The following is a 65,131-nucleotide window of genomic DNA, read 5'->3' on the forward strand; positions in this document are numbered from 1 at the left end:
AATAATAATAATTTTAAACATTAAAATTCAGGCCAGGTACGGTGGCTCACACCTGTAATGCCAGCACTTCGGGAGGTCGAATTGGGCAGATTGCCTGAGCTCAGGAGTTTGAGACCATCCTGGGCAACATGGAGAAACCTTGTCTCTATAATAAATACAAAAGAAAAAATTAGCTGGGTATGGTGGCACGTGCCCGTGGTCCCAGCTACCTGGGAGGCTGAGGTGGGAAAGTAGCTTGATCCCAGGAGGTAGAGACTGCAGTGAGCTGAGATCGCACCACTGCACTTCACCCTAGGTGACAAAGTGAGACCCTGTCTCAAAAAAAAAAAAAAAAGCCAGTGTTGCTTAACTACAGTCATACAAACTAAGCTGCTACTATAAAATCATGTTTTTCTGCTTTGAAACTATGAACATACACTGCCCCACCTAGACTGTTTGCATATTAAAGTTTTACCATTTCATAGATTATTTTTAATTGCTTCAACTCATTACTCTTTGCACAAACCTTTAGAATCAGAATTTATTCACATTTTCTACAACTACTTTTTACATTTCTTATTTCCCAATGGTCTTCATTTGTGCTATATTTGAAATGAAAGGATGAACAATTTACTTTTAGTTTGTGAAGAGAGGAAACCCACATTTCCTAACTAGTGTCCAATTTATTTATTTATATAGTTGATTCTACATGTAAAATATTAGGAACACATTAAAGCAAAGTTTAGCATTAAATATGTATCTATAAATACTTTCTTATGTCACATTTTAATTATATAATTATATTACTTAAGTAGTAAACATTTGTAAGTTGATTTAAATAAAAATATGTTACCTAATATATTAGCCAAAAGTGCTAGTAGTTCTGTTATGAACTATATTAGCTAAAAATGCACCTGCTACTACATTACAGACTATGGGACTACCAAACATCAGAAGAGAACTTTGGCTGTGCAATTCTGGAAATAACAGAATTAGCTTAGCGCACCCTCCTGTTTTAAAAGACAGTGAAAGACTTAAAGCCCGTGAATTGAGTTGGAAGAAAGGAATGAAGTGAGCCACACATCTTTATTCATTTTCCCCATGAAGTCAAAGCAGAAATAAAAACAAAGCTGAAATCATTTTTTCTTTACGCTGGTATTGGCCATTTAATTTTTGGTTACAAGGTTTCTAATTAGCTTTTTTTTTTTTTTTTTTTTTTTGACAGAGTCTTGCTCTGTCACCAGGCTGGAGTGCAGTGGTGCTATCTCAGCTCACTGCAATCTCCACCTCTCGAATTCAAGTGATTCCCCTGCCTCAGCCTCCCAAGTAGCTGGGACTATAGGCATGTGCCACCACGCCCAGCTAATTTTTTGTATTTTTAGTAGAGACAGCGTTTCACCATGTTGGCCAGGATGGTCTCAATCTCTTGACCTCGTGATCCACCTGCCTCGGCCTCCCAAAGGGCCGGGATCACAGGCGTGAGCCACTGCACCCGGCCTCTAATTAGCTTTGAGTAATGGATCCCCCTGTATAAATCCACTGAAGCTGTGCATCCTATCCGTGAAATATATACAAATATTTTAGTAAAATTTTAAACAGTTGATAGTTTAATTAAGACTATATAAAGCTCCAGAGACCCTAGATTTGAAAACACTCTGCATTGTAATGGGTCTACCAAAAATGGCATAATAGGAGCAATTGTATACCCTGGTAATCATGTGCTAAGCATCCAGGTTTAACCTGACATAAATGTTAAAAAGAAAACTTTTTATACTGGGGGTTGTGGCTCATGCCTGTAATCCCAGCACTTTGGGACGCTGAGGCGGGTGGATCACCTGAGGTCAGGATTTTGAGACCAGCCTGGCCAACATGGTGAAACCCTGTCTTTACTAAAAATAAAAATAAAAAAAACTTTTTAAAGGCAAAAAACTTCTTAGAATGTCATCTGGATCTGTAAAAGGGCCTCTTTCCTGATGAGTTCAACGCATTACCCTATGGCAATCCTTCCCTGACAGTAATAAGGTAGCCTCCGTTATCAACATTTTATCAGAACTAAATATCCCACTGTAGATCAATTACTCAAGTTCTCTCTTTATCTGCCTCCCTCTGGCTGCCAAGCCCTTTGGCACCTCCAACAGAAAGTGGGAAGGAGAACTGAAAACATGAGGCTCAAATTGTTTTGTTTTGCTTTCATTTGAACACCTTGACTAAACAGTTTCATGTAAAAGAAGACATGGAAACTGCTGATTAGAAAAAGTCTTTTAATGGTCTGCAAGTTATCATTTGTCTACGTGTCCCTTTTTCTTATTGTTGTAAGTAATAAAGGGTTGGATGTTTCTTAATGAAATGTACAGTGTTTTAAAGAAATCCTGTGGCTTCTGCACATTACATAAGCCATAGTTAGTCTGCCTCAGAATGATTGCAGAAATACTGTAAATTTAGTCTCAGAAACTGGCTGCTAATGTAGGCCCAGCCAGCTTTTCAGCTTTCAACACTGCTCTGTGTAAAATAGCACATTTGGAAATCTGTTGCTGGTACACCCTTTTCATACCATACCCTGTTCCTAAGAAGTAAAGCTTAACATAAAGAAGAAGCATAAGATATGTGAAAGGGTCACAAAAACGGAAGAAGCAGCAACAGGTTCTAAAAATATTTGGTATTGGTTCAGCGTTCAAATACCTAGGCATTCATGTCTTTGAGTGTTGACAATATTCTCTCGTTAGCATAATACCTCTTCTCTTGATTTCAGTGCTAGCTGGCAAACTCCCATTCCACAGATGTACAACTGGCGTCTATTTCATCCTGCTTTTGTTTTTGTGAGGAAAAAGTTAATGTAAGGTAAATATCACCACCACCACCACCACCGTCATTATTTAATGTTAAATATCAGTTTGACACAAAGCAATGGACTTGACTACAATTATCAGAGTTAGTCAAGCTGCCTCAGATTTTTTGTGGAATGAGGTCATGTGAAAATATAATCAAACACTGTACTAGAAATAAGGAATTTTTTTCCTTCTCTCCCTGGGAGACAGATTAGCTTAATTCATGTGAAATTGTTTCTTTTTCTCTTATGTCCTTTTCATTTCAAGAAGTATTCCTACCTTTAGTGTGAAGGGTTTATTTATTTATTTATTTTTATTATTTTTTCTTTTTTGGAGACTGAGTCTCGCTCTGTCGCCCAGGCTGGAGTGCAGTGGCGCGATTTCGGCTCACTGCAAGCTCCGCCTCTTGGGTTCACGTCATTCTGCTGCCTCAGCCTCCCGAGTAGCTGGGACTACCGGCGCCCGCCACCTCGCCAGGCTTTTTTTTTTTTTTTTTAGTAGAGACGGGGTTTCACCGTGTTAGCCAGGATGGTCTCGATCTCCTGACATCGTGATCCACCCACCTCGGCCTCCCAAAGTGCTGGGATTACAGGCTTGAGCCACCGCGCCGGCCTTGTTTTGTTTTGAGACGGAGTCTCCCTCTGTCTCCCGGGCTGGAGTGCGCAGTGGCGCAATCTCCGCTCACTGCAACCTCCACCTCCTGGGTTCAAACAATTCTCCTGGCACAGCTTCCCAGGTAGCTGAGACTACCGGCACCTGCACCACCCCGTCTGGCTAATTTTTGTATTTTTAGTAGGGGCGGGTTTGAGACGCGGAAGCTAGTCTCAAACTCCCAACCTCAGATGATCCGCCCGCCTTGGCCTCCCAAAGTGCTGGGATTACAGACATGAGCCACTGCCTTTTAAAAACTTTTAAAAAACTTTTTATGTGAAACCCCGTCTCTACTAAAAATACAAAAAATTAGCCGGGCGTGGTGGCTGGCGCCTGTAGTCCCAGCTATCGGGAGGCTTAGGCAGGAGAATGGTGTGAACCCGAGAGGCGGAGCTTGCAGTGAGCTGAGATCGTGCCACAGCACTCTAGCCTGGGAGACAGAGCGAGACTCCATCTCAAAAAACAAAACAAAAAAACTTTTTATTACTGAGAATTTCAAACACGAAAAGAGTAAATAGAAGAGTATATTAACTTCCCATGTAATGATCACCCAGCTTTGACACTTAATGACATTTTTCCAAACCGGAATGTGAAAGGTTTGTCCACAATCTAAACGGGAACTCTTATTTATGCTAAAATAATACATTAGAATAAAAACTAATATGAGTAATAGAAACTTTTTGTTTTCGTTTTTCTTTCTTTTTTTTGAGACAGAATCTCGCTCTGTCCCCCAAATTGGAGTGCAGTGGTGTGATCTCAGCTCACTGCAACCTCCACCCGCCAGGTTCAAGAGATTCTGGTGCCTCCGCTTCCCGAGTAGCTGGGACTACAAATGCACACCACCACTCCTGGCGCAATAGTTTTTGTTTGTTTGTTTGCTTGCTTGCTTGTTTGTTTGTTTTTGAGACGAAGTCTTGCTCTGTCGCCCTGGCTGGGGTGCAGTGGCTGGAGTGCAGTGGTGTGATCTTGGCTCACTGCAACCTCTGCCTCCTGGTTAAAGTGATTCCCCTGCCTCAGCCTCCTGAGCAGCTGGATTACTGGTGCACACCACCATGCCCAGCTAATTTTTGTGTTTTTAGTAGAGACAGGTTTCCCCACCCATGTTATCAATATGCTGGTCTCGAACTCTGACCCAGGATCTGCCCACCTCGGAAACCTCCCAAAGTGCTGGGATTACAGGTGTGAGCCAATCGCGCTCCAGCCATTTTTTTTTTTTAGGACAAGGCCTTGCCATGTTGCCCAGTCTGGAAAACACTGGCTATTCACAGGCTCACTGCAGCCTCAAATTCCTAGCCACAAGCAGTCCTCCCTCCTCAGCCTCCCAAATAGTTGGGACTACAGATGTGGCAAGCTAGACATTTTCACATTTCTTAATGGTAATTTTAATCAACATTTTAAAAAGAGGAGATGGTAAGAATAAATATCAAAGTGACACTCTTGGCAATAGCCAAACCAAGGAGTAAAACATGTCTATCAAACTGAACCTAAGCTAACAGCATGTGATACCATAATTATATGAGGAGTGCTTCCTAAATCCTGGTTTCTTAGAGAAGTAAGTGAAGAACGTACCCAGTGCTTTCATTTTGCTGAGTCACCATGTTGAAAGAGAGAACCATCAACTACTTACTGAATGAATCACTTTTATTTTTCTTCCAAGTAATTCACTCTTCTTTAAGAACTGGCAGGCATGAAGCTACCAGGACTTGTGCTATCTGTCTTGTCAACAGTAATACTCACCCAGGGATTACAGAAATGCTCTGAATAATAACATAGATTAGACACAATCTAAATTCTCATAGTAGGAAAGAGTTACAGGAGTTACAGTACATCTACACCAAGAAATTTCAAAAGAATTGTATGCCCATGAAAGAAAATGTAGATAGGCAGGTCTTAGTAAAAGTAATGTACACCTACCTCTTTAAAGTGTTCTAGGATCATAACCAAAAAGATTATGTAATTCAGACAAATGGGCCTTCTGAGAGGTATATCCATTCTTGGTCTGACAAGGGATCAGGACAAGACAGGCATAGTGATCTCAAGTTCCACTTGGCCTGTGGACAATGACTGATTGAGTTGGACTTTTGAGGTACAAAATCCAGACTAATTTATGGGAACCAAAATGAAGTTGCACTTGAACTGTTTTATATCTTCTGTGGCACTTTAATGAAAACCATGCACTGAAGAGCCCATTGCCTAAACCATCCCGTTCACAGGCATTCTATGGTGCTGCTCTACTCCTTTGAAATCCCCAACATTCTTTGCTTCAGCCAAAAAATGTAGTGGCACTGACTGCAGAGGGCAGCATTTTAAATGTACTTATGTCCAAAAGGTAGATGCAAATGCTCCAAACCCCCCTTTCCCTTTGTTAGCATGGATTAGGTCAGTAGGCAGCCTTGTATTGAGGAGGAAGGTATAAGAGGAGTTAGTCTGTTTGGGGGTGGGTCTGGTGGGTCTGGAGTTGGGAAAAGAATAACAGTGGTAGTCTTGGTCTGGCCAGAATGTGCTGTAAAAAGTTCTCTATGCCCTGATAAGAGAAGGAGGAAGTTCTCTGTAAGGTCCTCTGAGCTGGCCACACCATGGCCAAGCCATCGTGACATTCCCCTGGCCTTGTGATAATGTACTTTGTGATATTCCCCATCCTTGTGAATGTACTTTGTAACATTCCTCCCCGCCCTTGTGACAATACACCCTCCCTGCCCTTGAGAATGTACTTTGTAACATCCATCCCCTGCCCTCAAATAATTGCTCCTGACTCCACCGCCTATCCCAAACCTATAAGAACCAGTGATAATCCCACCACCCTTCGCTGACTCCTTTCTCAGACTCAGCCCCCCGGCACCCAAGTTAATAAACAGCCCTGTTGCTCACACTAAGCCTGCTCAGGTGGTCTCTTATACGGACGCTAGTAACATTCTCCTTCCCTGAAGAGCAGAAGGAGAGAACTTATCAGCATTCAGGAATGCTATGAGAGAAGATGTGGCACTCCAAAGGCAGGAAACCATTTCAAAGAAATGTACTCAGAGTTGGGCGGTCAATAAGGATTGCTCTCAAAGGAAAAAGATGGTGTCACAATTCTGCCAAAGGCTGCTCCGAAAAAATCGTTTACCCTTATAAAAATAAAGCGGCCAGGTGTGGTGGCTCACGCGTGTAATCGCAGCACTTTGGTGGGCGGATCACGAGGTTAGGAGATCAAGACCATCCTGGCCAACATGGTGAAACCCTGTCTTTACTAAAAATACAAGAAATTAGCCGGGTGTGGTGGTGCACGCCTGTAGTCCCAGATACTCAGGAAGCTGAGGCAGGGGAATTGCTTGAATCCAGGAGGCGGAGATTGCAGTGAGCCGAGATCGCACCACTGCACTCCAGCCTGGAGACAGAGCAGGACTCTGTCTCAAAATAATAATAATAATAACAATAATAATAATAATGGCTTATGTTCTCCCTATCCCTCTAAATCTTGGAACATAGATAATTTAATGGCACTGGGAGTTGCAGTGTTAGGGGGAGTGATAGAGCTATCAAACCCAAGGAGTTAGCTTTCCATTTCCCAGGAGCTGAAGAGGGCTGGGTAGAATCAGCCCTGCTTTTTACCATTCTCTTCATTGACATCTATTCTGCCCCTGTTCACTTCAGGATCACAAAGGCTTTCCTGCTCTCTTAGAGTCTGACATCGAAACCCCAGCAGAGGCAATGTGGAGGGGTATGTGATGGGTGAGCATCTTTAAAATTACAGAAAGGGGTTCCCCCATCTTGAGAACACTTTTCAATCTATCCTCCTTTGGGAAAATTAAGATATTCTAAACTTTAAGAAAATGCTGCCAACTTTAATAGGAAAAAAAGACTAAATTATTTGGAATTTATGGGAATGCAATCCAGTTATGATGGTAAATAGCTTTTTTTTTTTTTTTTTTGAGATGAAGTCCCACTCTTTTCGCCCAGGCTGGAGTGCAATGGAGCGCTATTGGCTCACTGCAACATCCACCTCCCGGGTTCAAGCGATTCCACTGCCTCAGCCTCCTGAGTAGCTGGGATTACAGGCATGTGCCACCATGCCCAGCTAATTTTGTATTTTTAGTAGAGACGTGGGGGAGGGGTTTCACCATGTTGGCCAGGCTGGTCTCAAACTCCTGGCCTCAGGCGATCCATCCACCTCGGCCTCTCAAAGTGCTGGGATTACTATTTACCCGGCCCAGTAAATAGTTTTAAAAGTCTCTTTTATTTAACCTAACAAGGGGCTAAGATTGCCTAACTTAAGTTTCAGTTGTTTTTATTTCCCCTGCTTACCTTCTCATAATAGTTCGAGTGGAGAAATCATAAAATCATAAGTTTAGACCTAAAAAAGGCCTCAGAGATAATTTCTTCCCCTTCATTTTATAGATAAGAAATCTCAGACCTGACATGGTAGCTCACACCTATAATCTCAATGCTTTGGGAGGCCAAGATAAAAGAATCATTTAAGCCCAGGAGTTGGAGACCAGACTGGGCAACACAGTAAGATGCCCCATCTCTAAAAATTAAAAAAAAAAAAAAGAAAGAAATTTGCCAGGCACAGTCGTGTGCACCTATAGTCCCAGTTAACTTAGGAGGCTGAGTCAGGAGAATCCCTTGAGCCTGGGAGTTCAAGGTTGCAATAACCTATGATCTTGCCACTGCACTGCAGCCTAGGTGACAGTGAGACCCTGTCTCAGAAAAAAAGAAAAGAAATCTCAGAAAGGATAAATAGCTACATGTAGGAAGTCAAAAAGTTGCAGGAGAAACATTAAGTATAGATAATTCATAAAATAAAAATCAGATCCATGAAATCCTGAGTTTGTTGTAGAAAATGTCATTACACTTAACCGTATTTTCTCTGCAGATCTGAATATGTGTTTGTTGTCTCTATTTTTGTTGGTTAAAGAATGGATCAAGGTTTTCCAAAATTGTTTTTTGTTGCCACAGTGGAAATCTACAAAAATGGGTAATAGGCTATTTTGGGACCATTGTTCAGAAGTGCATTTATCTTAGAAATGGTTACCATGGAGATGAGCACACGTTGTATGACTCTACAGCTTGCAAGTTAGAGTCATCTATGCTACTAAGACATAAATAGCTATATACACACACAGATGCACAAGAGCTCATGCACACATGCACAATAAAGTTATGTTGTTCCTCTTTTTGTAAAATAATAATAAAATTCCATGTAGTGCTGACCTTTGGTGGTGGAAGGGTCTGCAAATTGTAGACATTTTAAAATGTAATATTGTATGATGATATAAAAACCACTTTTTAAAAACATCATAAAGTAGTCTGAATCAAGTTTAAAGAGTAACAACATACTTAACAAGTAAAATAAATAATGAGAACATGTTTCTTAGACATCACTGCTTCTTAAAGTAGAAATATAAAAATCAAAAGGTAAAAAACAAACTCAGAATATATTACAAGAAGTTCTTGAGTTATTTTTCCCAAAGCACTCAATTGGGCATAGGTATTTACCTAATTTCTCTCTCCCTCTCTAGCTAGTTAGGTACCCTTCCTTCCTTCCTTCCTTCCTTCCTTCCTTCCTTCCTTCCTTCCTTCCTTCCTTCCTTCCTTCCTTTCTTTCTCTTTCTTCCTTCCTTCTTTCTTTCTCTTTCTTCCTTCCTTCTTTCTTTCTCTTTCTTCTTTCCTTTTTCCTTCTCTTTCATTTGTTCATTTGTTCCCCTTTTTTGTTTTTTTATTGAAACGGGGTCTCACTCTGTCGCCCAGGCTGGAGTGCAGTGGTGCGATCTCCGCTCACTGCAACCTCTCTGCCTCCCGGGTTCAAGCAATTCTTCTGCCTCAGCCTCCCAAGTAGCTGGGACTATAGGCGCCCGCCACCACGCCCGATTGTTTTTGTATTTTTAGTAGAGACAGGGTTTCACTGTGTTAGCCAGGATAGTCTCGATCTCCTGACCTCGTGATCCACCCACCTTGGCCTCCCAAAGCGCTGGGATTACAGGCGTGAGCCACCGCGCCTGGCCTTGTTTCCCTTTTTTGCTTGGATTTTTCTTTTTCTTCAGGAATGTTTTCCCCTCTGTGTCCCCAGGCAGCTACATCACCCTAGAGAGGCCAAAATGGTCACAGCACCCTGGAATGCTCACTGGCAGACAGAAAAAGCACCCGCTGGATGCTGAGTGAGTCTGCAAAAAAATAAATGTTTTCACATGTGTAAATTCCCAAGAGACTAGCTACTTTCAGTGATAACTTGCAGAGATCACAAAGGCATATATTCTGATAAAGTTAATTTGCTTTAATATTTTTACCTTTTTCTTTACATTTTATGATGGATGTTTTCAAATTTTCAAACGAAAAATGAAAGGATAGTAAAATTAAGCCCCTTCCCATGTACCCATCACCCAGCTTCAATACTTATCAACATATGGCTAATTCTGTCTGGTTTACAACCCTCCTTCCCCCATCGTTTTAAATCAAATGCAAAACATTGTAATAACAACTCTTTTGAATAACTGAACTCGTCAATAAGAAACCTTTTTTCCTCCACAATTTGGAGTTTTTTTCTATTTTCCCTGGAAACTTCAAAGGCTTCATTGTGTATAGGGTGCAATGCGGGGTACTAAATTCAGTAGTGTAAGTAATAATAACTAGAATAATAATAATAACAATAACGCTTTCTCCATCATGCAAGTGATTAAATACACCAATGATTTAGCCACATTTAGCTTTGAAGCTACATGCCGTCATTCATCTATTTCTTGTGTGAAAAGCAATCTTTTCTCATGCACCAGAGTTAATTTTTTCAAGACTAATTACTGCAAATGTATTTAAGCATATCTTTAAAGTAAGCCATGTACTTTGACTTGTTTTATAGAATCACAAGAATAAACAAAATAAATAAAATAAATAAAATAAATGTTTTCTGCTTTTTTTAAGACAGCGATTTTAATACATCTGATTAGTAAACAAACACCTTATAATAGCTAAAGAGTACACAAAAAGTACAACTATAAAACAACTAGTCATTTTTTACGATCTTTTCATTAAAAATAGCCATGTATGGGCTGGGTGTGTTGGCTCACACCTGTAATCCCAGAGCTTTGGGAGGCTGAGGTGGGCAGATCACTTGAGGCCAGGAGTTCGAGACCATCCTGGCCAACATGATGAAACCCTGCCCTGTCAGTAATAAAAATACAAAAATTAGCCACGTGTGGTGGCACACGCCTGTAATCCCAGCTACTCAGGAGCTCAGGAAGCTGAGACGGGAGAATTGCTTGAACCTGGGAGGCAGAAGTTTCAGTGAGCCAAGACTGCACCTCTGCACTCCAGCCTGGGTGACAGAGTGAGACTCTGCCTCAAAAAAAAAAAAAAAAGTCATGTATGATTTCTCAGTATATGCTGCCATTTTCAAACTTAAGCATCATTAGTTTTAGAGAGAAAATCACAAAATACAAAACCTAGGTCAGCAAAAAAGCTGATTATATAACCTTTATTTGTTTTCATTTTAGTACTCTTATCACACTGCCTTCTAGAATTTCAGTACTGAATAACTTGTGAAATTTTTCCCCTAAATTTGTCCATCTAATATGGCTTATTTTCAAATGAAATATTATTTATCAATGTATTAATAAGTAGATCCAAGCCTTTAAAAATAAATATAAAGTTTTAAAATCTTAATCTTTTAAATCTGTCTTGGGAAGTAAAAGATTTTTAATGTAGAATGAGAGACCCCTCAGAAATCAGAAAAAATATCTTTTCACTCTACGTAGCCTCATCTAGATTAATTAATATGTCTTTAAATAACCATTGTTTGAAAAGAGCTGGCGTTTCACCTTTATGTATAGCTCTAGTGCTTCTAGCATTTAACTATTCATCATTATGAAATATCTACATAAATACTTTCAGGAAAATATACAGTTTTTTAGGAATATTTCCAGTAAAAAAGTTACAGGGGACTCCTGACTCAATTGAAAAAGAAAGGATTGAAGATTAAAATAGACATGTCATATTGCATTGGACCAGTTGATTTTCCTAAAGAATACTGACACCACAATAAATTTTGAGGGAAAGTGCTATAGCTTTCTAATTCATCAATTAAAAATCCAGAAATAGGGATGCTTTCCTTAATCAACTGGATCAGTTGATGTTTAATCCAAACATTTTCTCAGCTTCTTGGATATTATTCTGTTGTTGTCTCTACCAGTACATAAGACAGTGCATTCAATAACTTTATTACACACCATATCCTTTTAGTCGACATAAAAGTACTTCTTTTAAACTTCAAGATACATTCCCTATTATTTTGAATATCCTAGGATTTTATTAATTTAGTTCACGTTATCCATATTATTCTTGATTCTTTAAAACAATTTGATCATATTTCTTCCCAGCTTTTTATTATTTTAAATTAAGTCATATATGTTTTATATAAATAAGTATTATTAATAATTAATAGCATTTTAAAGGAGGAGGATAGATTCCTAGAAGAAGGTAGGGAGGTCAACATTATCTGAAAATGACACTCTGGAAGTGAATTTTCCGTCATGGACAGTCTAGTACTTTCCGGACACAACCTCCAGCTGCCTCTAGTTATACGCCATCATATCTTTTCAAGCTCTTTAATTTGGCAGCTCTTCTACCACCCTATTTAAGTCGTTCTATGAAAAATCATCAGCTGATCTCATTGTATCATGTCAATTTAACTTGTCTTCATTCTCTGTATTCTGACTTCTCTGTAACTTTTTACACCACTGAACAACTTTTCTTTTTCTTTCTTTCTTTTTTTTTTTGAAATTCTGTTTACTTTTGAATACATGGTTCAGGCTTTCACTGGTTTCTATAACTTCTCTTTATTTATTTATTTATTTCATGTTTCATTTCTTTTCAAAACTCCAAATTTTGTTCCCTAAACTATCGTCCCTTCCTGGGCTTTCTGTAAACTGGCTCCTTTGAGAAGTTCATATCTTCTCATTCAGCCATCACCTTTATGTGAATGACCTCAACTCAACTCAGATATCCTGGCTTCATCACTCATTCATCCATCCATGAAATATTTATTGAATGCTTACAATGTGGCAAGCACTAAATAGATAAGTTGGGCTCCTCAGCACCCTGGAAAAACACAGCTCATAGTCCTTTTAACACTAGTGTCCAAATTTCCCTAGCTAGAAATTGTCAAGTCATTTTTGATGACCCTCTTTCTTTAATCCCTAAATAAATTTTTAAAAATAAGTTCTCATTTATTTTATTAAAAATTGGCTTTTGGTTGGACATGGTGACTGATGCCTGTAATCCCAGCATTTTGGAAGCCTGAGGCAGGAGGATCACTTGAGGCTAGGAGTTAGAGATTAGCAAGGGGAAACACTGTGAGACTTTGTCTGTGAAAAAATTTTAAAAATTGTATTATTTAAAAGTACTTTATAGGTCATCATTCTTATGGGCTTCAACATGATTCAAGTTGTCAAATCCCTTGTACCTTCATTACTATCTTAGTTTCCTGATTGGTCCTCTGACTTATTTTCTTCAGCTAGTATAATGTTTTTTATCATGTTATTCTTAATGCTTATAAAACACTAAAAGCCCAAAAATCTCCACCTGGTTTTTGAAGCTTACATAATCTAGATCCACCATGCTGCGTAAATTTTATTCCCAACATACACCCTTCTTAAAGCTCAGATGTTTCCCCACAAACACGTATTACTTTTAACTTCTATTATTTGCTAATACCTGTGACTCTTTTTTTCTGGGTTGATTTTTTTCCTCTTCCAAATGGAATTGTAAACATCTGAATGCCAAAATCTAGTTTTAATTGTTGAATTGTATCAATTCTAAAATGCACATTTCTTGCATTATTAACTTCCTGAAAATGAGGGTGTATCTTTTAATCAATGTCTTAAACATTTTAATACAGTTCAATTGGTAATATTTATTTATTTATGTTTTTCGTGGTACATAAAATAATAGTGTCCATAATCAATGGCATTTTAAATTCAATGAAATGCCTTTTTTTTTTTTTTGCACCTTGATAGTCTTTAATGGAGTATTTAGCTCTTTGCAGACACTCCAAAAAAGTTTGTTGGTTGATTGTATGGTTTTGAAGCATAAGTGGCTGCCATAAAGATAACCTGCATGTCTAGCATATACCTAATTTCAAAATTAAATTTTAAAATGGTTTGTTTTCTGAAGTGAAGTAGAAAAATAATTAGATAATTATTGATGGCAGCAGTGGCCCATCTGGAGCAACAGCTGTGAAGATGCTGGCTGCAGGAGGGATAGGGGGTGGTGGCTGGTGTTGTGTGTTCTGCGGAGCAGCATAAGCCAGGAACAGGTATGAGACCTGCCCTCTATTGAGTTGGCAGGGCAGGAGCCCTGCACTCCCAGGCACAGTTGCAGCTGCACAGCTGTGGCTCTGAACCCAGAAAGGGTTCTTACAACCTCAGAAGTGCCTGCTGTCTGGCCTCCCACTGTCTGGCCTCTGCCTGCTCCTGGTGCCCACTCTAGTGCAAGCCTGGGTGCTGTCACAACCCAGCCAGGTGTGCACGTGTTCAGGTCAGTGCTGACATGCCGGCTCCCTACCACCTCAGCTCTCTTGGGACTTTGGGCACTGACAATAATGGGAGGGCGGTCGGGGGTGCTGAGGGAAGCTTGGCGTGGGCCTGCAGGCACCATTGGGCAATAACAGCCTGGGCACTGTGGATAGCATGTTGATGGCGGGAGACAGACAGGTTCCTGTGTGGAAAAGGGCAGGTTCCTGGTGAAACTCCACCTTCAAGCCAGGGACCCCTTGAAGCATGAGGGCTGGGCTGTCAGTTTCAGGTAGAGTCTGCACCCTGGAGCGACAACTTATGATGCCGTTTCTGGTCCCACCCATGGCTGCCCATGGACCAATCAGCATGCACTTCCTCCCTTCTGAAGTTCATAAAAACCCCAGGACTCAGCCAGACTCTCAGAGACAGGATGACCTGTCTGCGCAAAGGAGCTACCCACTCTGGGTCTCATCTCTGCAGAGGGCTGCAGATTCAATGGGACAACCTGGCTGCAGAAAGGAGTTACCCACTTCAGGTGTCCTGAGAGCTTAATGTTGCTCAATAAAGCACCTCTTCGCCTTGCTCACTCTTCAATTGTCCATGTACCTCATTCTTCCTGGACGCAGGACAAGAACTCAGGACCTACCAAATGGTGGGACTGAAAGAGCTGTAACACAAACAGGGAAGAAACACTACACGCCCCTGCCACTGCCTGCTCGCCAAGTTGTGGGTGACAAGAAGGCGAGAAGATTTGCCACCATTTGGGGTGTTCAGACCTAGGGGCTCCCCAAACCAGGGCTGTGACACCCTCTTTGGGGCTCTGCAGTTTTTGGCATCTTCAAGCTTCTGGGCACCACTGCATTCCCTTCATACTAAGGTGCCCACAGTGAGAACTGCTTGTGATGCATCTGATCCAGCCGCAGGCTTGCATGAAGCCAGAATCTGTGCTGGCATCTGGAGCTGACTACCCTGCTGCAGCAACCGATGTGCCTGACTGTGCACAGTGGCCCAACCCCCTGCTTGCTCATGGACGCATGCCTCACTGCTGTGTGCCTGGCTCCAGTCTCTTCCGAGGCATGGGATCCAGTCTGGTAGTGCAAGCTGAGCGCAGTCTGCCAGGTCAAGTGGGCAGAATGAGTCCAGCAGGCCAGAGAAAAACTTGGGCAAAGGCATCACCAGCCACAGAGGTTTACAGCTGGAAGAGCGACACCCTAAGGATCCTGTGACAGTATGTGGAGACTGCTTTTTAAAAATACCATATATCACAATGAATAGAATTCTAAATTTCTTAGAAATTTAGAATTCTATTCATTGTGATATATGGAATTTTTAAAAAGTAGAAATAGAGAGCATCCCATGCTCTATTTCACTGAGCTTGAAAAATATCTCACTGGTTTTGGGAAATGTGAGATTCTTAAATATTAGCACAAACATACAAGGAATTGATATTTGAAAGGAAATGCAGAAAGTCTCTATATCTCAACTGGACATGGTGGCTCATGCCTGTAATCCCACCACTTTGGGAGGCTGAGGCAGGTGGATCACAAGGTCAGGAGTTCAAGACCAGCCTGGTCAGCATGGTGAAACCCCGTCTCTACTAAAACTACAAAAAATTAGCCAGGCGTGGTGGTGCGTGCCTGTAGTCCCAGCTACTCAGGAGGCTGAGGCAGGAGAATCTCTTGAACCCAGGAGGCAGAGGCTGCAGTGAGCCGAGATCACACCATTGCACTCCAGCCTGAGCAACAGAGCGAGACTCCATCTCAAAAAAAAAAAAAAAAAAAGGAAGTTTTTATATCTCTGTTTGTATTACTATATATATTTCGCAGAGCTAGCTGAGGTTTTATTTTGGAAAAAAAAAAAAGCTATTGAATTGTAGCTGGAGGCACGGGCTAGGGGAGTCCTCAGGTAGTAAACTCCCCCCTCGGCGGATGGGCTGAGGGCTAAGACTGAGGCTCAGGTGGGTCTCCCATTCCCTGTGCTGCCCTTCACAGCAGGCTCCCTCACGGGCTCTGGTGCAGCCACAGGAGGGGCAGGCTGGGAGGGGCTGCCCTGGCTATTCACTTGGATAGGACCTCAGAGGACTTGGACACCAGCTTCCCATCACAGGTCTCGATCTTCTTCACAACCACGGCCCTAGTGTAGCTGGTGCAGCTGAAGGAGCTGGAGCCTGTGCCAGAGCCAAAGCTGGAGCCTAGGTCATAGCTAAGGCCGGGACTTGTGAGACCCCCATAGGCCGAGCTCAGACCACCTGCATAGCTGCTGGTGGTCTCTGTATGGATGCTCATGTTCCGCATCCCAGACTCCAGCCGGCTCTCCTCGCCCTCCAGCAGCTTCCTGTAGGTGGCGATCTCCATGTCCAGGGCCAGCTTGGCATTCATCAGCTCCTGGTACTCACGCAGCTGCCGCACCATGTCTTGCTTGGCCCGCTGCAGTGCGGCCTACAGCTGGGACAGCTTGGCGTTGGCATCCTTAATGGCCAACTCCCCGCGCTGCTCGGCATCTGCAATGGCGGCCTCCAGGGAAGCCCTCTGGCCTTTGAGACTCTCAATCTCAGCCTGGAGCTGGCTGATGTTCCGGTTCATCTCGGAGATCTCAGCCTTTGTACGCCTCAGGTCATCCAGTGTCTGCAGCTCCTCATACTCGATCTGGTACCGGCTGCGGTTGGTTATCTGGTACTGTGCCTTGACCTCAGCGATGATGCTGTCCATGTCCAGGGAGCTGCTGTTGTCCATGGACAGCACCACAGACGTGTCTGAGATCTGGGACTGCAGCTCTGGGATCTCCTCTTCATACAGCTGCCTGAGGAAGTTGATTTCTTCAGTCAGCCCTTCCAGGCGAGACTCCAGCTCTACCTTGTTTATGTAAGCTTCATCCACATCCTTCTTGATGAGGACAAATTCATTCTCCATCTCTCTACACTTATTGGTCTCATCCTCATACTTGTTCTTGAAGTCCTCCACCAGCCCCTGAATGTTGCCAAGTTCTGCCTCCAGCTTCAGCTTCTCCTGGTCCACAGTCTCCAGCTGCCGCCTAAGGTTGTTGATGTAGCTCTGGAACATGTTGTCCATGTTGCTCTGAGCTGTCTTCTGCTGCTGCAGGAGGCTCCACTTGGTCTCCAGCATCTTGTTCTGCTACTCCAGGAACCATACCTTATCTATGAAGGAGGCAAACTTGTTGTTGAGGGTCTTGATCTGTTCCTTCTTCTGGGTGTGCACTGCCTGGATGCTGGGGTCCACCTCCAGGTTAAGGGGGCTCAGCAGGCTCTGGTTGACAGTGACAGTGGTGATGCCTCCCATGCCACTGGCCCCACCATAGCCTCTGCCCAGGCCACCCCTGAAGCTGCTGCTGCCCACTCGGGAGCTCAAGGAGCTGATGCAGGCACCAGGCCCACTCGTGTAGGAATGGCTGCTGAAGGCCAGGGGACCAGAGGTGGACACCTTGTAGGACTTCTGGGTCACCCTGATGGACATGGTGGAGGCAGGAGTGGAGGCAGGCAGGCAGGCTGAACCAGGCGAAGTTCCCAGAAGGAGTGGAGAAGCTGCTTCTTGATTGACTTCTTATATTATCAATATAATATAAATAACTAAGGCTGCACTTGGTGGCTCACGCCTATAATCCCAGCACTTTGGGAGGCTGAGGCGGGTGGATCACCTGAGGCCAGGAGTTGGAGACCAGCCTGACCAACATGGTGAAACCCTATCTCTACTAAAAATACAAAAAATTAGCCGGGCATGGTGGTGCTTGCCTGTAGTCCCAGCTACTTGGGAGGCTGAGGTGGGAGAATCACTTGAACCTGGGAGGTGGAGGTTGCAGTGGGCCAAGATTGTGCCGCTACACTCCAGTCTGTGCGCCAGAGCAAGACTCCATCTCTCTCTCTCTCTCTCTCTCTCTCTCTCTCCACACACACACACACACGCACACACATATATACAAAATCACACATATATAACCAAAAAATGTTGTGTAATCAAAATACTCTAATAACAAATTTATACATAAGGAATTACATTCATGAAGAAAGTTTACATTCAAACTTGTTTTAATTGAAATTTTTAAAAAGTCTTCTAAAGGATCACACAGGAAGCAGGTGCCATAATCATGAGAGGAATTTTGTGGGTTTTGTTTTGTTTTGTTTTGAGACAGGGTCTCTCTCTCTTTGTCACCCAGGCTGTAGTACGGTGGTATGATTTTGGCTCGCTACAGTCTCGACCTACTGGGCTCCAGCAATCCTCCTACCTTAGCCCCCTAAATAGCTAGTACTATAGGTGCGTGCCATCATGCCCAACTACTTCTTTTATATTTTTTGTAGAGACTGGGTTTCACCATGTTGTCCAGGCTGGTCTGCAACTCCTGAGCTCAAGTGATCTGCCCGACTCGGCCTCCCAAAGTGCTGGGATTACAGGGGTGAGCCAACGTGCTTGGCTGAATTTTGTTTTTCTCTATATTCATTTCAGGCTGTGTCTGCATGTTCTTAGTGAAGTGCAGAATTGAGATTACTAACTCAGGCTAGAAATTGTAATGCAAAGGGGAGGATTTTTGATTATTTATAAATGATTTTTACCCATATAAGTCACATCCGAATTAATGAGGATTACATATTCCCATGGCAGATTTTATTACGTAACATGTCAGAGCATGTAATGTAGTGGGATAAAAGTGGATCTTAGAATTCAACAGACCAGTGGCCGGGTGCGGTGTCTCACGCCTGTAATCCCAGCACTTTGGGAGGCCAAGGTGGGTGGATCACCTGAGGTCAGGAGTTCCAGACCAGCCTGGCCAACATGGAGAAACTCTGTCTCTACTAAAAAAAAAAAAAAATACAAAAATTAGCCAGGTATGGTGTCACTTGCCTGTAATTCCAGCTACTCAGGAGATGGAGGCAGGAGAATCGCTTGAAGTCAAGAGGTGGAGGTTGCAGTGAGCTGAGATCAAGCCACTGTACTACAGTCTGGGCGACAGAGCAAGACTCAGTCTCAAAAAAATTTTAAAAATTAAAGAATTCAACAGACCTGAGACTAAGTATACAAGATCCACTGCTTAATACTTCATTGCAATTTAGCCACTTTATCTAAAAGTGGGATTTTGTGAGGATTAGAGGTAATGCTCAGAAAATGTCTAGCATAGCACTTCACATAGACACTCTAAATCTGTTAGGAGAGAAGAATTATACGGAGAACACAGGAACATATTCTGGGATGTATTCACTTCACACTTTTCCCTTTTCCTCAGATCCAAGGCCCTTTAGCCCTTGTAAGGATGTGCCCTTTCTTGCAGGACAATCTCTTACCATTCACGTGTCAGCATAGGCAATGCCTTCTCCAGGGGTGGAATGCTGCCCTCTCCCTCTGGCCTGGGTCTAATAACATTTTGCCTCTTATTTCTCTCCTGCCAGCACTCTAAGCTAGCTTTGTGTAAAGGATTTTTGCCGTTAAGGGACTTTTTGGAAAGCCATACAGTGCAGTGGAACAAGCATTGTATATTGAGTCAAGGGACCTGGGATTATAAGGGATGTGAACTTGGGCAAATCAGTTTACTTTTCTGCACCTTGGTTCTTCTGCAAAATGTTGATATGAGTTGGATAGCGTCTAGGTGTCAGGATATTAACAACCAATGTTACTGCAGACATTAATATTCTAGTATTACCAGCAGGGACTGCAGCTATCAGTATATAACCAACAACTCTACCCATCCTCTACAGAATGATGTGGTGTATAGAATATGGGCTCATGAGTAAGACAGAACTGTGTTCAACCTTGTTACTCAGATCTGTTACCTAACAGATCTGAACTGTGTGACCAAAGGCTGTGTCCTTAGGTTCCAAGTTAAATATCCTTCTTTATAAAAAGAGAATGGATACCTATTTTATTAGGTTATCATAGGGATTGAATCAGATACTGTTTTTATATTCCTGGGACATAGATCTGTTCTTGTTGAAGGCGTCTTTAAATCCATTATAGTGCACAGTCTTCATCTTACCCAACACTATCAACAGCATATGAAACAGCTGATCACACTCTGCACTTTAATACATTTTCTTTACTTGTACTCTCAGAACTCTCTCTCTCTCATTCATTTTCATTCAACTCCCTAACCTCTCCTTGTTAGTCACTTTGGTATAGATGAGGCTTCTCTATCAACCCTCACTACCAGGCCATCTCATTCAGCTCCATGGCTTTATATAGCATCTTTAAGCTGATTACTCCAGAAGTTGCATTTCCAGCAGATACCTCTCTTATGAAGTCCAGATTCATATGTATAGCTGCCCACTTGATGTCTCCATTTGGCTGACTAATTGACATCTCCATTTGGCTGACTAATAGGAGTATTAAACTTAACAAGTCACAAACTTCTCATATTCACATCACCTCTTTCTTGGTAACTGGCAAATCTATTCTTCAGTTGCTTAGGCTAAGAACTTTGGAATTATCCAAATCACTCCACATCAATCTACTAACAGATTCTCTTGGCATGATTCTCATGTGTCCCTAGAATCTGACTACTTCTTACCTTCCTTCTGTTGCCATTTTAGCCCAAGCAACTGTCATCTTCCATCTGGACCTCTGTAGTAGTCTCCTAACAACAAGCAGGAAAGGGAGCTCCCTTTCCTTATAGTAGCCAGGAAGACCCTCCTACGGCATAAGCAATGTCATGTCACTTGTCATAGGTTAAGTTTCCTGGAAGCTGACTGAGGTAGAGTTTAGCATGTAAGACTTTTCAAAGAGTGCCCTTGGGATCAACACTTGTGGAAGGGAAGAAGAAAGCAGAATTGGGTAGACACAGAAGTTAAGTGGCTATACAGATCCAATGGACAGGCTTAGCCAACCACATGTTAGCTTTTCAGAGCTAGAATGGCTCCTCAGAATTGTTCCAAATTGGGCTAACACACAGATCTTTATGCTCCCTCATCAGTCAGCCATGGATGTGGTCTATTCCATAAGGGACACAACCTCAGCAAAGCAGCCCTCTGCAGCTGCAGCAGTCCCTGAAGGGATTGTTACCTACCAGTCAGCCAACAGTACACCCGGTAGTGGAGACAATAGGTATTCATTGAAGAAGGATCTGGGTAGCACAACACAGGATCCATCATATGCCTACTTTCCCTATTTCCTTCCTGTGGCTTCCCATCACTCAGAATACAAGCCAAAGTTCTTATCCTTTCTCTCTGTCCACATCTCCTCCAACTCTTTCCCTTAATTCACTCCCTTAAAGCCAAGTTAGCTACCCAGGTGTTTCTTGAACCTCTCCATCTCCAACTAGTGCACTCCTGTTTCAGCACTTAGCATAGACATTCCAAATCTGTCAGAAGATTTAGACACTTGGCTATGAAGCTATTCCCCCATATATCTACAGGGCTGGCTTCTGCACTTTATTCAAGTCTCTGCTCAATTTTCACTGAATCAGAGGTGCTTTCTCTTACCACCCTAAAGCAAATAACACACTGCCCTCTCACTCCGTTCCCTTATTTTGCTGGATGTTTTTTTTTAGCATTTAAATTGTGACCCAACATCGGTATATGTACATTTGTTTCTTGCTCCCTCCACTTGGATGTAAGATCCATGAAATAAGGGACTTTGTTTTTATTCATTGCTATATTTCCAATGACTGTCACAGTGCCAGGCACATAGTTGAATCTCAATAAATATTCATTAACTGTAATTATTTTGGAAGCAGGGCGGTATTCTACAGTAACTAAGAATTAAGGCACTGGACGGAAACAAACATAGATTTTGTTTGTGATTCTAAACTTATGAGCTGTGAAATGTAGACTATGTGATATGCTTTCTCTGTACCTGAGTTTTTCCCAGTTGTAAAATGAAGATGATTATAATAGTATGTACATAATAGGTTGGGGTGAGGTCAAATAGGATAATGCATGTATAGCATTGTTAAACAGCTAAGTGATAATACTAAGAATCTAAAATTGTTTATAAGCAGAGTGCCTACCATGCAGTAAATGCTTAATAGTACTTATTTTTTGATCATTATTATGATAAATATATGGATTGATTTATGGTTAGAGTTGTTTTTTGATGAGCCTGTGATTGTTGTTTTAAAAATGCAAATAGTTTCTTCAGTTTTTCATTTTAGGATGTCCTGCAGATAGCCTGAGCTTATATATATTTTTTTCTTTTTCTTTTTTTTTTTTTTTTGAGACAGGGTCTTACTCTGTTGCCCAGGCCAGAGTACAGTGGCATAATCATGGCTCACTGCAGCCTCAAACTCCTTAGCTCAGGTGTTCCTCCCACCTCAGCCTCCCAGGTAGCTGGGACTACAGGCACGTGCCACCAAACATGGCTAATTTTTTTGTATTTTTTTAGTGGAGTTGAGGTTGCATCATGTTGCCCAGGCTGGTCTCGAACTCCTGGGCTCAAGCAATCCACCCATTTTGGCCTCCCAAAGTGCTGGGATTACAGACATGAGCCACTGTACCAGGCCTGTTCTCTTTCCAAGAGGGAGAAATTTGGTTTATATCTCGGTCTGCTGAGGCTGCTCTAACAAAATGCCATAAACTATGTTGCTTAAACAACCAAAATAAATTTTCTTACAGTTCTGGAGGCTGAGAAGTCCAAGATCAAGGTGCTGGCTTATTCAGTTCCCGGTGAGAGCTCTCTTCTTGGCTTGCAGACAGCCAGCTTCTTCTTATGTCCTCATACTGTCTTTCCTTGGTCCATACAGGGGAGCTGGAACATCTCTTTCAGTTCTCCTGAAGCCACTAAACCCATCATGAGGACTCTACCCTAGGGTGTTAGTCTTAATTCTAAATTACATCCTAAAAGTCCAATTTAAATACCATCACCTTGAGGTTTAAATCTTTAACATATGCATTTCGAAGGGACAGAAATAGTCAATCCATAACAGTTGAATTTTATGTCAGAAAGTTTCAACAACAACACAAATTTTAATATGTGGTATTGGAAGAAAAGTTTTCATAAGTGCAACTTCTTCATTTTATATATGTGTTTATACATTGTGTTGAAATTCATTTAAAATTACATTTACTTTAATAGGGGTTTGAAAAATTTCTCTTTAAAGGAATCTTGTGATTTCTTTTGCAAAACGTTTTTTGGTAATCAGAATCATCGTTCTATAATTTATTTATCTGTTTTATAAATTTGGATGCTGACACAATTGATTTTCTCAATTCTTCATATGGAGGGACTTGCTGTAATTCTTCTTTAAGATGTATATTTACTGTATGAAACGAAAACGTAGGCTGAAAGTCAAAAAATACATAAATTTTAAGCTCTTGTCTATCTACATATATGAGCATGAATTTTAAAAAGATATCTTTTTTCCCAGTTTATTTAAATTGTTGCCTCACAAATATGCAAAACAACTTTATCTAGTAAACGTTCCTCTTGCATTAACAGCAAAAGGAGAATGTATGAAGGATACAGGAAGCGAGAAACAAAGTCCGCTCTAGCCCTCCTGGACTAGCCTGAAAGCAGACGGGCAGGAAAGGCTTTGAGACATAGGGTGATTTGCAAGGTGACTCCGCCGGTCTCATTCAAGCGGTAGCGATAGACAGGTCACCCCGGATCGTCTATGGTCGCTGCCGTAAGTGACACCAACAGAATATATCAGAAAATCACTGCCTTTAAAGAACGAGGACATGTCATCCCTTTCTCCAACGAAGTCTTATATTTTACCATTCTGCGTGTATTATAAAGCTAAATTTAAATAGCAACAATAAGAAGTCTCCCCCAGTGGATCCCTTGAGCTTTTCGGGAAAATGCAGATTTCTAGCTGACAGGAAGAAGAAACAGCATCCAATCGGCACTTGTGTCTCAATGACCAATCAAATTTCGCCTTACATTGCATCGCTGGGAGAAACGGAGCTGGACGACTAAGTCTCTCGGCTTGTGGCTGCTGCTGTTACGTGGATGGGCGAGCACCTCTGAGGCTGTCTTTGTTACCTGGGCAATAAGGGACTAGCAGTTCAGCCCTTCTCTCTGCCTGCTGAATTTGTTTGTATTTGTTCCCAGCCTCTGCTCATGTAATGCACTCCCTTAACCAGGAAATTAAAGCATTCTCCCGGAATAATCTCAGGAAGCAATGCACCAGGGTGACAACGCTAACTGGAAAGAAAATTATAGAAACATGGAAAGATGCCAGAATTCATGTTGTGGAAGAAGTAGAGCCGAGCAGTGGGGGTGGTTGTGGTTATGTGCAGGACCTTAGCTCGGACCTGCAGGTTGGCGTTATTAAGCCATGGTTGCTCCTAGGTGAGTATATCGACTTGCCACTGAATCATTGAGTCCTTTTAGCCAGATTACGTTCTCATTTTCCCCCTTTATGCGTAATGTCTGTATTATCAGCTATCCTGCCGAAAAGCTGAACTGTTTCCTTTTTTGGATACGGAACTTCCATTAGCCAGCTACAGCCGTTTCTGCCTCACAGTGTACCCATAAGAAGCATAGATGCTATTCTAGTAGCACTTGGCACCGCATATTTGAATTTTAGCAAAGCTTTCTTCCCGTTTCTCTAACTTCTCTGGGGAATAACACATTGATGTTGTGTTTTCTCGGATTATAAAAGATACAGCTTAAAAAAAAAAAAAAAAGAATGTATCAGGCAGAACTACAGGTGACAATGGTTAAAGTTATAGAAAAGTTAATACTTGAAATAGTCCTGTGCTTGCTGGCCTGCGCAGCTCTTATAAACCGTGCGGAATACATGCCTCCTGTGGCCACGTCTGTTCATGGTGTCTGTTTTTGGAGTGTTTAAGAGAAGGAGATCTTTTATTTTATAGCTATGAGTCTGAAGATTTTATGATTTATTTCGCATTATGGATACTGAGTCCCTATACAAGCATAGTTCACAAATAGCAAACGAAGCAAGGTCATAAAAGTACAAACTTGTTAATTTGGCAAGAATATGGTATGGTGTTCTTAAAAAAATAGTCAAGAATGTTTTCAAGTACGTCTGAATTATTTCTGTTTATGAGTAGAGAAATTAAGACTTGGGAAGACTAAATGACGTGTCACTATGCTGCGAAGGCATTCTTGAATAGAGAGAAGACTGACAAATAGCCCAGGTATTGTTCACCTAGTGTCTCATTCCTTTGCAGAATCCTGTGAAGTAGGGATTATCAGCTTTGTTTTACAAATAGAAACCAGGATTTAAAGTTGGTGAAATAATTTACACAAGGTAACACACCTAGTAAGTAACAGAGCTAGGCATCAAGCCCAAGTCTGATGGACTCCTGCTGTCCATTGTTATACGAGGCTGCCTCACATAGACCAAGTTTTCAGTCCTGCTCTGCCTCTAATTTACTAGATTAGCTGGTGCAAGCCATTTATCCTTTCTGGTCCTCCAAAAAGCCATCTGTAAAGATGAAGTAACAGTATCTGCTTATGTCATAGGATCCTCCTGAGGTGGTTGTTGTTGTAAAAGGTTTTTGATGTAAATCAATTGCAGTATACATATGTTATTAAATATTATATGAATTGTTACATAGGCTATCTTTAAATTCACCAAATAAATGTCTCTAACTAGTTTCTGCAGCCCCGTGAAAAATTATACCATATTCTTGTGACATTTACAGTGAAAAATTGAGTTATTTAGGTAATCTGAAAAGTTCACCTAGGCCTTGCTCACCATATCTAGGAAAGAAAATATGCCGCAGCATATTTTTCATTTATTTTGGCTTCCACTGTAGTAATCATGGCTTGGAATAATTATGGTAGAATTTTCATATATCATTCACCAATTTAGGGTCTTCATGAACTTTGCTTATTACTATTATTATTATTTGTGGACTTATCCAAAGTGAACTGATCAAGGTAGTGTTCTGAGATTGGGGTTGGGAACCTCCCCAGGATAGTGGGAGAGTCCTGGGAGGAACTTCTGAAACTAGCCCTAATAATAGACCAGGAAATGGAATACTTTCATCAGGAACAACCTCCCCTCTTCTGAAAGCGCACCTTTTTCTGCCTAATTACAAGTGCCTCATTCCTGAAGGACCCGTGGGTGGTTCCACCTACAGTTCTTCTACATGAATGTTGGAAGAGTTGTTTCTGACCAGACTTAGTTTATGTCTGGGAGACTGGGGTTGTTTGCAGGTTGGTTCTAAGAGCTTCCTTCACCTCCTCGAAGCGACACAGCTTCTTCCCAGCATCGCATGCCAAACAACTTTTGGTTTTGGTAGTGAATAAAGAAAACAAAGAGTTGTAAATATGTAATCTTTTTTAGTTTATAAACTCTAAAAAATGATTGCATTTAAAAAATATTACATAGGTCCTTGAACCATTTAAAGAATGGATGAAAGATTTTAGATAGCATTTTTGTCCTAGGCTTTGAAAATTATATATTATAGACAGATAGATATTTATTATTTATTTATTTATTTTGAGATAGGGTCTCAAAATAAATCCAGAGTGGAGTGCAGTGGCATAATCTTGGCTCACTGCAACCTCCACCTTCCAGGCTCCAGCGATCCTCCCACCTCAGCCTCTGAATAGCTGGGACTACAGGTGCACACCACCATGCCTGGCTAATTTTTTTGTACTTTTTGTAGAGATGTGATTTTACCATGTTGCCCAAGCTAGTCTTGAACTCCTGGGCTTGAGCAATCTGCCTGCATTGGCCTCCCAGAGTTCTGGGATTATAGGCATGAGCCACCGCGCCTGACTAAACCACCAAGTTTCAATTATTTGAACCTATTTTTTCCCCTGGAGTTGGTTAGGGCTTTCTACATTAGAAAACAGAATTTTTTAAAGAAATGAAGTATTTCAAATTTGTAGAAAATTACAGAAACTAATAGACCATTATGTATACACCATTCAGCTTTAACAAATGTTAATATTTTGATAGGCTAACTTTTAAGTAGAATAAAGCTGAATGTGAGTTCAGTAAGGAACCTGTAAGCTTGGTATTATCAAGAGGATATTGGCCAAACAGCATACTTGCTGGCCTTTCTGCTACCTAAAATCACATTTACAAAGTTGACTGAATTCCCAGATACGTAGCTTAAAAAAAAAGTTTATGAAATAGAACCTAATTCAGGAAAGTAAAATGCTTGAAATCTTTAAACTGTGAAACTCACTTTATTTGAACTAGTTATTCTCCATATGAACTTGCTTATTAACTAGAGCCAGTTTCCAAGTGTGGGAGATCTGGGAAGCCGGCTGTGACAGAAAGATTGTAGAAGGGCACAGCCCTAGTGGTACATGGAGTGTGGGTGGGATCCTGCAGGCCAACAGCATTTGCTCTAAGCTACTGGGTGTTCCCAAACCGACTGGCACGAAGTCGTCTTGTGGGTGTATGGTTTTTGTAATATCCTTTTTTAAGTTACAAAATAAAGAGATGTTTATTGTAAAAAGTCAGAGTGAGCATAAAGAAGAAAAAAAATCACCTGCAACCCCACTATTAACGTTTTGTTCTATATATACTTCCTGTCCATTTTTTAAGCACATACATATTTTTTGTTACAAAAATGGATGATAGTATTTTGTAACCTGCTTTTATCACCAGATACATTGATAACATTTTTCTTTCTTTCTTTCTTTCTTTTTTTTTTCTGAGATGGAGTCTTGCTCTGTCATCCAGGCTGGAATGCAATGGCACGATCTTTGCTCACTGCAACTTCCACCTCCCAGGTTCAAGCAATTCTCATGCCTCAGCCTCCTGAATAGCTGGGATTACAGGTGTGCACCACCACACCCAGCTAATTTTTGTATTTTTAGTAGATATGGGGTTTTGTCATGTTGGCCAGGCTGGTTTTGAATTCCTAACCTCAAGTGATCTATCTGTCCGAGCCTCCCAAAGTGCTGGGATTATAGGCAGGAGCCATCACTCCTGGCCAAGAACATGTTTACATGCTATAAATATTTGACCACATTTCTTCTTTCTCTCTCTCCCTCTCTTTCTTTGCTTTCCTTCCCTTCCTTTTCTTCCTTCCTTCCTCCTTCCCTCCGTTCCTCCCTCTCTCCCTTTCTCCTTCTTCTCTTTTCCTTTTCCTTTTCTTTCTTCTTCTTGCTGTGTCACCCAGGCTGGAATGCAGTGGCATAACCATAGCTTACTGTAACCCCAAATTCCTAGGTTCAAGGGATCCTCCTGCCTTAGCCTTCTGAATATCTGGGAATACAGGCACACACTACCATGCCTGGCTAATTAAAAAAAAAATTTTTTTTCTATAGAGAGAGTCTCACAATGTTGTTCAGGCTTACGTTTCTTATTTCTAATGGTGGTAATGGCTGTATGTGTTTCACTACGCAATTGTACCATTTTTTATTTAATGCAACAGCTATTGGGCTTTTGCTGTTCTTTTGTTTTTGTTTTGTTTATATTACAAACAATACTATGGTGAACATTCTTACAGCTAATCTTTGCAACATCTGTAACTTTTAGGACAAATTTTTAGAAGTAGGATTTCAGAGTCCAAGAGTTTATGTAGGATGACTCTCATCAAATTGGCCTTCAGAAAGTTGGACTAAGGTCCTTCCAAGTTGTTCGTCTTTTTTTTTTTTTTAATAACAGAATGGCTGTACAAATTTATATAAAAGGTCAAGATGATTATATTTATGTTCAAGGTGGTATCATTTATTTTTTCTAGGGTCACAAGACGCTGCTCATGATTTGGATACACTGAAAAAGAACAAGGTAAAAATATGCTTTAAGTTTGGCACCATATACACAGAATATTTTAGTTGTTTTATTTAGGAAAAACTGTATTGGTGCATCTTTGGTACATTATGGAGTTTACTTGGTAACATTTTGGCTATCATTTTAATAGAGTTGAAAAATAATTGGCACATAATTCAAATATGTGGATCTGTAATCTATCTTTCCAGTTTTACATTCTTCTTGATCTCCTTCATGTACCCTCATGAGCCTGACCTTGGAGGCATGTCTTTCTTGCCTGTGTTTATGGAGTTCCTCTCTGTGTGGGACAGGCTTTCCCTCATCTCTATTTGTCCAAGACTGCCCAGGCCTTAAGTCCCAACTCACATACCACGTCTTCTGTAATGCCATTTCCAGCCACTCTACTCCATACAACTGATGTGATTTATTACATATTTACTCAAAAGAATTTTTAGCCCTCTACCATTTTGTTGAGCACTGTTTCAGGTCATAGAATTGCTGTAGTTGAAGGAGTGCAAGAGATTCTTGTTCACTTGAAGTCTATGACGTAAGGGGCAGACAGGGAAGACAGACAAGCAGCTACAGAACAGCATTTGTGTGCTTTGATGGGGAAGTGCAGGGTGCTATAGAAGTGCAGAGGAGATGATGCTCTTAACCCATGTTTGGTTTGGTTTGTTTTTTGGGGGATAGGTGAGTCAGGGGAGACTTCCTGGAGGAAGTGATATTGAAGTATTTCTCTGAAGAGGCTGGGAAAGGAGTAGACAGCCTGTAATCCCAGTGCTTTTGGAGACCAAGGCAGGAGGATTGGTTGACCCCAGGAGTTCAAGATTACAGTGTGCTATGATTTTGCTACTGTACTCCAGACTGGGTGACAAAGCAAGACTCTATCTCAAAAAAAAAAAAAAAAGAGAAGAAAAGTGTTCACACAGAATAAAAGATATGTGTGAAGGCCAAGAAGCAAGAGAAAGGCTGATGCTTTTAGGGACAGAAAAGTTCAGTGGCCCTGGAATAGAGAGTGTGAGAAAGAAGGGCACTAAGCGACAAGACCAGAGAGAGAGGTAAGCATGAGCCAGATCCCAAAAGGCCATGTAAGCCAGAGTTAGTTGTTTGGACTTGATCCAAAAGACTGTGGAAAGCCACTGAGAAGTTACCCAGAGATGTAACAGGATCAAATTTGCAATTTAGAAAGATTTCTCATTAGAAGCAGTGTGGAAAATCCATTGGAGGGTTGCTCAAGTTAGAGATAGGGAAACTGGTTATAAAGCTATTGCAGTAATCTAAGGAAAAGATGACAATGGCTGAGATTAAGATGTAGTGGAGATAGAATTACATAGCTGTGAGGGGTGTTTTAGGGGGTAGAATTCTTACAATTTGATTACTTACGAGGCAGGATAGGGAGTGGGGCTAAGGGAGAAGGAGGAGTCAAGGCTGATGTCTCACTTTCTTTGGTAACTAAGTAAGGTTATTGTTCCATGAGATTGAAAACAGCGTAGAAGGAACAGGCTTTGAAGGAAAAACTGTATGCTCAGTTTTGAACATGTTAGATTTTGGGTGATGTGGATCATCTAGGTGGGTGGATATGTAGGGTCTGAAGTTCAGAATAGAGGTGAATATACAGATTTAGGAATCTTCAGCTTTTAAATAGTTACTGAAATCATTAGAATAGATGAAGCTGCCTGGGGAAAAGTATAAAGTAAGAGAGAAGAGGGCCTATAACAGAATCTTATCATAGAACTGATAAATTGAGGAATATCACCCTATATGGAATGATCAAAGGAAGAAGAGTCTGCAGTGGGAAAGGAGGATCCAAAAGAGGCCAAAAGAAGGTAAAACAAAAAGGTGGTGTCGTGGAAGCCAAAGAGAATAGTGTTTTAAGGAGGAGAGAGTCAGCAATGTCAGATGCTGCAGAAGTTTAAGTATGATTAGGCCTAAATTATGTTCATGGGACTTGGTGACAGAGAGGTTGTTAGTGCATTTGGTGGAAACAGTTTCATTTGAATTGGAGGCCAAAGCTGTATTGCAAAAGATTGAGAAGTGAGGAAGTGATGGCAAGGGGAAAAAAAAGAGAGAGAGGAGCTATAGGTGAGGAGGGGGATGGGAGAGCTTTCAGCGTATTTTAAGGCTGATGGTAGAAGAAGAAATTGAAGATACAGAAAAGCAAGAATTATGACTATAGGGAGATGCCAAGAAAGTAGGAAGCACTGTGACTCCAAGCACAGATTCTGGAATGAGCCTTATTGAAGATGCATGAGCACGTCCTTCATTGTAATCAGAAGGCAGAGGGGAAGTACAGATGTGACAAAGTTGTTAGTTTTTTTTTTCTTTTTCTTTTTTTTTTTTTTTTTGAGATGGAGTCTCGCTCTGTTGCTCAGGCTGGAGCACAGTTGCATAACCGTGGCTCACTGCAACCTTCACCTCCTGGGTTCAAGTGATTCTCAGCCTCTGGATTATCTTAATGGACTTTCTACATGGCTTTCTTCCACATGTTTGGTGGACTCTAGGAAAAGGGGCTCAAATACATAGATGGAAGAGGAGGAGGTTGCTCAAATGTACCACCTGAAAGAAAATTTTTTACAACCACCCCTCCCCTTACTTTTCAGCCAGATTAGTTCATCAGAATCTCTGGGTATGAGACCCTGTGGTATTGATAGTTTTTAAGAGTTCATCAGGTGACTCTAATGTGCAGTCATCCTGGAGAACCATTTCATTAAGTAAAGAATATGAAGGAAAATAGGGAAATAATTCTTGAAAGGGAAGTTGTGTACTACTGATATACTTCTCCTATTTAAGTTTTTTATATGGATATTCACAGATTAATTCAACAAAGATTTTAAGCATTTTCTGCTAAACTCACTGCTCATTCGCTTATAACACTAAGTTAAACATGGTCCCTACCCTCATGTAGTTTCTAGTGCAATGAAGGAGACAAATAATCTCTAAGTGGTATGAGCTGTAATAGGGCAAGTCCAGGGCTATGAGAATATATAGTCCAGGTGTGGTGGCTCACGCCTGTAATCCCAGCACTGTGGGAGGCGGAAGTGGGAACGTCACTTGAGGCCAGGAGTTCAAGACCAGCCTGGGCAAAAAAAGCGAGACCCCTCTCTGAAAAAAAAAAAAAAAAATTAGCTGAGTGTGGTGGTATACTCCTGTAGTCCCAGCTACTTGGGCGGCTGAGGCGGGAGGATCACCTGAGCCCAGGAGTTCAAGATTGCAGTGACCTATGATTGCATCATTGCACTCCAGCCTGGGTGACAGAAAGAGACCCTGTCTCTACATGATGATAATAATAAGTTAAAAAAAAAGGGTGCGGGGGAGAGAGAGAGAGAACATATAGTAGAAGGAGCACTTCTGGTGTGGGTTGAAGAAGTATTATCAATCAAGTGAGTCGCATTTAAATTTTTTACCTTTCTTGTTATAGATGTCAACACAACACCCCAGTCTCTTTTTAGATAACCTAATTCATGGGATTTTAAAAAATCATCTTTTTTCTTTCTCTTTAAGGTGACTCATATTCTTAATGTTGCATATGGAGTTGAAAATGCTTTCCTCAGTGACTTTACATATAAGAGCATTTCTATATTGGATCTGCCTGAAACCAACATCCTGTCTTATTTTCCAGAATGTTTTGAATTTATTGAAGAAGCAAAAAGAAAGGTGAGTTTTGTTTTGATCCATAGTTCTTCAGAAGCAGAAATTTGAAAGTATGGATCCATTACCCAATCTTTATTGTTTTTATAATGAATCTCTAAAAAACCATTATGAAATTTCCCTTCTAACAATGTTTCATTATTTCCTACAATTATTTGGTTAATTGCTCTTTTTTCAATAAGATACTTAGTTTTAACATTAATTCAGTTTCTCATTTTCCTATGCCTTACTGAGAAATGTTCAGAGATAAAAATCCTCTACTTACTGAGTTTTCGTCTGTAAACATGTAGTTAGATTTCCTTTGAGGGTTTATAGCCACCTGACCTCTGACCAGTCTGCAAGATATTCAGGGGGACTATAAAACAGAGACTGCTCTAGACTTGTTAGTGTATTTATGATGATTAACATGCATTTCATTTTAATGAATGAGATAGTTATTGTGAAACTGCATTTTTAGCAGTAAAATTTTAAGGCACTCTAAGGACTAAATGTGTATTGCTTTACTTAGATTGTATGAAAATGCTGATCAGAAGCTGTCTGTTGGTTTTCTGAAGTTAGAAGACCAATGGCCAATGCCATATAGTACTTCAATCTTGTTATTGGATTCAAGTCAACATTCTGACAGGCAAAGTTTCTAGGTTGGCTGTTATCAATAATTATTCCTTGAAATAGCGTCATTTTTAGTCAGCAAATAATTCTCACAGATTTTACGTAAGATACGTAGGTGGGAAAGTAGAAGCATTTACAGAGAGAAATAACTCTTCTGGAACACCTAACAATGACAAGATTACAATCAGGTTTAATCGAACTCTGGCCTACCTTCTCTCCCTTCTACCTTCTCTCCTTCCCATTTTCTCTCCCTGTCTCCCTTCTTTCCTTTCATTTGGTAATATTTATTGAATGCCTTAGGTGCCTAGCACTGTTCTACTTACCTTTCCACTAGACTACCTGGAAAATATAAAACTATTCCATTCTACTGTTCATCAACTTTAATAGCAGATACAGTCATGCGCTGCATAATGATGTTTGGACTGCATATATGATGGTGGTTCCATAAGATTATAATAATATATTTTTACCATACCTTTTCTATGTTTAGGTATGTTTAGATACACAAATACATACCATTGTGTTACAGTTGCCTACAAGTTAGTACAGTAACATGCTGAACAGATCTGTAGCCTTGGAGCAATAGGCCATACCATTCTAGTTTGTGTGAGTCCACTCTGTGATGTTTACAGCACAAAGAAACTGCCTAACAACACATTTCTCAGAATGCATCACCACTGTTAAATGATGCATGACTGTATTTGAATGGAAGCAAAGGAAGAGGGTTTTTGTTTGTTTGTTTTTTGTGGTTTTTTTTTTTTTGAGACGGAGTCTTGCTCTGTTGTGAGACTGGAGTACAGTGGCATGATCTCGGCACACTGCAAACTCCGGCTCACTGCAACCTCCACCTCCCGGGTTCAAGTGATTCTCCTGCCTCAGCCTGCCAAGTAGCTGGGACTACAGGTGCACACCACCACACCTGGCTAATTTTCTGTATTTTAGTAGAGATAGGGTTTCACTGTATTGCCCAGACTGGTCTCAAACTCCTGAGCTCAGGCAGACTGCCCGCCGGGGCCTCCCAAAGTGCTAGGATTACAGGTGTGAGCCACTGCACGTGGCCAAGGAAGAGGTCTTCTAATTCAAAGCCTAATATTGGCCATTCTGTTTTCTTGTGAAAAAATTTACAGGCTCTGGATTGTAACATTCCAGTGTGTGAGTTAATAGTTTTAAAAATAAAAATGATATTTCTGTATTAGCTCCTTCTTTAAGGAGATGTAGAATATGCCAGAGATGGGAAAGTGTAGATATCATCCATATTCATATTAACATTAGAAGAGATGTAAATATTGCAAGTAAAAATTAGACAGGGTAATACTATCTAGAAAGAAAAGCAAGAGATTGAATATTCTAATAAGCGTGGAATTTTAAATAAATTTAAAAATAAAGTTTGCCTTAATTTGGGCCAGTAAATTAGAGTGGATTTTAGCTTGGGTTTCCTAAAAACAAAGCTTGAGATGAGGATTTAGAGCTGATGCTTAATTTGAGAGGTACAATCTGTAGGCAGTGAGAGTGGCAAGAAAGGAAAGTGATTCAAGGTGGGACGAGAAGGAATACAAAGTGATGCATTTATCCTGCTGGGCTCATTGCACAGTGAGCTGACTGTTGGCTATTCAGCAGGTATAGCTACCCTACCACCCAAAATATCTCTGGACAGGCAGTACCAAGAAACTGTACCTCAACCCAGCCTGGGAGGGAGGAAGGAGAGAGAATTTATCTGCCTGGCTTCCTGTCAGCTTCTGTTTCCCATTGGTCAAAGTTTGCCAGTGGGGATATAACCAACCCCACAATTCTGGGTTATAACATTCCACTCCTTCAGCGGCCATCTCAAAGCCAAATCTAACACCCTGTAATACAACTTTTCAACCAAGTTGAAAAATAGAAAATCGAGGACTCAGAGTACGCCTGTCTATGCTGTGGACACCATTGAAGAAGAGCTCCTTCTTTGACAGGCAAAAGTGAATGGACCTAAGGGGAGAGCAGTCAGCCATGGAGTTGGTACCTGAGGTGGAGTGTGCTGAGAGGGTCTGTGAGATGGCGGCACCACAAGAATCTGAGGAGTTGCAGAAAATGTTTCTGATAAGATGAATTAGATTTCAGCAATATGTTCTACCCTCTCAAGCCTTATGTTTTATACTGGGATCCTAACGTCAGCCAGTATTTGCCTGCCCTGAAAACTCAGTGCATTGACACAATCTCAGCTTGCTGCAACTCCGCCTCCTGGGCTCAAGTGATTCTCCTGCCTCAGCCTCCGTAGTAGCTGGGATTACAGGTGTGTGCCACCACGCCTGGTTAATTTTTGTATTTTTAGTAGAGACGGGGTTTTGCCATGTTGGCCAGGATAGTCTCAAGTGCCTGATGTTAATTGATCCACCTGCCTCAGCCTCCCAAAGTGCTGGGATTATAGGCATGAGCCATCATGCCTGGAAGGCTAATATATATTTAGTTTTAGCAATAGAATTCTTGAATTTTTTTCATTTGTTTTAGAAAAGATCTCTTCATGCCTTTGTCTATTTTATATTCAAATATTGTTAAATTTAATTACTCAGTGAATTACATGTTTCAAAACTACCTTTCTAGGCCTAGTTTGTTGTTTTTATCTTTTTACATACCATTGCCAAGTGGAATGGTTTCCATTTCCCAAGTCTTTCCTCATTTCCCTCTATACTTGCAAAACTCTGTTTGGTTTCTCTGTCCTTCCTTTATGCCTAAAGGGACAGAAATACACCTGAGAGGAACAGTAATGGTAACTTTTATAGCCCAGAGTCCTTTTAGAAACTAAATTTATTTGTCCCCTCTTTTTACGTGCAAAAGGTACAAAGTATGACAATGTATATTTCATATTTTATGTTTGTTATTTATAAGATACGATTTTAAAAACATGATGTAAGTAGTCCATGTTCTTTGTAGAAAAAAATGGAAAAAATTAAGATACTTCCACACTTAGATATAACCATTGTTAGCATTTTGATATATTTTTCTAGACCTGTATATATATTTTTATAAAAATAGTATCATACAGTTTATATTCTTTTATAGCCTGCCTTTTTTTTTATAGCCTGCCTTTTTTTTTTTATAGCCTGCCTTTTTTTTTTTTTTTGCAACTTCATGACTTTTATTTGTGGTACCTGTGCTTCATCTTGAAAATACCTTCTCCCCCTGCCCCAGACAGTGGGCTGGGAGGGGGCAGCAAAAAATAGAAGATGTCCCTCCCTATTGCACATGGACCCTATGTACAGGCCCACCTGGCTGAGGCCAGCAGGACTCTTGGCACATTCTTAGATCCCTGCTCAGGAGGGGAGGACTGACAGGGTGACATCACACGTGAGATCCGGACCTTCGGGCAGCCACTCTGGTCCTGGATGCTGATATTTGCGCTTCTTGGTCCTCAGTTCCTTCCTGGTCCCATCTCCGGCCCTGGTCCCCTCTGTATAGCCTGCTTTTTATACTTAATGATTCAAATCATTTAAAATTTTTGCACAGTATTATGGTAGTTGGTGATTCTATAATTTATCTTATTTCCTACTGTGAGACATGTAAGCTGTTTGTAGTTTTTTGTTCAATATAAGTAAAAGTTCGTTAGAGAAACATTATGGGTCTAAATAAGTACCTAAATTCACTGAGTTTTTAGATGCTTCTGTTACCAATAGAGGGTCATGACTGCAAGTTGTCCAGGTTCTTGGCATTTTGAACAAAGAATTGGACAGAACGCCCATCGAAGCAAAGAAAGAATGGAGCGAAAGAGTGAAAGCAGGGATTTATTGAAAGCGAAAGCACACTCCACAGTTTGGGAGCAGGCCCAAGCAGCGGCCCAAGGGACAGGATACAGAAACTTCTTGAGTCCAAATATCTGCTAGAAGTTTCCCAATGGCCACTTCATGCTCACCTCATGTAAAGGAAGTGGTATCCTGCAATCAGTCTGATTGGTTAGAGAAAGCAGCCAACCAGAGGCTGAAGTGAAGTTACAAAGGTCAGGCTCCTGTGCAAACATCTGATTGCTTGCAAAAAGCAACCAATGAGAGGCTAGGGTGAAGTTACAAAGTTACACTTCTATGCAAACGAAGACTTGGCCTGCAATCAGTATGATTGGTTGTGGACAGCAAATTTCCCATCTGCATGCAGAAAAAGTGGGGGGTTTGCAAAGGCAGTAGCCCTCTGGTCCTTTTGTTACTTAGGTGTGGAAAGTTAGGGTTTTCCTTTGAATTTAATTCTAGGAAGTCTGCGTGAAACAGCCTTAGGTTCCCTGCTGCCAGACCCTAATTCTCTTGCCTTACTTCTTCCAGTTTGTTTCAAAGCAGCCTACCCATCACTTTTTTTGTGTTTGTCATATTTACATTCACCTCTACTACTGTGGATAGTCATGAGTGGACTGTTGTGACCTGTGCTCCTCATAGTGTTGTCCGGTTTGCTACCACATCTCTGCAGGATAAGAAGGTTGTGCCTGAATATAAACCAAGACATTGCTTAGTTCTTTGAGAGATTTTGGCTACTCCCCCACCCCACCCAAACACTGAACTAAGGAGTATATTTTTAGTGACAGTTGATTTTCATTCCACTGCAGAATTCTTATTTCATCATAGGTGGCTGTCAGGCACTTGCAGACTATCACATTATACCCAAGGTTTTTTTAAGTTCTGGGGCACATGTACAGGATGTGCAGGTTTGTTACATTGGTAAATGTGTGCCATGGGGATTTGCTGCACCTACCAACCCATCACCTAGGTATTAAGCCCAGCATGCATTAGTTATTTTTCCTGATGCTCTCCCTCCTCCTACCCCACCCCACCCTGACAGGCCCCCAGTTTGTGTTGTTCCCTTCCATGTGTCTATGTGTTCACATTGTTCAGCTTCCATCTATAAGTGAGATATGCAGTCTTTGGTTTTCTGTTCCTGTGTTAGTTTGCTAAGGATAATGGCTCCAACTCCATCTATGTCCCTTCATTCCTTTTATGGCTGTATAGTATTCCATGGGGTATATGTACCACATTTTCATTATACAGACTATCATTGATCGGCATTGAGTTGATTCCATGTCTTTGCTATTATGAGTAGTGCTTATGCCCAAGTTTTTGTTTTTGGTTTGTTTGTTTGTTTGTTTGTTTTGAGACAGAGTCTCACTCATCAACCAGGCTGGAGTGCAGTGGCACGATCTCAGCTCACTGCAACCTCTGCCTCCTGAGTTCAAGCGATTCTCCTGCATCAGCCTCCCAAATAGCTGGGATTACAGGCACCCACCACCATGCCCAGCTAATTTTTGTATTTTTAGTAAAGATGGGGTTTCACCATGTTGGCCAGGCTGGTCTCAAACTCCTGACCTGTGATCCACCTGCCTCAGCTTCCCAAAATGCTGGGATTACAGGTGTGAGCCACTGTGCCTGGAGATGCTAAAGTTTTAATGGAAGTTAAATGTAAGGAAAAACACCTGGGCTTGGCTCAGTTACCGTTAAGGAATATTAATTACTTATTCTGAGAAGATGTGAGGGATACACATTGCTGCCCTCCAGGAGCTTGCGATCTAGTTGAAAACTATAACGGCACAAGAACAAAGACAACTCTGTGAAATGGAAATAACATAGCATAATTACTATCTGCCTATAAGTTACTACTTGCCCATAGCAAAATGGTGATTTTGAATTTTTGAAAGAACACTTTCCTTTCAGAAATGCAGAACAAATTTATTCACTTAGCAAACAGTTACGGAATACCTACTGTATGCCAAGAATTGCACTAACTACTAGGCATACAAAGATGGCCAAGACATTCCTCCTGCCTTCATTTCACTTGGAAAGAGGCAGTCTTAGAACAGAAGTCAGAATTAGCTGTACCAAGAAGAGCAAAGGTCTTCTAGGCATAGGACAACAGCAAATGCAAAGAAAAAAAAAATGCTTTATAAATTGTTTGTTACTGTTTTGAGCCCTGAAAAAGGGATACAAAGCCAATAATTTCTCTGGAAATACTTTCAAGGACAATATGATATCTAACGAATAATCAAAAGGTAGAAAGTAGGTAAATTGAAAAGCTGTAGAAAAACAGCTATTATATAAAGTAGAAAGAAGAAGAAAATAATATCATTTTAAAACATTAGCTAAAATTGGATGCACATTGTGTAAGACTGAAAATAAAACTAGTTTCATGTTCAAAAGCCTATGTATGGATCATAAAGTAAAGCCGACTAGTATATAAGCAGGAAATATTAAAAGTGACATTGAAGGGTATCTCTTGCTTATTAAACTTATGATTGCAAGTTTCTTTGGAGTATCTAATTAATTTGTTTTATGCTAAATGAAGTTCATTAATAATTTTCATCAGTTACCTTAATATAATTTTTAAACATCTTAAGTTTTGTAAAAATGGGCTATTGCTACAAAATGAGAAAAGTTTCCAAGGTGTATAGTGAATATTTGTGTTTTGCTTTTCTTATATAGAAACTGTCAAAGTTTGAAAAGGAGTCATAAATATCTATAGAAAACAGTATATCCCATAGTAATGTAAGATGTGAAAAAAGAAAGCAATTGATATTGTCCTTTTTTATATGAGGATTTTCAAAATGTTAACTAATTTTGTTATTAAAAATTTGGCTTTCTTGAAAAGAGATGCACTTGCAAGTTTGTTACAGCAGATCAAGGAAAGGAGTTTTGCAACAGATGTATGAATCAGAAAACTGCCTTGCAGAAGTAAAATAATCTGATGAGTCATAACAGTAGTATTGTTAATATGTGCTCTGGGTAGAGGGTTTTTGGTAGCATATTTTTTTCCTCCTGCTCTCATCGTTTTTTGTGTTGTACCAAATAAAGAATCAGGAAATGAAGTAACTAAAATGTCTAATTCTGGAGGGTATGCTCACGGTTCACCATGTTTCAATTTAGATCATTAACTTTTTAAAGGCTTCAGATGGACCAAGCTGTATCAATGCTGTCCCATCAGATCTATCACATTCATTATTAATACAATATTGCCCCCATCAGCACTGGTCTTGCGCTGTGTCTGTTTTCACTTGGAAAGTATCATTTGCAAGTTACCTGAAACGTTTTTTCATTTATTGACCTCATGCTGGTGTCTGATTACCTTTTCCACTTCACATTGTTATGAACTATTTGTGTCACATTTTACTACCTCATAAGTGTAAATATTTTTAAGTAACTTCCTCCCAGAATAAAATATGTCCAAGGGTGGAACATTTTTTCCTTGCTGATTATTTAAACAGATTTGCAAGCCACTGACACTAGCTTATTTATGAGAACACTAAGTATACTCTGGAGTATTTCTGGCTTTCTGTTTAGTTTATAGTTATGATTTTATGTTTTCACATATATTTCCTGTGGTTTTTTTCTTATTTGTATACACTTGTCTACCAAGTTGTTAGGTTTTATGTGTACTTTACCGAAACATTTGGCTACTAAGTTGTTAGGTTTTAATGTGTTCTTTACTGGATTACTTTAGTTTAATGAAAGATACTGTTTCAGAATTCCAAACATCATTAAAGCATTTCAATCATGGGTTAGTAGGTAAGGGAGGTATAGGTTAATTGATTGATTGACTGAGTTTCCATTTGTTGCGGGTAATGAATTTTATTTCAGTAATCAAATAAGTTGAATCAAATAAATTGATAAAATTGAATATTTACTTTATAATTTCGAGTAGTATAAGAATGTGCAATTGATTTAATAATCTTTCTCAAATAAATAATGAAGATTTTTTTTTTTTTTTTTTTTTTTTTTTTTTAGGATGGAGTTGTTCTTGTTCATTGTAATGCAGGAGTTTCCAGGGCTGCTGCAATTGTAATAGGCTTCCTGATGAATTCTGAACAAACCTCATTTACCAGTGCTTTTTCTTTGGTGAAAAATGCAAGACCTTCCATATGTCCAAATTCTGGCTTCATGGAGCAGCTTCGTATATATCAAGAGGGCAAAGAAAGCAATAAGTGTGACAGAATACAGGAGAACAGTTCTTGAGTTGCCTTATAGCAGACAATGGACAACTGTAGTTTCTGAACTGGCTTCTATAGCCATCTTTTCCCTTCTTTGGAGAGTAGCAAAACTCCCTTTTTTCTCTTGCCTTTTTTATGCATAAATGGAGGTCAATTTGAATGTCCTGACCTACTGTATAAGTAAATTTCAAATGTCATTACTTTCTCTTTGTTATTATAATGTGTGGTTAAATGCTTTTTTAAATTGCTAAGGGAAAACAACAAATTATTAGTAATCATTGTTTTCTCTAGAAGAAAAAGGTGTACATTTAAAATGTGTATTTAGAGCATGGAGAGAATCATTTAATTAATAAGCCTATTTTTCTGTTCCAGCAATGGTTTTTATTAAGGAAAAGCTTGAAGTGCTACTTAACTTACTATTTCAGAGGGAAGTAAATTTCTTTTTAAAGAATCTTTTTAAGATTAAAAATGAATACCTTAAATCTCCCAAAAGAGATAACCAGTATCTGAAGGTTTATACAATATTTATATAGTGGCTACACTATTCACAAAATTCCTGTGTTCTCTTATGAAAAATATACACTTTTCATTTTGTTTTCTTCCTCTTCTTTCTTCTTCTTCTTCTTTTTTTTTTTTTTTTATTTGAGATATAATTTGGCTGTTGTCACCCAGGCTGGAGTGCAGTGGCACAATCTCGGCTCACTGCAACCTCTGCCTCCTGGGTTCAAGCGATTCTCCTGCCTCAGTCTCCCAAGTAGCTGGGATTATAGGTGCCTGCCACCATGCCTGGCTAATTTTTGTAGTTTTAATAGAAACGGAGTTTCACCATGTAGGCCAGGCTGGTCTTGAACTCCTGACCTCAGGTGACCCACCCACCTTGGCCTTCCTAAATGCTGGGATTACAGGCGTGAGTCACTGCGTCCGGCCTCATTTTGTTTTTTTCAATTCTATTATCTGCATTTCTTTCTCTCTCTTTCTTTCTTTCTTTCTTTCTTTCTTTCTTTCTTTCTTTCTTTCTTTCTTTCTTTCTTTCTTTCTTTCTTTCTTTCTTTCTTTCTTTCATGTATAGATGTTCTCTCATACATTCTTGTGAGCTTTGGTTCTTTGAATAGGTGAGCTATTCTCTTACATTTTGTGCTTTTTGTCCTGGGTGCCTAGCATTCTGTTTTTTGATCCTGTGTCATAATTGTTTGAGAAAATGTTTGATACTGCGAGATCATTGTTCAGTGGTCTGTTTTCTACTTCAGTATTCTACCAGAGAACATATTTTTTAGGGGAGAAGGGTTATGGTTTTGTAAGAAACTTTAAATATACTTTTAGGAAACGCACAGTCATTTACAGTTTTATCTTTGGCCTTTGAATAGGTTCTTTTTTCTTTAATGTCTCCATATTTGTAGGACTGAGCTCTGTACATTGTAAATTTGCTTAAAGATTTTGATTTTTTCTTCAGAATAAGGTATACTTAATTAATTAGCACAGTTTCGTTTCTTTTCTTTTTTTTTTCGAGACAGGGTCTTGCTCTGTCACCCAGGCCAGAGTGGAGTGGCATGAACACAATGCACTGCAGCCTCTACCTCCTGGGCTCAAGCAATCCTCCCACCTCAGTCTCCTGAGTGACTGAGACTACAGCTGTGCGCCACCACCTCTGGCTAATTTTTTTTTTTTTTTTGTAGAGACAGGAGTCTTGCCATGTTGCCCAGGCTGATCTCAAACTCCCGCCTCAGCCTCCCAAGTGCTAGGATTACAGGCGTCAACCACCGTGCCTGGCCTGATAGTTTCCAAATAGTTTTTCATGACTTAGAAGATACCATTGCCATGTAGATTTTATTTTTAAAAGTCTTGAGCTCTTCTTAAATACACATTATAGAGAGCAAGCATAGATGGAAAGTGCATATTGAGCACATCTGTGCATTTGAGAAGGCAGGCTTTCATGTGCTGTCATGAGCAAAAAGTAGAAGTGATAAATGCAAGTTATGTTTTGAGATTGCTTACACCCTGACAAGATGCCATCACTTGTGATGTTATGAACTCTTTGCTTCTGCTGAGAACCAGTCTAAATATAATTAACTTACAGTGAGCTCTTTGAAGCCAACCAAGGCAGGCAGAACCCTCTTAAATATGAGAGTGATGTATAGTTTCTCTCTATGGTCAGTATCACTGGATGAGCCTTCTTTCACAAAAAAGCATGTATTTAAATACATTTTATTTTGCTGAGTCCTGTTTAGTTTTCAGCCATTAAATGTCACATGAAGCCTTGATAGAATTTGTTAATAATGGATCGTGTATTATTATTATTATTTGAGGTGAAGTTTTGCTCTTAATGATATTATTATTATTTGAGACAGAGTTTTGCTCTTACTGCCCAGGCTGGAGTGCAGTGGCGTGATCTTGGCTCACTGCAACCTCTGCCTCCCAGCTTCAAGTGATTCTCCTGCATCAGCCTCCCAAGTAGCCGGGATTACAGGCATGTGCCACCATGCCCAGCTAAGTTTGTATTTTTTTGGTAGAGACGGGGTTTAACCACGCTGGTCAGGCTGGTCTCGAGCTCCTGACGCAAGTGATCCACCCACTTTGGTCTCCCAAAGTGCTGGGATTACGGTTTGAGCCACTGTACCTGGCCTGGATTGTGTATTATTTATGTTTGTGGTTTATATACTTAGTAGTTGCTTGTAGTGACCTGGGTAAGATTCAAACATTTGTCTTTTGTATCTTCTACAGAAGTGCTTTGAGCCTCAAGTTTGTTTTAATCTTAAATTGTAGTTCACTGTATTAAAATAGATCAACGAATATAATTCAGTCTTTTAGGGGCACCAAGTAAAACATAAGGTCGTATATACTATACAATATGTTTATTGCACTTCCCATGGAGATAAATCGCTCTGTCATTCCTGGTTATTTTTAAAAAGGATCTTTATCATTACGATCCTCTTTCTCACATATTGTAAACTTAAAAGATAGGTACACCAAATATAGGTCCGTTTTAAATGAGAGGAAAAATATTTCAAGGAGTTTTTGCCTCTTTGTTTTTAAATAGATTATTCTGCCATTTTTTAAAGGAAAGGGAAAATGAAAACAGTATGTCTTTTTTAAACATTGAAAACAAATATAGAGGCTTTAAACAACAAACTGAAAAAGATGAGTAGAACAAAGGCAGTGGAGCATATAATACAATTCTATTTATCTGAGATTAATTGAAGTTAATAATTTTTAAATATTTTTCTAATTTTGTGCTTTAAAATAGGTTTCTGATTACATAATATTTGAATAAAAAACTCAAGAAGCATGTAGATTTTTGGAAAACCCAAACAATATTTTTCTTAGATTTTTGGAGGCAAAATTTAGACCAACATAATAATTCAAAGACAAATATTTCAGAGGAAATGGAGTATAGTATTTAACATTTTGTTTGCAGTTTTACTTTTTCTTCCCTTCTTCCCTACTGAACCTTGATTAAAATGTATGAATACGGATTTTTTTTTTCAGCTTAGACTCTGATCTTTTCAGTGGTAGTGGGGAAACCTGAATTTGTCAGCATGATTATTTGTAACTCAGATTGTTCAAATGTATATAGGTAGTCATAAATATAGCAAGTATAAATCAGATATCATCTTATAACCTTACAGAGTTAACCCAATGAGTCAATACCTTTATAAGCAAAACCATGATAAATTTAAAAACAACAGAAATGTGGTATGATTACTTATTTATTTGTTCCAGGTGTCTTTAAATAGTTGATTTTTGTGCCTGAAGGATCCTGAACATATTTAGTTACCCTGTAGTTATTTAGGAATTTAAACCAGAAGACTTTGAAGCTGTATATTCTTGCAATACATAAAATGGTGTTATAATCAGCAAATTTATGGTTTGTTTCAATTGAAGTACACTTTAAAAATAACTTACAGTTAGACTTTTCTATTTCAAGTAAAGCTTTGAGTTACTTATTTTTATACATATTCATCATGTACCCTTTATTGTTTCTAGGTGTTGATATACTTTAAGAAAAATGATATGTTTAATATTTCTCCATTAATGTATTTCTTTGAAGGTGTTTGTTTTAAAAGATGTAACACTTATTTACTGTCAAATTCTGGGTTAAAAAATCTGTTGGTGGCCAGGCACGGTGCCTCATGCCTGTAATCCCAACATTTTGGGAGGCCAAGGAGGTAGATCACTTGAGGCCAGGAGTTCAACACCAGCCTGGCCAACATGGCAAAACCCCATTACTAAAAATACAAAAATTACCCGGGCGTGGTGGTGGATGCCTGTAATCCCAGCTTCTCAGAGGCTGAAGTAGGAGAATCGCTTGACCCTGGGAGGCGGAGGTTGCAGTGAGCCGAGATAGCACCACTGCACTTCTAGGTGACAGATCTGTCTCAAAAAAAAAAAAAATTCTGTTGGCAAGACACACAGTTTTATATTTTAAAATGTAAGTTAGTTTAGATCTATGAAGATTTGTTGTTCCAGTTTCTTCAAGAAATGAAAAGCCGGCTGGGTGCGGTGGTCACACCTGTAATCTCAGCATTTTGGGAGGCCAAGGCAGGCGGATCACGAGGTCAGGAGTTCAAGAGCAGCCTGGCCAATATGGTGAAACCCTGTCTCTACTAAAAATACAAAAAAAACCAAAAAAAAATAGCTGGGCGTGGTGGCACATGCCTGTAGTCCCAGCTACTTGGGAGGCTGAGGCAGGAGAATCGCTTGAACCTGGGAGGCAGAGGTTGCAGTGAACTGAGATTGCGCCACTGCACTCCAGCCTGGGTGACAGAGCGAGACTCTGTCTCAAAAAACAAAAAAGAAAAGCTAAAGTAAGAGTTTATAATTGGCATCACTGTGGACAAATTGGCAATGAAAATTCAATAGAACACCTTATTTAAGTTAAGAGAAGATGCTGAATTACTGTCAGATTAAATTACCCTACATTCTAACCATTACTGCATTGAGATTATTTGTACATAGTGAAGCACGTGCCTCCCACGCTCATGCAAACAGGCTGTTATATCTTTGACTTCATTGCTGACTGCTTTCTTCCTCTCTCTGCTTCAAACCCCTTGGCCTCTTTGCTGTTCCTTGAAAACACATAACCAAGGTCTCCCTTCACCCCTGCTGTTCCCTCTACCTGGAGCACTTTTCCCCTAGAGATATCAGATCTCTGTTTGAATGTTACCTACTTAGTAAAGCCTTCCCTGACCACTTTACTTAAAATTGTCCCCTTCCCTAACTATGTTGTTTATCTACAGCAAGCATATAAAAATGCATGTGTATCATATCAGGAATTCAAAAATCGCTTTTTAGGAGAAAGGGAGGAAGGAAGGGAAAAAAAGGATGCATGTTGTTACAACAATAAGCTACCTATTGAAGATGACAGTTGAAGCTCAGGCAGATGACCCACAGTGCAGTGTGTAGCCATGTTCTGACAGTGCATGAAGATGGCAGTTTGGAATGATAGGTCTAAAACAGGATCCACACAGAACCCCAAACAGCAGCAAATATCTGTGCCCTTTTTCTACGGTAAAGTCTATCAAATTATTTAAAAGTTAAAAAGCTGATTAAATAACCAGCAAGAGTATCCAGTATAATAGGATTTTGCCTTCACTCTAGATATAAAAGAACAACTATTTATGTGCTAATGATCAATTTATTGTCTGTCAATTCCAAGTCCACTCTTTATTGGCCACTCTGCAAAAGTGGCGATTTGCCCTTGAAACATTTTTCCTTTGACAGCTGGAATGATGTCACACTTTGTCAGTAGAAGATTCTGTGTTGAAGGGGAGGGGCTTTTCTACCTGGTTCTGTTGTGCTTGCTTGTCAAGTTTTCAGTACAGACGATTTTCCCAGTGTCAGGATCATACAGTACTCACAACTTCACCATTTGGTCCTGTTGTGCAGGTGGCTTCTCTAGCACTTGGCATCTGCAGCACCACCCCCTCCCTCCACTGCCACCCCGGCTAGCAGCTTTTCCAGATAACACCCTGAGGTAGTTTTGTAGCAGAGCACCTCTGTTGAAACACCCTCTGTCAGCAGCTTTGCCTGGTGTTACACCGTTCACTGAGTGGCCAAGCTGTGTGGTCAAAGTTAAAAGGCATGTAAGCATTACCCAGGGAAGAGAACAATGCATGATTTGAGGCCACGGAGAACAGACCATAGCTACACCAGGCTCAAGTGGTACAGTGTTTATTTACAGCAAGAGGAAAGGAAGAGTGGATTCATTCTAAGTCAACACGGGTTGTGTAGCTGCATACACCTCACTTTCTGCTGCAGTAGAAAGACCCTGACCGTCTCCCCAGTGGGATGTGAAATATAGAAATCTGGGGACATGCCTGAGGGCCAGTGATAAATGTGCTTAAGCAGAACAAAGGAGTACGTATTGTATCTAAAATAGGGAAATGTAATCTCATGCAAGGCGATAAACCCAGTACAGGCTAGGAAGACTCTCTCTCCATTAGGAAGTAGTCCAGGCCCAAGGCCCATTATGTGGCAGCCAGGGGTAAAAAGACTATATGCACAAGACAGCCATTTTCAACACTTGGCATCTTAGAAGGTACAGTTTCAGTAAGTTCTGTTGGTCAACAACTCAGCAATCCAGTGACTCATGACTTCACTCTGTCCAAGTGTTAGGGATGGGGACAATCTTAAAAAACAAGACTGGTATTTCGACATGTAGTCCCTCTTCCTTTATTATTATCTTTAATTTATTTTTCATTTACTGGTCAGGCTCTACCCCTTTCTTCCTTGAATGTTTTGTCTTAGCCCTGGGAGTGAGTGGCTGCTTTTTATAGCTGCTATTCCTATATTTAGAATTCTTTTTACTTCTTTGTTTTTAGACAATCCCTCATTACTTCTGTCCCATTACAGTTAATAAATCCTTATATTAAACTCTCTCTGATCAAACTATTGTGTGATTTGTCTCTCCAGATTGGATCCAGACTGATTCAGCCTATAATTTATAACCAATTATTTTCTTTTTAATTTTTATGGGTACATAGTAGGCATGTATATTTATGGAATACATGAGATACTTTGATAAAACATACAATACATAATAATCATGTCAGGAGTTCAAGCGCAGTGGCTCACGCCTGTAATCCCAGCACTTTGGGAGGCCAACGGCAGATCGCTTGAGGTCAGGTTTAGAGACCAGCCTGACCAAGATGGTAAAACTCCATCTCTACTCAAAATACAAAAATTAGCCAGCCGTGGTGGTGGGCGTCTGTACTCCCAGTGACTCAGGAAGCTGAAGCAGAAGAATCACTTGAATCCGGGAGGCAGAGGTTGCTGTGAGCCAAGATTGCACCACTGCACTCCAGCCTGGGCAACAGAGTGAGACTCTGTCTTAAAAATAAAAAATAATAATAATCACATCAGGGTAAATGGGGTATCCATTATCTCAAGCATTTATCATTTATTTGTGTGACAAGTATTTCAGTAATAGTTATTTTAAGATGTACAATAAATTATTGTTGACTGTAGTCACCCTGTTGTGCTATCAAATACTAGATCTTATTCAATCTAGTTATATTTTAATACCCATTAACCATCACACTTCTCCCCTTCATGCCCCCACTATTCTTTCCAGCTTCTGGTAACCATCATTCTGCTGTCTATCTCCCTGTATTCTATTGTTTTAATTTTTAGCTCCCACAAAGGAGGGAGAGCATGTGAAGTTTGTCTTTCTGTGCCAGCCTTATTTGACTTAACATAATGTTCTCCAGTTCTATCCATGTTTTTCCAAAGGACGAGATCTCATTCTTTTTTATGGTTGAATAGTACCCCATTATGTATATGTACTACATGTTATTTATCCATTCATCTGTTGATGGACACTTAGATTGCTTCCAAATCTTGGCTATTGTGAATAGTGTCACAGTAAACACTGGGGTGCAGATATCTCTTTGATATACTAATCTCCTTTCTTTTGGGTATATATCAATGTTCATCAGGGATATGGGTCAATAGTTTTCTTTTTTAATGTGTCCTTTTTATTATTTTTATAGTTTTAGTTCTGGGATACATGTGCAGAACTTGGGGGTTTGTTACATAGGTACACATGTGCCAGGGTGGTTTGCTGCACCCTTCAACCTGTCATCTAGGTTTTAAGCTCTACATGCATTAGGTATATCTCCTAATGCTATCCCTCCCCTTACCTCCCACCCCTCGACAGGCCCCAGTGTGTGATATTCCCCTCCCTGTGTCCATATGTTCTCATTGTTCAATTCCTACTTATGAGTGAGAACATTTGTTGTTTGGTTTTCTGTTTCTGTGTTAGTTTGCTGAGAATGATGGTTTCTAGCTTCTTCCGTGTGCCTGCAAAGGACATGAACTCATTCTTTTTTATGGCTGCATAGTATTCCATGGTGTATATATGCCATTTTCTTTATCCAGTCTATCATTGATGGGCATTTGGGTTGGTTCCAAGTCTTTGCTATTGTAAATAGTGCTGCAATAACGATATGTGTGCATGTGTCTTTATAGTAGAATGATTTATAATCCTTTGTGTATATACCCAGTAATGGAACTGCTGGGTCAAATGGTATTTCTGGTTCTAGATCCTTGAGGAATCACCCCACTGTCTTCCACAATGGTTGAACTAATTTATACTCCCACCAACAGTGTAAACGCGTTCCTATTTCTCCACATCCTCTCCAGCATCTGTTGTTTCCTGACTTTTTAATGATCACCATTCTAGCTGGCATGAGATGGTATCTCACTGTGCTTTTGATTTGCATTTCTCTAAAGACCAGTGATGACGAGCTATTTTTTCCATGTTTGTTGGCTGCATAAATGTCTTCTTTTGAGAAGTGTCTGTTCATATCCTTCACCCACTTTTTGTTTTTTTTTTTTTTTTGTATATTTTTGTTGAAGTTCCTTGTAGATTCTGTATATTAGCCCTTCATGAGATGGACAGATTGCAAAAATTTTCTCCCATTCTATAGGTTGCCTATTCACTCTCATGATAGTTTCTTTTGCTGTGCAGAAACTCTTTAGTTTAATTAGATCCCATTTGTCAATTTTGGCTTTTGTTGTAATTGCTTTTGGTGTTTTAGTAATGAAGTATTTGTCCATGCCTATTCCCTGAATGGTATTGCCTATATTTTCTTCTAGGGTTTTTATGGTTTTAGGTCTTAAGCTTAAGTCTTTAATCCATCTTGAGTTAATTTTTATATAAGGTGTAAGGAAGGGGTCCAGTTTCGGTTTTCTGCATATGGCTAGCCAGTTTTCCCAGCACCATTTATTAAATAGGGAATCCTTTCCCCGTTGCTTGTTTTTGTCAGCTTTGTCTAAGATCAGATGACTGTAGATGTGTGGCATTATTTCTGAGGCTTCTGTTCTGTTCCATTGGTCTATATATCTGTTTTGGTACCAGTACCATGCTGTTTTGGTTACTGTTGCCTTGTAGTATATAGTTTGAAGTCAGGTAACATGATGCTTACAGCTTTGTTCTTTTTGCTTAGGATTGTCTTGGCTATATGAGCTTAGTTTTTTTTTCCATATGAAATTTAAATTAGTTTTTTTCTAATTTTGTGAAGAAAGTCAGTGGTAGCTTGTTGGGAATAGCATTGAAGCTACAAATTACTTTGGGCAGCATGGCCATTTTCACAATATTGATTCTTCTTATCCATGAGCATGGAATGTTTTTCCATTTGTTTGTGTCCTCTCTTATTTCCTTGAGCAGTGGTTTGTAGTTCTCCTTAAAGCGGTCCTTCACATGCCTTGTAAGTTGTATTCCTAGGTATTTCCATTTTATTTTATTTTATTTTCTTTGTAGCAATTGTGAATGGGAGTTCACTCATGATTTGGCTCTCTGTTTGTCCATTATTGGTGTATAGGAATGCTTGTGATTTTTGCACATTGATTTTGTATCCTGAGCCTTTGCTGAAGTTGCTTATCAGCTTAAGGAGGTTTTGGGCTGAGACGATGGGGTTTTCTAACTATACGCTCATGTCATCTGCAAACAGAGACAATTTGTCTACCTCTCTTCCTATCTGAATATCCTTTATTTCTTTCTCTTGCCTAGTTTCCCTGGCCAGAACTTCCAATACTGCGTTTAATAGGAGTGGTGAGAAGGCATCCTTGTCTTGTGCTGATTTTCAAAGGGAATGCTTCCAGCTTTTTTCTAGTGAGTCTTTGTGTGTTTTTGGTATCAGGGTAATACTAACCTCATAGAATACATTTGGTAATATTGCTTCCTCCTCTATTTTTCAAAATAGTGTGAGTAGGATTGATTTTAGTCCTGCTTTAAATGTTTTATAAAATTCAGGAGAAGGCCGGGCGCGGTGGCTCACGCCTGTAATCCCAGCACTTTGGGAGGCCGAGGCGGGCGGATCACAAGGTCAGGAGATCGAGACCACGGTGAAACCCCGTCTCTACTAAAAATACAAAAAATTAGCCGGGCGCGGTTGTGGGCGCCTGTAGTCCACTGCACTCCAGCCTGGGCGACAGAGCGAGACTCTGCTAAAAAAAAAAAAAAAAAAATTCAGGAGAAAAGCCACTGGGTCCTGGACTTTTCTTTGCTGGCAGACTTTTTATTATGGCTTTGATCTCATTCCTTGTTATTGGTCTATTCAGGTTTTGGATTTTTTTATGGTTTAGTCTCAGTAGGTTGTATGTTTCTATGATGTTTTTCATTTTTTCTAGGTTTTGCAATTATTGGCATACAGTTGCTCGTAGTAGTCTCTAATGATCCTTTGAATATCTGGGGTATCAGTTGTAATGTCTCCTCCATCTGTGATTTTGTTTATTTAGTCTTCTCTGTCTTATTCTAGAAACACTCTACGTCAGAAGGGAACTCTGACCCAGAATGTTAGTCTGACTAAAAGTCTGTCAATTTTGTTTATCTTTTCAAAGAGCAACTTTTTATTTTATTGATCTTTTGTATTTTTTCCATTTCCATTTCATTTATTTCTGCTCGAATATTTAGTATTTATTTTCTTCTACTAATTTTTTGTTTGGTTTGCTCTTGCTCTTCTAGTTTTTACAGATGCATGGTTAGGTTTTTTATTTGAAGTTTTTCTATTTTTTTGTTGTTGGTGCTGATTGCTATAAACTTTCCTCTTAGTACTGCTTTCACTGTATCCCACAGGTTTTAGTAAGTTGTGTTTCCATTTTCTTTTATTTCTAGAAAATTTTAAATTATCTTCTTAATTTATTCATTGGCTCACTGGTCATTCAGGAGCATATTATTTAACTTCCAGGTGTTCATGTAGTTTCCAAAGTTCCTCTTGCCGTTGATTTCCAGTTTTATACCATTCCTAGTCACAAAAAATACTTGATGTGATTTCAATGTTTTTCTGAATTTTTTAAAACTTGTTTTGTGGCCTAACATATGGTTTATCCTTGAGAATGATCCAAGTACTGAGGACAAGAATGTGATTCTACAGCTGTTGTCTAAAATGTCCTGTAAATACCTATTAGGTCCATTTGGTCTACAGTGCAGATTAAATCCAATGTTTCTTTGTTGATTTTCTGTCTGGATTATCTGCCCAAAGCTGAAAGCGAGGTGTTGAAGTCTCCAGCTATTATTGTATTGGGATTTATCTCCCTCTTTACCTCTAGTAATAATTGTTTCATATATCTGGGTGCTCCAGTGTTGGGTACATATACACTTACGATTGTAATATCCTCTTGTTGAATTGACTCCTTTATCATTACATGGTAACTTTGTCTCTTTTTATATATTTTGTCTTGGAATCTATTTTGTCGGATATAAATATAGCCAGTACTCGTGCTCTTTTTTGGTTTTGATTTGCATGGAATATCTTTCCATTCTTCTACTTTCAGTCTATGAGTGTCTTTAAGGGTGTTTCTACTGTGGCTGAGCTGGCAGCCAACCCACGGGACACAGTTCTTCTGTATTAGTCTGTTCTCATGCTGCCATAAAGAACTGCCCAAGACTGGGTAATTTTTTAAAGAAAAGAGGTTTAATTGACTCACAGTTCTGCATGGCTGGCAAAGCCTCAGAAAACTTAAAATCATAGTGGAAAGCACCTCTTCACATGGCGGTAGGAGAGAAGTGAATGAATGCCAAGCGAAGGGGGAAGCCCCTTATAAAACCATCAGATCTCACTAGAACTCACTCACTATTATAGAACAGTATGGGGGAAAACTGCCTCTGTGATTCAATTACCTCCCACTGGGTCCTTCATGTGACTCATGGGGATTATGGCATTACAATTCAAGATGAGATTTGGGTGGCGACACAAAGCCAAACCATATCATCACCTTCCTACTATTACCTCTCCTTTGCTCATGCAGAAGTAGTCACTCCTCATGGCCACCACTGCTCCAGGCCCACAGTGAGTACCGCCTGGCTACTGCCAATGTTCACTCAAAGCCCAGGGGCTCTTCAGTCAGCTTGTGGTGAATGCTGCCAGGCCTGAGTCTCTCCTTTTAGGGCAGTGTGCTCTCCTGTGGCCCAGGGTGGGCCCAGAAATGCTATCCAGGAGCCAAGGCCTGGAATCAGGAACCTTAGGAGTTCACTTTGCACTCTACCCAACTGTGGCCATGCTGGTACCCAAGCTGCAAGACACAGTCCCCTTTATGCTTTCTTCTTCTTTCCTTAAGCAGAAGGAGTCTGTCTCCATGGCCACCACAGCTGGGAATGTGCTATGTCATTCTTGAAGCCAGCATGGCCCTGGATTTCACCCAAGTCCCGTAGTGATTACTGGCTGGGTACCACTGATGTTTATTCAAGGCCCAAGGGCTTGTTAGTCAGCAGGTGATAAATCCTTCCAGGACTGGGCTCTTCCTTTCAAGAAAGTTGGTTCCCTTCTGACCCAGAGTGTGTCTAGAAATGTCTAGGAGCTAGGTCCTGAAGGAAGGAAACTCTTGAAGCTATGATCTGCACTGCTTAGGGTTAAAGGATGGGTGATGCAAGTACTCTCTTGACAGCCCCAGCTGGTGTCTCACTAGGTAGCACCACCCTAAGTCTACTGGCTCCAAGCCCAGCACAGCACCAGGACTTGCCCTGGAATCATAGTCCTTATGCCCTAGACTGTCTTTCAAGTTTATTTAGGACCCCATAGCACTTTAGCCCATGTTGGTGGGGCTAGCTGAAACTCAGATTCTGACCACTGGGTTGGACACTTCCTGTCTGGCTAGACCAGCCCTAGCCAGACGGGAAGTGTCTGTTGGTGGGCACTAACTGAATCCTGCCTTATGTTGCTTTCTGCTGTAACAGAGGAGCACTGAGTTCCAATGCAAAGTTCCACAGTCATTGTGCTCTCTCTTTCCCAAGCACACAGATTCTCTCTAGAGGTGACACAGTCACTGCCAAGGGATGGGGGAGAAGTGGTATCCGCAATTCAAGTCTTTCGTACCCTTTCCAGTGCCTCTTTCCCTGATATGATGTTAAAACTAGGTACTTTGATAGAACACCTGTTTTTTGCTTTTTATAAAGTGCTTTCTTGTGTAGATAGTTGTTCAATTTGGTGTTTCTGTAGCAGGGATGATTGCTGGAGAGTTCTATTTCACCATCTTGCTATAGCAATTAATACTGTAGAAATATTTATTGAGAATCTAACTATCAATATAAATGGTGTTTAATATAAGAATACTGCATATAAATCTGATTTTGTTGATGCTTGTTATCTACACAGTGATAAATCCTTCAAAGTTAAAAGTAAAGAACACCAATAATGCAACTTGCCTTCACTCTTTCCACTTGAGTATTATTCTACTTCAATATCATTCTGGTAGGATAGAAAGTCTGTTTAATTGCTTCCATTCTCTAAAGTCTCTTTCTCCTCTTTCCACAATTCAGTTCTTCTATTAAATGTGCGAATTTACTTAATAATAGAGTTGTCCCTTGAACAAGGTGGGTGTTGCAGGAGCCAACCCTTCCCTCCACAGTAGGAAATCCATGTATAACTTTTTTCTTCCAGGGCATGGGGTCTTGCTATATTGCCCAGGCTAGACTCAAACTCCAGGGCTCAAGCAGTCCTCCTGTCTCAGCCTTCCAAGAAGCTGGGACTATAGGTATATACCACCAGGTACACACAAAAATTACACATATATTTTGTATGTTATATGTATTCCATATTCTTACAATAAAGTAAGATAGAGAAAAAATGTTATTAAGAAAATCATAGGCTGGGCATGGTGGCCCATGCCTGTAATCCTAGCAGTTTGGGAGCCTGAGGTGGGAAGATTACTTGAGCTCAGGAGTTTGAGACCAACCTGGGCAAAATGGTGAAGCCTCATCTCTACTAAAAATAAAAAAAATTATCCAGGCATAGTGGCAAATGCCTGTGGTTCCAGATACTTGGGAGGATGAGGTGGACGGATCACTACAGCCCAGGAAGTTGAGGGTACAGTGAGCTATGATCGTGCCACTACACTCCAACCTGGGTGACAGAGTGAGACCCTGCCTCAAAACAAACAAAAATACAAAAACAAAACAAAAACAAATGAAGAAAATCATAAGGAAGAGAAAATATACTTACTATTAATTAAGTGGAAGTGGATCATCATAAAGGTCTTCTTGGGCATCATCTTTCTGGAGAGTAGGCTGAGGAGAAGGAGGGAGCAGAGGAGCTGACTTGCTGCCTCAGGGTGGCAGAAGTGGAAGAAAATCTGCATGTAAGTGGACCCACACAGTTCAATCCCATGTTGTTCAAGGGTCAACTGTAGTTATAATTATTGCTAATGCAGCTTTATGACTGTAAGGAGTAAATCAAAACAGTTAATGTCTTACCACAAGAGATTTGTTCATATACAGCTTTTATAAAAGGAAATGCAATATTTTCTGAAATAAGGGTCTAAGGTCTAAAGTCAGATTGTCAATTCAAATTTAGACTTCACTGCTTACTTGGGCAAATTAACTTTTAAACATATTTCATACAGTAGTTTTAAAGATTAAATGAGATAATGTGGCTTAATTGTAGGCAATAATTTTTTTTTTTTTAAAGTTGAAGTAGATTTCTATATCATGGGTAGCCCAGGAATGATATTTTCTCACAACATAAGCCATATTCTTATAATAACAAAGACTCTCTTTCAATAAGTAATAATATATACTACAAGTCTCATTAATTATAGAAAAATGAAGTATTCATAAAAACTTTCCTTAAAAAAAAGTAAATTACCTTTTCAGTAGAGTTAAGAAAATGGGAAATCACTGGTATTCAATTCTGTGGTCTTTTCTCTTTCAGCAAATAAGAACGGCTATACCTTGTCCACCACCACAAGCTGACCCAATGCTACAAGTATTTGGCTCTTTGATACTGCAGACTCTTTTGTTTTTTTTCTTTTTTTTTGAGATGGAGTTTCACTCTTGTCACCCAGGCTGGAGTGCAATGATGCGATCTCAGCTCACTGCAACCTCTGCTTCCCAGGTTCAAGTGATTCTCCTGTCTTAGCCTCCCAAGTAATTGGGATTACAGGCGCCTGCCACCACACCCAGGTAATTTTTTGTATATTTAGTAGAGATGGGGTTTCACCATGTTGGCCAGGCTGGTCTTGAACTCCTGACCTCAGGTGATCCACCCGCCTCGGCCTCCCAAAGTGCTTGGATTATAGGTGTGAGCTGCTGCGCCCAGCTAACACTGCAGACTCTTGATCTCACTGAGGTTATTCTCAACTTGGACCAATTAATGATTGACCTACTTGGTGCAAAACTTTGGTCAGAGAAACTTGGAGCAAATTAGGAGTCAAGTTGTTATCTTTTCTTACCAGTTGACTTAATATCGTCTACCCTAATTAACGGCTCTAAACTTGGATGGCATGAAAATATGCCATTTAAAACTGTAAACTGCCATAGTAATTTTATTACTTTCTCAGATGAATTGGTCAGAACAAACCTTTTAGTCATTAAAGACTTTCTAGAAACTTCAGTTTAATCTCTACTTTTAAAATGTGTGTTCTCAGCACATGATATGTTAATCCTCCCTTAGTCCATAGCACAGGGTGTACGAGTCCTTCCCCAGACTATATAGTCCAGGGTGTACTAGTCCGCAGCTAATGTCTTGAATTATCTTTATTTTAAATAATACAATGTTAAATTGTACTGTATAATGCATTAGTTAATGAATATCCAGGTATTTCAAACAAAAATAAACATTTCTTTGTATTAGTGTTAGAGTTTTTATTTCTCTTTTAATTTATAGAAACTAATATAATGTAAAACAACATAGGCATGAAGCTAATGTTCTTAACAAATGCTCTTGATAAATATTGTGTTTTTTAAATATCATTGAATGATGCTTAGTATTGCATATACAAATACTGTTAAATGCCTAGAACAGATCATCTTGGGCCTAAAAAGAGTTTTCATGTTTGTAAGTACGTATTTTTTTGGAAACAGTTCAATATAATTGTAGACTATATGTAAAAATAGGAGACATAGAAGCTATAGGGAAACTGTTGGATAAGAGACAGGTTTAGGAGTTAAGCCAGAAGTACAGGTGATAGTAGAAGCCATTGATAAGGAACAGGGTTACAGCATGTTTCAGTGATGTTAGCAGGCAGAGGGTACAATTTGCATGGCTGTTTATGATAAGAAAAATCTATGTAATGGGCAACATTTTGAGATTCAGTTCTGAAGGTTATCAAAAACTAATTAATGATTTTGATGATAATATTTAGTTACCATTAAGCATATGACAAAGATTTTAAAGCAGTCATTACAAAAATGTTTTAATGAGCAATTATGAATGTGTGAAACAAATAAAAAAAGGAAAGCCTCATAAAAAAATAGAAAATATAAGAAAAAACCCTATGAAAATTTTAGACTTGAAAAATAAAGTAACCAAAATAAAAATCTCCAAAGATGGACTTAACAGCAGAATGGAGGTGACAGAAAAAAGTCCCAATGAACTGGAAGATAGAACAATAGAAACAATCCAACCTGAACAGAGTGAAGTAGACTGAAAAAATGAACAGAGGCTTAGAGACTTGTAGGACTATAACCAAAGGTTGAATACTCCTGTCAGTGGAGTCCTGGAAAGCAGGGTGAAAGGTCAGGGATGAATAAGTGCTTGAAGAAATAATGGTTGAAAACTCCACAAATTTGTCCAGAGAAATAAATTGATAGATTAAAGAAGCAGAACAGACCCCAATTGGATAACCACCCATCCAAAACGAATGCACATCAGAACACTCGAACATCTGAAAGACAAAAAAAATTCATGAAGGGAGCAAAGAAAATGACACCTTATCTATTCTGTCTATATAAAACAATTTTTTTTGAGACGGAGTTTTGCTTTTGTTGCCCAGGCTGGAGTGCAATGGCGTGATCTCGGCTCACTGCAACCTCTGCCTCCTGGGTTCAAGTGATTCCCCTGCCTCAGCCTCCTGAGTAGCTGGGATTACAGGCATGTGCCATTACGCCTAGCTAATTTTGTATTTTCAGTCGAGATGGGGTTTCACCATGTTGGCCAGGCTAGTCTCGAACTCCTGACCTCAGGTGATCCACCCTCCTCAGCCTCCCAAAGTGCTGGGATCATGAGCACTGCACCTGGCCCTGTCTGTATAAAACAATTTGAATGACAGTGGATTTCTCATCAGAAGACATGGAGGCCAAAGGGAAGTGGCATCATATTTTTCAAGTGTTTATCCTACAACCAGCCAAAATATTCTTCAGGAATTAAGGGGAAATCGATCAAGACATTCTTGCTTTTTTTTTTTTCTTTCGGATAGGATTTCTGTTGCCCAGGCTGGAGTGCAGTGGCATGATCTCAGTTTGCTGCAACCTCTGCCTCCCAGGTTCAAGCAATCCTCCTGCCTCAGCCTCCTAGTATCTGGGACAACAGGTATGTGCCACCACATTCAGCTAATTTTTTGTATTTTGTTGTTGTTGTTGAGACAGGGTTTCACCATGTTACCCAGTCCAGTCTCGAACTCCTGGACTCAAGTGATCAGCCCGCCTCAGCCTCCCAAAGTGGTGGGATTACAGTTATGAGCTACTGTGCCTGTCCTCAGGACATTATTATATGAGGAAAATGAAGAAAAGCTGTGGCTGGCACACCTATTCTAAAATAATAGCTTAAAAGAAGTTCTCTAAACAGAGACAAAATGATAAAGGAAAAAAAATCTTGGAACAAGAATAACTTGGCAAACAAAATATACTAAATAAAATAAGCTTTCCATGTCATCTTGAGTTACTGCATTAAGTTTGAGGTTTAAACCATAATGATAACAGTCTGATGTGTTTTTAACTGTATGTAGAGGAAATATCTAAAACAATTATATTGCAAATGGGGAAGGATAAAGAGGATAAAAGTTTCCATATTTTATTTGAAATAGTTAAAATAACAGTAGTATAGTGTGACTAGTTATGTATATATAGTGTAGAACCTAGCACAACACCCAATCTACTCAATCCCTTACAGAAAACAGAAGAGGAGGAAACAATTTCCATTTTGTTTTATGAAGTTAGCCTGATACCCAAAACAGGCAAAGAAAGAATACAGCCAATATCACTCTTGAATATAGATGCAGAAGTCCTTAACAGAATATTAGAAAAAAGAATTCAGCTCTTCCTTCCTGTAGGAGACAGCTTTTTAAAATACTCAGCTATTTGTAAAAAGAATGACGTACCATGACCAAGTGGATTATGTCAGAGACGCAAGATTGTCTCAACTATTGAAAATCAATCAGTATAATCAATCATATTAACAGGGAAAATAAGAAAAATCACATAATCATGTAAATTAATACCAAAAAAACATTTGACAAGCTTCAACACCAATTCATCACTCTCAGAAAAATTGGAGAGGAAACTATCTCAACTTGATAAAAAGCATTTACAAGAAACCTCTATAGCTGGAGATGGTGGCTCACGCCTACAATCCCAGCACTTTGGGAGGTAGAGACAGGCGTATCACCTAAGGTCAGGAGTTTGAGACCAGCCTGGCCAAAATGGTGAAACCACGTCTCTACCGAAAATACAAAAATTAGCCAGGCAAGGTGGCATGCACATGTAGTCCCAGCTACTCGGGAGGCTGAGGCAGGAGAATCTCTTGAACCAGGAAGTTGGAGGTTTCAGTGAGCCAAGATCACACCACTGTACTCCAACCTGGGTAACAGAGCAGGATTCTGTCTCAAAAAATAAAATAAAATAGCCAGGCACGGTGGCTCACGCCTGTAATCCCAGCAATGTGGGAGGCCAAGGCAGGTTAATCATGAGGTCAGGAGTTTGAGAACAGCCTGGCCAACAATGGTGAAACCCTGTCTCTACTAAAAATACAAAAAATTAGCCAGGCGTGGTGGTGGGTGCCTGTAATACCAGCTACTTGGGAGGCCGAGGCAGGAGAATCGCTTGAATCCAGGAAATGGAGGTTGCAGTGAGCCGAGACTGCGCCACTGCACTCCAGCATGGGCAACAGAGTGATTCTCTGTCTCAAAAAATAAACAAATAAAAGTAAAAAATAAAATAAAATAAACCTTATATATAATATTATATTTAATGGTGAAAGACTAAATGCTTTTCTCCTAAGATCAGGAACAAAGCAAGGATGTGTGTTCTCACCGCTCTTCTTCAACATATTGCTGCAACTCCTAGCCAGTGTAATAAATCAAAACCAGGAAATAAAAGGCAACAGATCAGATAGGAAGAAATAAAAGAGTTCCTTTTGCAGACTGCATGGTTGTTTACATAAAAAATTCAAAACAATTTACAAAAAAACTGAATACAATTGTACTTCCACATGCTAGCAACAAACACGATCACTAAGATTAAAAATACAATACGATTTACATTCACTCAAAAAAAAAAAAAAAGTGAAGAGGCCGAGCGCAGTGGCTCAGGCCTGCAATCTCAGCACTTTTGGAGGCCAAGGCAGGTATATTACCTGAGATCAGGAGTTCGAGACCAGCCTGGACAACATGGTGAAACCCCATTTCTACCAAAAATACAAAAATTAACCAGGAATGGTGGTGGGTGCCTGTAATCCCAGCTACTTGGATGGCTGAGGCAGGAGAATCGCTTGAACCTGGGAAGCGGAGGTTGCAGTGAGCCAAGATTGTACCATTGTACTCCAGCCAGAGTGAGACTCCATCTCAAAAAAAAATTTTAAAAGTGAAGAAATATTTAGGTGTAAATTTAATATAACATGTACAGGACTTATATGCCAAAAGTTATAGCATGCTAATGAAGAAATAAAAAGAGATCTAAATAAATGTAGAAAATTGTTAATGTATTGAAAAATTAAGCACAGTAAAGATATCAGTTGACCCCAAATTGATACACAGGTTTAATCAAATTCCTATGAAAACCTCAGCAAGACTTTTTACAGATATAGACAAGATTATTCTGAAATGTATACAGAAAGGCAAGAAACAAAAATAGCTACAACAATTTTGAAAAAGAAGAATAAAGTAATCCGATTTCAAGACTGGTTGTATAGCTACAGTAATCAAGACTATGTAGTATTGGCAGAGAGATAAACACTTAGATCAATGGAACAGAACAAAAAAATCCAGAAGTAGACCCACGTAAATATGCTCAAGTGATCTTTGACTAAGGTGCGAAAGCAATTCGATGAAGGAAAGATAGCCTTTTTAACAAATGATGCTGGAGCAATTGGACATCTGTATTTCCATAGGCAAAAAAAAGAAAAAAGAAAGAAATTCTATGTAATCTCATACCTTCAACAAAAATTAACTCAAAAATGGAGCATAGACTTAAATGGAAAACTAAAAAACTTTTAGGAGAAAATCAAAGAAAATCATTGGGCTCCAGGGCTAGTCAAAATGTCCTTAGACTTGACACCAAACTTGTGATCCACAAAAGCAAAAATTTATAAATTGGATCTCATCAAAATTAAAAACTTTGCTATTTGAAACACCTTGTTAAGAAGATGAAAAATGGAAGAATATATTTGCGAACCATGTATTTGACAAAAGATTAGCATCTAGAATATATTTAAACATTTCTCAAAGTTCAACAGTCAGAAAAAAAACAACCCAATTAGGAAATGGACAAAATGTATCAAGAGACACTTTACTGAAGAGGATACACAGATGACAAATAAGCACATAATAAAATGTTCAACATCATAGCTACCAGGAAAGTGCAAGTTAAAACCGCAATGAGATAGATATCACTACATACCCACCAGAATGGCTAAGAGATAATGACCCACCAAATGTTGGCAAGGAAATAGAGAAATAGAATCACTTATATGTTATTGGTGGAAATGTAAAAGGGTACAGCTACTCTGGAAAAGATTTTGGCAGTTTTTGAAAAAGCTAAATACACAACTACTGTGTGACCCAGCAACTATACACCTGGGCATTTTCCCCAGAGAAATGATTATGTATATTAATACAAAAACTTTTACATGAATGTTTATAGACACTTTATTTGTTATAGGCAGAACTGGAAACAACGCAGATGTTCTTCAATGGGTGAATGGCTGTCTAAAGTGTGATGCATCCATGCCATAAAATACCACTCAGTAATAAAGAGGAACAAACTAATGATATGCGCATCAAGCTAGATGAATCTACAAAGAATTATGCTGAGTAAAAAAGTCAATCCCCAAAATGTTACATACTGTAATTTTCCACTACTATAACATTCTTGACATGACAAAATTATAGAAATGGAGAACAGAATAGTGATTGTCAGGAATTAAGGAAATCGTGGCAGGAGAGGGAAGTTGGTGGGGTTATGAAAGGGCCACATGATAATAATAATGCCCTTTAACTTGATGTATCACTGTTCAATATCCTGGTTATGACATTATACTTTAGTTGTGCAAGATGTACATTAGGAGAAACTGGGTAAAGCGCACATGAGATTTCTCTGCATTAGTTTTTACAACTGCTGGTGAATCTATAAGTATCTCAAAAATTTTTAAAGTTTTTAAAAGGCTTAATGAAAAAAACCCAATTCCTTGACTTCATGGAGCTTATAATCTAGTTGGGAGCGGAGATACGGATTATTTTTTAAAGTACAGAAGTGTGTAACTCAAACAGTAACCTCATCTAGTTATGAGGGAAGGCTTTCCTGACTTTTGAGTGACATTTACCATCAGTTATAAAAGATAGGCGTTGACTAAGTGAGGGAGAGTGGGTTGTTGCAGGTCTTCCAGAACTGAGGGAAGAGAATACATAAGACCCAGGGTTGGGAAGGAGTATGACACATTGGAGTGATGGAAAGAGGGCCGAATGGCTGAAGCAGTGAACCAGAAGCAATAAGGTGGTGTCAGATGAGGCTGGACTGTTAGGCTAAATCAAGCAGGGGATTGTAGGCAGCTCTAGGATTTTGGCCTTTTAAACAGTGAAAGAAACTGAGAAGTTATGAGATAAGATCTCGCTCTGTCGCCCAGGCTGGAGTGCAGTGGCATGATCAGGGCTCACTGCAGCCTCAACTTCCCGGGCTCTCCTGCCTTAGCCACCCAAGCAGCTGGGACTACCTGTAGCAATCCCATCTGAGCCTCCCAAAGTGTTAGGATTAGAGGTGTGACTCACTGCACCCAGCAAAATGGAGAAGTTTTAAGCAGGAGAGAAACTTGTGCAGAATATTACTTTGAAAAGATCAGTCTGACTGCACTATGGAGAGTGGATTAGGGAGGGAAAGCAAGTTCATTAAGGAAACTAGGGTCCAGGTCTCAAGTGATGAAACCGGGATTTTGCTAAAGCAGTAAAAATGGAAAAAAAAAAAAAAAATGGATGCATTAAAATGGTATTTAGGAGGTAGAGTTCACGGGACTTGGCATTGGATTGGTGTTGGAAAGAGGTTTTCAAGACCATCCATGGTCTTGATGGTGGTAGTGCCATTCCCTGAGATAAACATTCAAGTTTTACACAAAAGACCATGGGTTTGGCTTTTTAAATTTGATTTTGAAGTACCTTTGAGATATCCAAGTCAAATAGATATGTCAAATAGGTAATTGGGTACATAAATTTGTACCACACAGAATGATCTGGGCTGGCGGTATGAATTGAGAGACATTATAGGCAATGTGCATGGATGACAACATATAAGGAAAGAGTGTAGGGCAAGACCAGATCATAAGATAAAGCCTTGGGGGACAATTTTATTATTATTATTCCTATTTTTCTAGAGACAGGGTCTTGCTATGTTGCCCAGGCTGGTCTCAAACTCCTGGGTTCAAGCGATCTTCCTGCCTTAGCCTCCCAAAGTGTTAGAATTATAGGTGTGAGTCACTGCACCTGGCTATGAGAACAATTTTTAGTGGCTAGGTAGAGGAGGATGAGTCAAGAAAAGACACGGTCATATGATTAGAGGGGTAAGCAGGAACCCAAGAGTACATTGCCAGAGAAACTGAAGGCTTCAAAGAGAGTGTTCAAGAACTCATGCTGAAAAGTTACAAAAGGTTAGAACGGAAAATGTATTGAATTTAGCCTCATGGTGGTTGTATTAGTCTGTTCTTGCTTTGCTATAAACAAATACTGAAGACTGGGTAATTTATAAGAAAAGATGTTTAATTGGCTCATAGTTCTGCAGACTGTGTAGGAAGTATAGTGGTATTTGCTTCTGGGAAGGCCCCAGGAAGCTTTTTACTCATAGTGGAAGGCAGAACAGGAACAGGTGCTTCACATGGTGAAAGCAGGAACCAGAGAGTGAGGCAGGACATGCCACACACTTTTAAACAACCATATCTCGTGAGAACTCACTATCTCAAAGACAGTACCAGGAGGGATAATGCTAAACCATTCATGAGAAATCCATCCCCACGATCCAATCACTTCCCATCAGACCCCACCTCCAATACCGTGGATTACATTTCAGTATAAGATTTGGGTGGGGACACAGATCCAAAACATATCAGATGGTCTTTGGTGACTTTGGAAAGACTTGTTTGGCAGATTAATGGGGGAAGAAGCCAAATTAGTTTATCAAAGGCTATGTCATATGCTGATGACAGATAAGGCCATTAGGCTAAAATTCAGTTGTTGAATATATTATATATATGTCACTGGGTAAATAAGTCAATGTATTACATGAGGTAGGTAAAATTATTCACACTATTTGGATTTTTAAAACTGAGTCTTAGAGATGTTAATGTCACATAACTATTAAGTATTTAAAGTCAAGATTTGCACCTGTACTCAACAACATGCTGATTCTCTAAACAACGGCATTATCAAGCAAGGAAAGATTCATGTTTTCCTTTTTTTGTTTTTTGTAGAGATAGGGTCTCACTCAATCACCCAGGATGGAGTGCAGTGCTGTGATCATAGCTCACTGCAGCCTCAAACTTCCTGGGCTCAAGCTATCCTCCTACCTTAGCCTCCCAAGTAGCTGGGACTACAGGCATGCATCACCATGCCTGGCAAAATTTTTAATTTTTATTTCTTGGGTCCCCCTAAGTTGCCCTGGCTGATCTCAAACTCCTGGCCTGAAGTGATCCTTTTGCCTCAGCCTTCTGAGTGGCTAAGATTACAGGCTGGGGCCACCATGCCCAGTGTTTCTCTTTTTTTTTTCCTTCTCATTTTTCACATAAGCTGAGACAGAATGAATG

The 65,131-nt window shown here is 39.8% G+C and overlaps 1 protein-coding gene, 1 non-coding gene and 2 pseudogenes across 3 annotated transcripts; 1 reads left to right on the forward strand and 3 right to left on the reverse strand.

Annotated features, from left to right (window-relative positions):
- Positions 1–9,490: 9,490 nt before the first annotated feature.
- Positions 9,491–9,602, reverse strand: LOC116269312. The gene has a single exon (XR_004176791.1). It is a non-coding gene; the product is annotated as a small nucleolar RNA SNORA77 (small nucleolar RNA).
- Positions 9,603–15,721: 6,119 nt separating this feature from the next.
- LOC101013505 lies at positions 15,722–17,427 on the reverse strand (annotated as a pseudogene).
- On the reverse strand, positions 16,354–17,077 carry LOC110740995 (annotated as a pseudogene).
- Positions 17,428–23,562: 6,135 nt separating the features above from the next.
- On the forward strand, positions 23,563–40,906 carry DUSP19 (dual specificity phosphatase 19). Of its 2 annotated transcripts, XM_003907694.5 has the most exons (4): positions 23,563–24,165; positions 28,497–28,543; positions 32,027–32,179; positions 40,504–40,906. In XM_003907694.5, the coding sequence occupies exons 1-4, from the start codon at positions 23,940–23,942 to the stop codon at positions 40,729–40,731; spliced, it is 654 nt and encodes a 217-aa protein (XP_003907743.1). In that variant the 5' UTR covers positions 23,563–23,939; the 3' UTR covers positions 40,732–40,906. The 2 variants fall into 2 exon arrangements, with proteins under 2 accessions (XP_003907743.1, XP_017802189.1); XM_017946700.3 differs by lacking the exon at positions 40,504–40,906 and having other exon boundaries at positions 32,145–32,183.
- Positions 40,907–65,131: the final 24,225 nt, after the last annotated feature.

Source organism: Papio anubis, chromosome 10 (assembly GCF_008728515.1).
Source record: "Papio anubis isolate 15944 chromosome 10, Panubis1.0, whole genome shotgun sequence".
In the NCBI taxonomy this organism is placed as follows: domain Eukaryota; kingdom Metazoa; phylum Chordata; class Mammalia; order Primates; family Cercopithecidae; genus Papio; species Papio anubis.

Excerpts from the sequence above, each read along its gene's own strand:
- DUSP19 (XM_003907694.5), top strand. The coding sequence starts at position 23,940 with ATGCACTCCCTTAACCAGGAAATTAAAGCATTCTCCCGGAATAATCTC. Across the intron at positions 24,166-28,496 it reads TAAGCCATGGTTGCTCCTAG|GGTCACAAGACGCTGCTCAT; the intron begins GTGAGTATATCG and ends TATTTTTTCTAG. Across the intron at positions 28,544-32,026 it reads ATACACTGAAAAAGAACAAG|GTGACTCATATTCTTAATGT; the intron begins GTAAAAATATGC and ends TTTCTCTTTAAG.